The 71015-nt window shown below is 46.6% G+C and overlaps 4 protein-coding genes and 1 pseudogene across 7 annotated transcripts in view; 2 read left to right on the top strand and 3 right to left on the bottom strand.

Annotated features, from left to right (window-relative positions):
• Positions 1 to 27136: 27136 nt before the first annotated feature.
• LOC136499823 (late embryogenesis abundant protein 1-like) lies at positions 27137 to 28636 on the bottom strand. Of its 2 annotated transcripts, XM_066495343.1 has the most exons (3): positions 27837 to 28636; positions 27650 to 27652; positions 27137 to 27521 (listed from the first exon to the last, which is right to left on the bottom strand). In XM_066495343.1, exons 1-3 carry the CDS (start codon positions 28533 to 28535, stop codon positions 27252 to 27254), a joined length of 972 nt encoding a protein of 323 aa, XP_066351440.1. In that variant the 5' UTR covers positions 28536 to 28636; the 3' UTR covers positions 27137 to 27251. The 2 variants fall into 2 exon arrangements, 1 of the variants encoding a protein (XP_066351440.1); XR_010769995.1 differs by having other exon boundaries at positions 27414 to 27528; positions 27607 to 28636.
• A 4020-nt stretch (positions 28637 to 32656) lies between these two features.
• LOC136499807 (probable ADP-ribosylation factor GTPase-activating protein AGD14) lies at positions 32657 to 37722 on the top strand. Of its 3 annotated transcripts, none has more exons than XM_066495340.1 (14): positions 32657 to 32790; positions 32908 to 32969; positions 33363 to 33450; positions 33538 to 33599; positions 33680 to 33776; positions 34401 to 34790; positions 34871 to 35389; positions 35603 to 35716; positions 35815 to 35886; positions 36013 to 36099; positions 36209 to 36286; positions 37007 to 37130; positions 37213 to 37273; positions 37361 to 37722. In XM_066495340.1, the coding sequence occupies exons 1-14, from the start codon at positions 32689 to 32691 to the stop codon at positions 37404 to 37406; spliced, it is 1902 nt and encodes a 633-aa protein (XP_066351437.1). In that variant the 5' UTR covers positions 32657 to 32688; the 3' UTR covers positions 37407 to 37722. The 3 variants fall into 3 exon arrangements, with proteins under 3 accessions (XP_066351437.1, XP_066351431.1, XP_066351430.1); XM_066495334.1 differs by having other exon boundaries at positions 35815 to 35940; positions 37228 to 37273; XM_066495333.1 differs by having other exon boundaries at positions 35815 to 35940.
• A 2373-nt stretch (positions 37723 to 40095) lies between these two features.
• Positions 40096 to 41740, bottom strand: LOC136466315 (uncharacterized; annotated as a pseudogene).
• An 18423-nt stretch (positions 41741 to 60163) lies between these two features.
• On the bottom strand, positions 60164 to 61083 carry LOC136545573 (chaperone protein dnaJ 20, chloroplastic-like). The gene has a single exon (XM_066537582.1). The coding sequence runs from the start codon at positions 60958 to 60960 to the stop codon at positions 60484 to 60486; it is 477 nt and encodes a 158-aa protein (XP_066393679.1). The 5' UTR covers positions 60961 to 61083; the 3' UTR covers positions 60164 to 60483.
• A 6617-nt stretch (positions 61084 to 67700) lies between these two features.
• The window catches only part of LOC136545563 (mitochondrial import receptor subunit TOM40-1-like), a 5562-nt gene continuing 2247 nt past the window's right edge, over positions 67701 to 71015 (top strand). Inside the window, exons 1-6 of the mRNA XM_066537574.1 lie at positions 67701 to 68050; positions 69818 to 69899; positions 69978 to 70077; positions 70171 to 70266; positions 70361 to 70411; positions 70572 to 70637. Coding sequence (XP_066393671.1) covers positions 67852 to 68050; positions 69818 to 69899; positions 69978 to 70077; positions 70171 to 70266; positions 70361 to 70411; positions 70572 to 70637 — 594 coding nt within the window. The 5' untranslated portion in view covers positions 67701 to 67851. The remainder of the gene's footprint in view (positions 68051 to 69817; positions 69900 to 69977; positions 70078 to 70170; positions 70267 to 70360; positions 70412 to 70571; positions 70638 to 71015) is intronic.

The raw sequence follows: 71015 nt of genomic DNA, 5'->3' as shown, positions 1-71015 counted from the left end.
GGTAGAATTTGAAAATGTTTCTTAAACCAAAGTTGTAGTACTTGAAAAGTTGAGCAACTTTCATTTTTGGAGATTTTCAACTTCTTTAGAAAATTTGAGAGTAATTTGAGAAATGGACGCAATGGCAGTTTAGTAAATTTTTCAAAATTTCACCTCCACCTCACTGCTCACCGCCGGCGCCACGCAGTCAGCTTGCCGCCGCCCTTCTTCGCCGCTTTCACGCGCGGTGACACGCCGTTGTCACCGTGGCGAGTCCGCCCGTGCGTTGGCGACACCGTACGCCTCCTTCCGGGCTATAAATAGCCACCGTCGTCGCCGTCGCTCCCATTTCTTCCCTCTGCTCTGCTCCGCCACCGCATAGCTCCGCCGCTCGCCGTAGGCCTCGTCGAGCCGCGTCTGCCGTTCCCAGCTACGTCAACACGATCACATTGTTCTTGCGCTCCTCCTCGACTAGCTCTCGTCGCTGGTGTTGGCCGGAATCGCCCGGCGCAACCCGTCTTCCCCGTGACCGGTCGAAGCTCCGCCGCGACTGCCTTCACCGTGGCCAGGCTACTCCAGGCCATCTCCGACTGCGCCAAGCACATCATCGTGATCACTGTGAGCTGCTGATCCTTTCTAAGCTTTTTGATTGATCTCAACCGCCCTTGTTTCGCCGGCGTAACATCGCCGTGCCACCGCGTCCGCCATGGACGGCGTAAGCCTAGCTCCGTGTTGTAATTTACCTCCGAAATCCCACTGGTCGACGCGGCTAGTCCTTGTGATTGTTTTGGTACCATGGTCGTCACAGTTGAGCTCGCCATCGGTGAGCTAGCGCCGGTCAGCGCCGTCGCAGCCACGGTCAAATCCCGAGGTTAGGGATGACAGGTGGGGGCCGGCTGTCAGTGAGAGCGTGAGTGAGAATAGTGACTTTTATTAATTTCTGATTTTGAATAGTGCAGCAGTTTTGTAATTTTGTAGGAATTTATTTACACATCCAAAAATTCTGAAAATTTTTGTGTAGCTTCTGTACATGTTCTAGTATGGTTTAAAAATTTGAAATTTGAAATTTGGATAAATTTTGAATGTTCAAATATTCAGTCCATTAATTGAGAAATGCAATTTCCATGATTTTTGTAGGTCACTGTATAATTCCAAAAATTATGAAATTTGTTTTGGTACACTAATTTGTCATAAGGAAGCTTACATAAAATTTTCAGGTCATTTGGAACAAGTTTATTTTTGGGCTTAATTCCAAATTAATTCAAAAATAGATAAAAACAAACCCTAAGTGTTTGATTAGTGTTGGATCTTGTTTTGGTCATGTTTTGTGACTAGTAGGGTTCCAAGATCCATTAGGTCAAGTCACATGTGTGGTTCTTAATGATAGGGTTACAGGTTGGTTTTGTTGGCTTGCAACTGTACCGCGAAATCAAATCGTTTGCGGGTGTTTTTACATTTCATGTGCCGTGAAAGCATCATGTTTACATTATCATCATGTTAAAGCATATGTTATCATTTCGTGTAGAACCCGAGAATGAAACGATTCTAGTTGAGCAAGTTCTGGAAGAATCCCCGGTTGTCACGGGATTTGATAATTGTGGTACTGACCCGGAACCTGAGATCATCAACGAAGGCAAGCCCCGGTTTATGCATTAAGCCATTACCTTGTTACTTTGAAAAGTTTATCACCTATGTTACTTATTGCATTAAGTTGTTCAATTCAAATATTACCTACTTGATGCATTGCCTACCTTGTTACTTGTTTACCATCCTTGAAGATGTGTTTATTTACAAAGGCGTAGAATGCTTAGTATGCTTTATGATAGGCTTTCAAAGCAAAAGTTTTGATACAATCAAAGATGGCATACTGGCCAAAGAAAGAAAGAAAGTAGAATGAACTAGAGACTAGTCGGGTGACTTATCTTGAACGTTGGGTAATGTTGCCGACTATGTCGCTTAAAGGCCACTCATTGTGGATCTTCTGAACGAGACACTTTGTAGTACTGGTCACATACTCCGGTAAGCCTACTTCGGCTAATCCAATACTAAGACGAATGCCCGCGCACTGGGAGTGGAGAGATGGTGGGAGTAGCATGTACCCTCGTGGCTGGAATGTGGCCGGATTTGAGGTGTGCTGTGCTCTCGGGTGGCGTGGAGACGGCTTAGTATAGGAGGATCCGGTAGCGAGGTTGATATATGCAAGATTAAGTTCTACATATGTCGTGTGATAAGGAATCCCCAGCTGGGACTTGAATCAATTCGAATTGCCGGTGCTCCGCGGATATGGAGACTCGATTCATTACAGAAGCAATGTAGGACTGGTGAATTACTAAAATATGAGAAAAGAATGAAATGAGAAGGAATGGAATATGGGAAATGTATATTTAGTTGAGATAATGAACTAAAAGGACTTAGGGGTAAAATTTGAGAATAGGATAACTATAGTAAGCTTTTGGCAAAGGACTTTGAATTTTGCTACATCCTTACCTTGTCCTAAACCCCTGCATCCCTAAAGTCTTACACCCGTTACGTCGGGTTAGTCTTGTTGAGTACTTTTGTACTCAGGGTTTGTTAACCCTTGTTGCAGGTGAGTCGCATGCGCAGGCTTGTTTTGGTCCCTGCTGCATGTCTGTGTTTGAAGTCAATGACGATGAGGAGTGATGAATGGCCTTTGGACAAGGCACTAGTTTGTATGATAAATAAAGTTAATGTAATATTATCCCGCTACTATGGTTGTATAACACTTATGGTATTGTAAGTTTGAAAACAACTGGTTTGTAATTATGTTATCTTAAGACTTCCGCTATCTTTTACTCTGGTATATATTTGAATAAACTGTTGTAATCTGCAATGACTGTGATTGGGATCCTGTTTGAAAAGAGAAACGTGGATGATTCGGGTTTCCCGAGGACACCCGACAGACCTGTTGAGTTGTTGGGAACTCATGTACGCTATTCGAGGTCTGTTAAGACAACGATAGGTGCATGTGGGCCCGATTCCTTAGGAGGTTCTGCCACATCTGGGACCAGCTTCAGCGGCAGAGGGGCCTTCTTGCCGATGCTAACGAGCTTCTGTCGGCACGAAGCGCGGAGGTGGAGGACCTCTGCCTTCGCTGTGCCGACGTGAAGGTCGAGGCGGCCACAGCCCAGATGTAGCTCGCCCCCTTGGTGGCGCGGAGCAAGGAGCTAGAGGAGGAGCTTACCCGTGCCGTCAGCGATCGGGATGCCTTCAGATCCCGGGCTGAAGAAGCGACGGCCTCGGGCAAGGCCCTCGTCGGGCAGCTGGGGGTAGAGGAGAGTGCGCACCGGCTGACCGAAGGCGCTCTGAACAAGGCCCTTGCTGCGGTTAAGGCCTCGCAAATCAAGGCTGTGGTTTTGAGGAGGACGGTCGAGGGTGAGTTTGAGTCCCTTTGTTTTGTTTTCTTCTCCTTATGTTCGCTTCCTAACTTCCTTGTATGGCACAGAGCTGGGGAGTGAAGCTTCCAGGGTGGCCGAGGCCTCTTGGGTCGAGGCCCAGCGGTTGAAGGAGAAGGCCGAGGCCTGTCAGGCCGAGACCCGACGCTGGGAGCTGAAGGCCAAGGGTGAGTTCCGTGGGCTTTCGTCCCTAACTTAGGTTGTTTTTTCTCTGGCTCGATCTCATTACATTTTCCGCAGTGCAGAGTCAGAGGTGGAGTTCACCCGGGCTACCGAGGCTTCCAGCGCGGTGCAGACAGTGCTCGATACCGAGATCAAGGAGCACGAGGCGCTGAAACATGCCGCCCTTTCCGCCTGCGAGGCCTTGGAGGTCGAGGGGGTTCAGTCAGGCAACTCCCTTGGGAGCCGCTTGATTGCGCTGAGCAGCCAGATGCGTGAGCGGCTCCGAGGGGCGCTGCACACCGGTGTCAAGCGGGCGATGGCCGTCATCTCCTCTCACTACCTTGGCGTCGACCTCTCGGCCGTCAGTGATGGCTACGTTCTACCTGATGAGGAGGAGGAGGCCGACGCGGCGGTCGCAAAGCTGATGGAGGTGGCGGAGGGCCCTGGCGCGGCGCTGGCGACGCTCTTCGAAGAGGAGGTGGTGCCCCCCCTACCATCTGCCGGCGCTGAAGGCCCTGAACCTTGATCTAGGCCCCGGGGGCTATGTAAAGATAGAATAGGGGTTATTTTTGTATCATAACATTTGTGGCCGTCGAGGCCTTTATTTCTGAAGTATTTGTGTTTCTTAGTTGTTTTTCTCATGTTTCCGAGCCTTTGCCCTATGTTGCTTCTGATCAGATTTCGTTTGCGAAGCACCCCTTTGGTTCCTAAGCCGTTCCTTGAGCGAGAGGTAGTGAGGGAGTGCCGTAGCCCGGGGGCGTAGGCCGTCTCGCGACTCTACCGACCTCTTGCTTAGGAAACAGACCTTGGTCCGAGGAGTCTTCACAAATGATTCGTCAGAGCCTGCTAGAGTCTTGGCGTAGGAATTTTTGTGAAAAGCAACTAAAGAATGGTGCGTGGGACCTAGGGGGAGTCCCCCATCTAGCCCCTGAGGGAGGCTTGGTTCTGCTGGGGCAGAGCCGGGTCTCCCTTGTCATGTTATTGTACTGCCGAGACCTACGGTGGGCTCAGGGGGTTTCTCGAAAAATAAGACCAACTAAAGAACGCTTTTTAATTATATTTCGCGAAACGACATATTCAATGCTTGGAATTTTAGGGATAAAAGCGACGTAGCTGTTCTATGTTCCAAGCGTTGGTGAAGATTTTGCCCTTCTCGTTGGCCAGCTTGTAGGTCCCGGGCTTCAGTACTTGGGCGATGATGTACGGTCCTTCCCATGGCGGGGTCGGCTTGTGGCGACCCTTGTTGCTCTGTGCTAGCCTCAACACCAGGTCGCCTACTTTCAGGTCTCGGCCTCGGATGCGTCGGGCCTGGTAGCACCGTAGGCTCTGCTGATACTTGGCCGAGTGTAGTAGCGCAACGTCTCGGGCTTCCTCCAGCTGATCGAGGGCGTCCTCTCGGGTGGTGTGGTTGCTTTGTTCATTATAGGCTTGCAGCCTCAGGGAACCATATTCCAGGTCGGTGGGGAGGATGGCCTCGGCCCCATAGACTAGGAAGAAAGGCGTGAATCCCGTGGCTTGGCTTGGAGTGTTCCTCAGGCTCTAGATGACCGACGGGAGTTCGATGAGCCATTTCTTGCCAAACTTTTTCAACCGGTTGTGAATCCTTGGCTTGAGGCCTTGTAGGATCATGTCGTTGGCACGTTCTACTTGGCCATTGGTCCTCGGGTGTCCTACGGCCGACCATGCCACACAGATGTGGTGGTCGTCGCAAAACATCAGGAACTTTTTGCCGGTGAACTGCGTCCCGTTGTCGGTGATGCTGGTGTTGGGGACCTGAAAGGTCCTTGTTTGGTTTTGGTAATTGAGTGACAACCTAGGTGGACTAATTGTGTTTATGTGAGATACACAGGTGATTAGTCCACAGGTACATGTGTGTGAGCAACATATGCCATGAAGGTGAAAATGGCTTGGAGATGTTGCAAAGCTCACACATGTGATGATGAAGGAGCTTAAATGCACATGAGACATGACATTGAGTCATGTGATCAAGGTGGAGAAGATCAAGACAAGACTTGGCTTGATGGACCGGTTGCAAGCGTGAAGGGCAAGTCGAAGACTTTGGAGTGATAGACCGCGTGGCGGTGAAGCTTGAGCAAGACTTGGCGTCGATGGACGATGGCAACGGTGAAGAGCAAGTAGAGTCAAGATCGATGAACCAATATGATCATGTGATGATATGAAGTGGATCATATCATTGTTGATCGTGTTGGTGCATGTGTTGCATCGACATTGAAGGAGATGGAATGGAATGCGCAAGGCAAAGGTATAACCTAGGGCATTTCATTTCACCGGTCATAGGTGTGTAGAGAAGTTTATGACCGGGTTTAGGATAGATGGCCGTACTATCAAGAGGGGTAAACTTGTTTGCATATCGGTCATCTAGTGCCACTCGAGTGATCTAACTTTGCATTGTCGCTAGGATCGAGTGGCGTGGCAAGTTGAGTGGCTAACATCCTTTGGGAAATGATTGTGAAAATGCTAACACACATACACATGGTGGTGTACACTTGGTGGTGTTGGCACATTTACAAAGGAGGTGTTGACCGAGCTTGCGAGGCGGGATTCGGCACTTTTGGGAAAATGGAATGTCTATTTTCTATTGCGCCGGATGCAAATTCTTGGTGGTTAGCACACTTGAGCAAGGGTGAAGAGAATGGAGAAGATGTTGGCGTCGGTCAACTGACCGGATGCTGGATCTGAATGCACCGGACGCTGGCAGGCTGCGTCCGGTCGTGCTGACGTGGAGTGTAGCAGAAGCTAGAGTGTGACCGGACGCTGGCTGTGTCCGATCGCGTTCGACCGGACGCGTCCGGTCATGCTCGGGAGCTTACTGGAAACGACCGAATGCTGGGGGTTCAGCGTCTGGTCAAGTCAAGTGACCGTTGGAACCGGGACACGTGGTCATCTGCAAGCGACCGGACGCTGAGGTCCAGCGTCCGGTCAACACGACCGGAGCGTCCGGTCAGCTCGACCGTTGCCCAGTGAAGGGGTAACGGCTAGTTTAGCCCTTGGGGCTATAAATAGAAGTGGCCTTCGGCCATGGCTGGTGTGGAGCACCTCAAGGGACTTAGTGTCCATGCTTGTGAGTGCTTGGGAGCCCTCCATCACACATATACTTGATAGTGATCATTCGATTGTGTGAGTGAGCGATTCTAGTGCGATTGCATCATGAGGTTGCATCGAGTGGCACTAGGTGATCGAGTTGCAAGCCGGTGGTGCTTGTTACTCTTGGAGGTTGCCACCTCCTAGACGGCTTGGTGGTGGTCTCCATCGAAGTGTGCAAGAAGCTTGTGCGGCGCTCCGGAGAAGTGCTTGTGAGGGGCATTGTGCTCGCCTCGCGGGAGCCACGAAGAGCAACTCTAGTAAAAGCGTGTCATTGAGCTACCCTCACTCAAGGGGTTGGTTCTTGCGGCGCCCGACGTGCGGGCTTAGCGGGTGATGCTAATTAGCCGCCGAACCACCAAGTGAGTGGTCGACACAACGGGGACTAGCGTGTTGGCAAACACGTGAACCTCGGGAGAAAAATCATCGTGTCAACCTTGTTCTTCCCGTTGGTTTGCATCCCCGTTACACAAGCTTGCGTTTACATTCATATACATTAAGCTTGTGTTGTTGCTCTTGTAATTAGATAGCTTGTGTAGCTTGCTAATTACCTTCTTGCTTGTGTAGCATAGAAGTAGCTCCCTTGCGTGGCTAATTTGGTTTTAGTAACCTTGTTAGTCACATTGCTTAGTTTGTGTAGCTAAGTATTTGCGGTCTCTAATTAGGTATTGGTTGCCTTGTTATTGAGCATTGCTAGTGAGCTTAGTTAGCTTTGTGCTTTTGCTTACTAGCATGTGTAGGAGCTCCCTTGTTGCTTAAAGTACTAGTGGCATAGGTTTGTGTAACCTTGCTCCTAGAATTGTTTAGGAGAGCTCTAGTTAGCCCGGCACCTTTATTGCATAATTGTTATCTTTGCAAGGTGCTAGTGAACACATATAGTGGGGTATAGTCTTGGCTAGACCAATAGTTTTTAATTCCGCATTTGTTTCGGTTAGCCGACGCGATTAAGTTTTAGAAAAGACTATTCACCCCCCTCTAGTCGCCATCTCGACCCTTCAGGACCCCAAACCTATGGATAATGTCAGTGAAGAACAGCATCGCCTGCTCAGATTTGATTCGACTGATCGGACGAGCCTCGATCCATTTGGAGAACTTGTCGATTGATACCAGTAGATGGGTGTAGCCCCCGGGGGCCTTTTGCAGAGGCCCGACCATGTTGAGCCCCCACACGGCAAACGGCCATGTGATGGGGATGGTTTGCAGGGCCAGGGCCGGGAGATGCGTCTACCGAGCATAATACTGGCATCCTTCGCAGGAGCGTACTAGCTTGGTAGCATCAGCGACCGCCGTCGGCCAATAGAACCCTTAGCGGAAAGCGTTCCCTACGAGCGTCTAAGGCACTGCATGGTGCCCGCAGGCGCCTGCATGTAAGTCCCAAAGCAGGGCTTGGCCCACCTCGGCACTGATACAACGTTGGAGGACACCTGAGGGACTTCGCCTATACAATTCGTCATTGTAGAGGGTGTAGGTCTTGGCTCGGTGCGTGAGCCATCGCGCTTTGGTTCTATCGTCAGGAAGCTCCCCCCGATCAAGCCAATCGAGGAACATGACTCACCAATCCGCGCCCTGATCAGTCTACGGAGGCTCGGCGTTGACTTGCATGACCTCGGGCTCGGTCGAGGGGGTCTCAGTAGCAGAAGGGGCGTCGGGCTTTGCTATGGGTTCCATAGGTGGGCCCTCCTCTGTTGTCGAGGTGCAACTGATGGAAGGTTTGTGGAGGTCTCTGGCGAAGATGTTCGGGGGGACTGGGGCTCATGCCGAGGCTATCTTTGCCAGCTCATCGGTGGCCTCGTTGTACTTTCGTGCGATGTGATTTAGTTCGAGGCCGTCGAACTTGTCTTCTAGGCGTCGTACCATCTTGCAGTAAGCCTCTATTTTAGGGTCGAGGCAGTTTGACTCCTTCATCACTTGATCTATGACGAGCCGCGAGTCACCTCGGACGTCGAGGCGCCGTGCCCCAAGCTCGATGGCGACTTGTAAGCCATTGATGAGGGCCTCATATTCGGCCATGTTGTTGGAGGCGGCGAAGTGGAGCCACGCCATGTAGCGCATGTGTACTCTAAGGGGCGAAATGAAGAGCAGACCCACGCCTACCCCGGTCTTCATCAGGGATCCATCGAAGTACACGGTCCAGCACTCCATCTGAATTTGAGCAGGTGGCAGTTGGGTATCTGTCCATTCAGCCACGAAATCAGCCAAGACCTGAGACTTGATCGCTTTTTGAGGCGCAAAGGTCAAGGTTTCCCCCATAAGCTCGACAGCCCACTTGGCTATCCTGCCCGAGGCCTCCCGGTTATGAACTATCTCGCCCAGGGGGAAGGATGATACCACAGTCACTGGGTGCGACTCGAAGTAGTGGCACAGTTTGCGCCAGGCCAGGACCACGGCGTAGACCAGTTTCTGCATGTGGGGGTAGCGTGCTTTGGTCTCGGAGAGCACCTCGCTGATGAAATAAATAGGTCATTGGGTGGGTAAAGTATGCCCTTCTTCCTGCCTCTCTACCACTACGGCGGCGCTGACCACTTGGGTTGTTGCGGTGACGTAGAGTAGGAGGACCTCGTCCATGGCTGGGGGTATCAGGACGGGAGGATTGGTGAGCAGCCTCTTGAGTCTGTCAAGGGCTTCCTCGGCCTTGGGGGTCCAAGAAAAACGCTCGGACTTTCTCAAGAGTCGGTATAGAGGAAAACCTTTTTCGCCGAGGCGCGAGATGAAGCGGCTCAGGGCTGCAAGGCATCCCATGACCTTTTGTACTCCCTTGAGGTCTCTAATTGGTCCCATGCTGGTTATGGCCGAGACCTTCTCTGGGTTGGCTTCAATGCCGCGTTCCGAGACTATGAATCCCAAGAGCATGCCTCGGGGGACCCCGAACACACACTTCTCGGGGTTGAGCTTGATGCCCTTCTCTCTAAGGCATTTGAAGGTTATCCTCAAGTCGTCGACGAGACCTTCGGCCTTTCTGGTCTTGACCACAATGTTGTCTACATAGGTCTCGATGGTCCGCCCGATGTTGTCTCCGAAGACCTAGGTCATGCACCGCTGGTACGTGGCACCTGCGTTTCTAAGACCGAAGGGCATCATCACGTAGCAGTACATGCCGAACGGTGTGATGAAAGAAGTCGCAAGCTGGTCGGACTCTTTCATTTTGATTTGATGGTAACCGGAGTACGCGTCAAGGAAAGACAGCGTCTCGCACCCTGCAGTGGAATCAACAATTTGATCGATTCGAGGTAATGGGAAGGGGACCTTTGGATAGGCTTTGTTCAGACCGGTGTAGTCTACACACATCCTCCATTTCCCATTTTTCTTCTTAACTAACACGGGGTTAGCCAACCACTCTGGGTGGGACACTTCCTTGATGAACCCGGCCGCCAAGAGTTTCTGTATCTCCTCACCAATGGCCCTACGCTTTTCCTCGTCGAAGCGGCGTAGGCGTTGTCTCGCGGGTCTAGATCCGGCTCGAATGTTCAGGGCGTGCTCGGTGACCTCTCTTGGTATGCCCGGCATGTCCGAGGGACTCCATGCGAATATGTCGGCATTCGCACAGAGAAAGTCGACGAGCACGGCTTCCTATTTGATGTCGAGGGAGGCGTTGATCCTAAGCGCTCGGTCGTCGGGGCAGGTGGGGTCGACCGGGATGAGTTTGATGGTTTCCGTGGGCTCGAACGCCCCCACGCGTTGCTTGGAGTCAGGCACCTTGCCACTGAGTTGGTCAAGGTGGGCGATGAGGGTCTTGGCCTCTACAAGAGCCTTGGCGTACTCGATGCATTCAACGTCACAGTCGTATGCATGTTCGTACGTGGACTCAATTGTGATGACACCGCTAGGGCCTGGCATCTTGAGCTTGAGGTAGGTATAGTTAGGCACTACCATGAACTTGGCGTAGCACGGCCGCCCCAGAATGGCGTGGTAGGCTCCCCCGAACCCGACGACCTCAAAGGTGAGGACTTCCTTGCGATAGTTGGAGGGGGTGCCGAAGCAGACAGGAAGGTCGATACGCCCGAGGGGTCACGTGCGCTTCCCTGGCACGATGCCGTGGAAGGGTGCAACGTCGCCTCGGAGCCTCGACCGGTCGATCTCCAAGAGCTCCAGGGTGTTGGCGTAGAGGATGTTGAGGTTGCTGCCTCCGTCCATCAATACTTTGGAGAGTCGGGTGTTGCCAATGATCGGGTTGACGACCAGTGGGTACTGCCCAGGATTCGGAATATGGTCAGGGTGGTCATCTTGATCGAAGGTGATCGCCTCTCGAGACCAGTCGAGGTACTAGGGGGTGGCCACCTTGACCGAGAAGACTTCTCGGTGTTCCCTCTTGCGCTGCCGTGCCATAAGGCAGGCCGAGGGCCCACCAAAGATCATGAAGGCGTTGCGTACCTCGGGGAACCCGTCGTCCTTGTCTTCGTCCCGGCCGGCAGCGCCCTTCTGCTTGGCGTCATCGTCGGGGAGCCTGAGCTTGGCGTAGTAGCGCCACAGCATGGTGCAATCCTCGAGAGCGTGCTTGACCGGGCCTTGGTGGTAAGGGCAGGGTTTCTTGAGCATGTTGTCGAAGGGCCTGGGGCCTTTGAAGCCTCGGGGGTTCTTGCGTTCAGCGGCTGCGACCAGATCAGCCTCCAGGACCTCCTGCTTCCCTAGGCACCCCTTTTTCTTTCTCTTAGGGAGGTGGGAGGCTGAGGCCTCGGGGGCCTCGTCCCTCTGCTTACCCTTGGTGTCGGTGTCAGGGAAGATGGCTCCGACAGCCTCTTCACCCGAGGCGAAGCTGGTGGCAATGTCGAGAAGCGCGGCAGTAGAGCGTGGCACATTCTGATCTAACTCTCGGACCAAGTCCCGACAAGTGGTGCCGGAGAGGAAAGCTTGGACGATCTCTGAATCGCCGACGCTGGGCAACTTGGTGCACTGTTTGGAGAAGCGCCGGATGAAGTCTCGGAGAGACTCATCCGGCTTTTGGTGACAGTTCTTAAGGTCCCAGGAGTTCCCAGGGCGCACGTATGTGCCCTGGAAGTTCCCGACGAAGATCCTAACCAAGTCGCGCCAGTCATGGATTTGCGAGGGAGGAAGGTGCTTGAGCCAGGCTCGCGCCGAGTCCGACAGGAGCAAGGGGAGATTGCGGATGATGAGTAGGTCATCGTTCGTGCCACCCAGCTGGCAGGCCAGGCGGTAATCGGCAAGCCAGAGCTCCGGGTTAGTCTCGCCACTGTACTTTGCGAGATTGGCTGGTTGCCGAAACCAGGCAGGGAAAAGAGCAGCGCGAATGGCCCTGCTGAAGACCCAAGGGCCTGGCGGTTCAGGGGAAGGACTGCGGTCTTCCCCGCTATCATAGCGACCGCCTCGGTGTGGGTGGTAGCCCCGAGTGGGCCCCTCGTTGTCGTGGCATCGTCGCCTGCTGACTACCTCGTGATCTCCCTACACCTTGCGTCGATTGCCGAGGTGGTCCAGAAGCACGGGGGCCCTGTGGGCTATTGGCGCTTGGTGGGGCTCGAGACGAGCTAGGGCTTCCCTCTCCTGCCGAGGCGGCGCCATGGGCAGGTTTGAGGTGCCCCCGTGCCATCGGGAGGCAGAACTCTCGCCCTGCTGAACCACAGCGGTCTCTAGGAGATCACAGAGCTCGCCGCGGACCCGCCACCCCTCCATGGTAGAAGGCTCGGGCATTGCGCGGACCAGCATTGCCGCAGCCACGACGTTTTGGCTAGCGCGATTGAAGATTGGGGGTTGCTCACTCCCTTCGTCGTCGTGGATGCGGTGATGCACATCACGGGCCCTCTGTCGGGCTCCTCCGCCTTCACCGTGGCCTTGCTGTTCTTGTTCGAGAGAGTCTCGAAGCTGCTACAGAAGGAGTTGGTCTTGTTCACCTTGGCCTGGAGCTCACGGAGCTGCTCTAGGTCTGGGCGCTGAGGTCGTGCAAGAGCGATGTTCTCATTTCGTGCGGTCGGCAGGGCAATGCGTGGGTGGCGGCGCCCGCCCCTGGGCGAAGCAGGGAGCGGCTACCTGCCGCCTCGTCCTCTTCGCCTGCCCTTGGCATCCTGAGCCTGACGTGGAAACACTCACGAGTGGGATCGTTAGTGCCTTCGTCGTCGGAGTTGGAGTAACCAAAGCAGTAGTCGCTTGCGGTCAAGAACTAGCGCAAAGCCCCAGGGTCGTGGAGCCCGGAGAAATCCACTCTGGGCCATGCCTCGTCCTCATCCGAGGAGTCGGCGTGGGTGTCTAGGTCGAGACCGAAGCGCTGGCAGCGCTCTGAGGGATCCTCGTGAGCGGCAGCGTATGCATAGGCATAAGAAGCGATGGCGTTTCTCAACCCAAAGGGGTATGGGGATGGTGCCGTCGCCAAATTCTGCTCTGCCGGGGTCGGTTCTTCAGGGAGTGGTGGAGCGGAGCTAGACGACTGGGCATCGCCGTGAGCCACCGGTGATTTTCCTTTGTCCAAGCTCAGGCCAGATAGGACCCTAGCTAGGGACCCCGTACCAACAGCTGGTCATAGGATATCGGCGGGGAGTGGCGTGCCGCCCCGGGTTCGCGTAGCGTCGGGGTGGCCTTGCTCGCGTCGTGCCTGGCGAGCGCGACGAGAGCGGCCGCCCGGGCGCCGCCTGCGCCTGGGCTGCTGGTGCGTAACTTCCTCGTCGGACGGTGCGGCTCGAGGAGTGAGGAGTACCATGTCGTACTCATGCCCTAAAGACATGAACTCTAGGCTCCCGAACCAAACCACGGTGCCAAGACGCAATGGTCGTACGGGGTCGGCCATCCGGCACCTGTTGGGATGATGAAACTAACACGCAGAGCGTCCCCTACCTGGCGCGCCAACTATCGGTGTTTCGGACCGGGGGGTCCTCAACCGACTAGTGAATTTGTTCTGCGTGCTCCCGATTCCGGATGGTGATGCAAAGAGACACAAGATTTATACTGGTTCGGGCAATCGGTGCCCTACGTCCAGTCTGAGAGATCAAACTTGTATTCCTTGCACCAAAGTGCTCGTAGTAGGGGGTTACAAGCTAAGAGAGAGAGGGAACTAGTCCCAAGTCTTGGCAAGGTGTCATGTGGGCCATCTGAGACATTGCTCTCAAGCGGCTGGGATGTGTGCCTGTGTGTGTTACCAGGTGTTCTCTCTCATGTCCCTCTAAGTGGCCCAAGTCTTCTCCTTTTATAGTTGAAGGGAGGACAAGGGCAGTACATGTATTACTATGCGGCGTCATGCCAACAGGGGCGGCATGTCCGAATCCTGTGGCCTGTCCCTGTGGCGGCATGGTCATCGGAGTGGTCCATCCTTGGAGTACTGGGGCGGCGTGGTCGTCCCATCAGATCCTGTGCGTCGTGGGAGCCCCGGGAATGCCTCGGAGTGGACGTGGGGGCGAGCGTGCAAGCCACTGTGGACGGACTGTACGTGAGGCCGAGATTTGGTCGATGCCGAGGCTTGCACTGCGGTGGGGGGGTCTCGGCAGGCACGAACCCCAAGATCACCGAGGCCCTGGTGTACAGTGCCGAGGCCTTGGGCGGGCAGCCGATCATGGGTACAGCGTTAGGACACAGTGGCCGGTAATCCCCGTCGTACCTTGTCCCAGCCGGTATGGCACTGATCGTGGACACAGTGGTAGGACACAGTGGCCGGTAATCCCCGCCATGCCCTGTCCCGGCCGGTATGGCGCTGATGCGACCTTGGGTCGCGTCGGCCATTCTGTGGCGTTGAATCACCGTCCGGCTAAGATTGCAGGAGTGGTTGAAGCATTAATGAGACACGACACGCTGTCGGGAGGGTCGGCCAAGGCGGGGGGCGACGGACCATGGACGAGCCGGCCTCGAGCGACACGGAGAATGAGGCCTCGCACGAGACGGAGATTAGGCTCCTTGCCGAGGCCTCACGCGAGAGGCCTCGCGCGATACGGAGAACGCGCCTCCTGCCGAGGCCTTCCGTGGGGAGTCTCGAACGAGGCGGAGGCGGCGTTCCCTACCGAGGCCTTCCCTGGGGAGCCTCGCACGAAGCAGAGTTTGCGTCAGGGTGCCGAGACCTTCTGCTCGAGGCTCGAGGCGAGGAGGGGGAGGACCCAGTGGGCTCGGTCGTGGCGGGTGAGGGGCCCACGACTTACCTTCTTGCTTTTATTATTTTTAGATGGGACTTTGGCAACCCACTTGATGTTTTGCTTGGGGTACCCCATTCTAAGGTACCCGACACTATCCAACTAGTCCACTTATCCTGCACCATCTGCTAGAAATTGCTTCTCATTTACATGCAAGTGAAAAAGATCAAAATATAATTGCTATTGTATATCCTATGAAGCTTAAATTTCTTAAATACTGACAACATATACCTCTGTTATATTCATTTGCATTCATTCTTGATCTTAGAACTAAGATGAGAGGTTAATTTAGAGTCATGGAATTACTTAAAGAGAGCACTGGTTGTGATTATACTTCATATTATGCTGATGTGAAAACTAAATTATAAGTTATTTAACAAATATGAAAGAAAGTTTAGTGCAGCTAGGAGTCAAAGGGTTGCACAGCCTGCAATCCATACAGGTAAGAGAAAATAGGCATGTGGAAGAATCTTTGGAGGCCCTAGATTTGTTGTTGGTCCTTCCTCTACCTGTGCCCCCACTTTATCTTCATCTGCTTCTACCGCTAATGAGCTCTCAGTTTATCTGGACAGTGACAATGTCACTACATATGAGGATAATTTTGATTTACTTCTCTGGTGGCGTGACCACAAACTAACCTATCTAATCCTATCTATAATGGCTAGAGATATTATGTCTGTTCCTGTTTCTACTGTCTCTTCGAAATTATGTTTCAGCTTGACAGGAAGGATAATTGAAGAGTGGCGACGCCACCTCTTGCTTAAAACTATGGAGATGCTAGCCTGTATAAAGGATTGGGAGTTGGGAGAAAGTAAATTACAACATGATGTTGATAACCAAGAACTGGAGGACTCCTTAAAGAATCTGTACCTCGATCAAGATGCAGATGGGGCTGCTGGTACTGCTAGTTCATCTGGGGCTGGGGCTGGTTCATCTGGGGCTGGTACATCTAGGGTTGTTGGTAATTAGTGTTGAGAGAGGAGAGTGCTCTATTAATCTGTTATCTCCATTTTGTATCTATCATCTGTGACTGTGACAGTGTGACTTGAGACCTTTGAACAATGATGGAAGACTTATTAAGAGCTGTGCTGCACTCTTTTTTTCTTTCTAGGGTTTGTCACAAAGGTGAGTTTTACCTAGAAAGGTTTTTAATGAGACAACATTGCATAAATAGCTCAGTTATTTTAATTCTTTTATCTCCTTTGGTAGCTTTTGTTAGAATTGAGAATATGTGACTGTGAATGCGTGACTTGTGAATGTGAAATACTGAAATGTGAATGAATTGTGAAATATGATAGTGAATATGAAGAAGTGTTGGATGAGAGAAGCAGTTTGAGGTGTTTTAATGGCACCGGGCTGTGGGCTGGCACGGCCCGCGAATTTGGCCGTGCTTACCCTGCTAGCACGGCATGGATTTTGGCCCATAGAGCTGTGCTTGGGCCAAAGGCCAGACACGAGACCCAGAGAAGCACGGCACGGGAGGCACGGCGTGCCGTGCAGACCTGACCCCCTGCAGACCGTGCTTGGCCCGGACCCGGGTCAGGCCAGGCCAGCCCGTTGGCCAACTATATTCTCGTCCTCAGTGTCCTGCATGGCCTCTCCGAGTCTCCCCTTCCCCTTCCCCTTCCCCTTCCCCTTCCCTGTCACCCCCTTTCCCCGCTGGCGCCCATCGTCACCACCGTGGAGGGGCCCGTCGCCACTCTGGAGGCACCTGTTGTCGCCACCACCTACTGGAGGCAAGCGCCTCTTCTCCTCCGAGCACGGCGCTATTCAGGGGCGGAGCCTGTCCCCTGCGCTTTCCTTTGCTGGGCACTGTCGGCCTTCTCGACTTCCTCTATGGGCCTGCGTCGAGGTGGATCCGGCGGATCAGTGCGAGTGGAGGCGGCCCAGCATCGAGCAGACCCCTGAGCACGCAATGCTGCTGGTGAGGCGGACCAATGACAAGCGGAAGCGGAGCGTGCAGCCCAACGTCAGAGACGGAGCAGTTGGTGCGGAGGGGAAGCAGTGTCGGAGACGAAGCAGAGGAGCCACGGCCGCCAGGCAAGAAAGAGCTGAGGAATCGAAGCGACATCAGCTTTTGCGGACGGCGAACAGAGGAGCACATGTTATTCTGTAGGGTTTTGTTATGACTGCCACTAAGGGCTTGTTTGGTTCAATATCTGGACCAATTTAGCCTACTCTGTACTCTATACTCTGCTCATATATTCCCTATGATGTGTTTGGTTACCGTCCTGGCCTCCTGGGTACCTGCTTGTACCAGGCATGTGCTCCCTTGCCCAGTTTTTTACAACATCTCCCTTGCCCAGTCGAACGAAACCGAGCGCCTGGCTTTGGTGTGAGTGTTGCCTGGCCTAATACCGTGATTAGTTGACGGCGGGATTTTTTTTTGTCTTTACTGTTTTGCCTAGCTCCTATTTTTGTCTTTAACAAATCATCAGGTGAACCCTTTATCTTCTCCCATGTGAAATTTATTACATAAACATGTCAACTCAATAGAAGTACTTATCTCTTTCTCCTCTAATTAAATATATAGTACAGACAACCATTAGAAATATTAATTTCGAATTATTTTTTAAAAATAAAAGATAATCTAAGTCATTTATTCTAGTGAACACACAATAATAGCGCTCATTAATAACGTACAGACAATAAAAAAGTAAAATTTATCTCACATGAACATTCTCAGACACATGCTTCCAACCAAACAGACTTTCTCTGACCTTGTCTCACCAAGCATATATCTCATCAATTATCAGGCAATTTTTAGGCAGCACTTTTTGTCAGGCAAGTCACCTCAGGCCTCCAGCCAAATAGGCCCTAATTGCTGCATCAGTTATTTGTATGGTCCCAAAGCAAAAGCCTGGTGGGTATTCATATGTAACACCCTCGGTGTTATACATTAAATTATTTACTAAAATAAGTCATGAGCATCATATTTATGTGTTAATGCATGTGATAAAGTGTGTAGATCAATTTCTTGTAACTTAAAATGATCAATAAAAATGCTAAATGAAAGTTGATTCAGTAGCTCAATATATCAAGTAGGGTTGAAAACCAATTTTTATTAAGCAAAAATACTATAGGATATGTGTGTGATATTTAAATAAATTTTGAAGTACAAACATTGTAGATGTCAGTGAAATACTTGCTGTCGAAAAATGATATTACTAGCTAATATTTCTACTAGCCTAGAAATTGCAAATTGAAATCAAGTTCAACTCAAAAACTTAGAAAATTTTCAAGTTTGTCAACAACTAGACATTGCTATGTTTAGCAAATTATTTTAAGAGATTGAGTTAAGGGGTAGTGTAGTATTATAGCTCAATTTGGTAGTCTCACATGCCATCTTGAGCATGATGAAGATAGTTTGGCTCCTGGAGCAACCGTTTAGTCGTTTTAGGCGCTTTAAAATTCATGCACGTCACAGTCTCGGAATGGTTGGCGACGTGCGCGCGCTCACCGCGCGGCCACCCCACACCGTGCACATGACTGCGTCCCACGCGGTCACCCCGTGCCGCCACGCTGGGTCAGTCAGACCGCCTGGGCTTGGCCGAGGTCAGCCACAGTGAGCCGCTGGCCCCGCACCCTGCTGCCCTGCCTCGTGCTGCCGCCATTGGTGCCACCATGGTCACGCTGCGCGGCTATCACCTCATCGTCGTGTCCGACCACTACTGCCTCACCGCATGGCCGACCAGCCTCACGCCACGACGCTGCCATTGTCGTCGCATCGTTGTCGTGTCCACACATGTCCGTTGTACTCTCTACGCCGTTGCCGGCCCAGTTCAAGGCCACCACTACCGCGCGCACATGGCCGAGCCGCCATTGCCTTGTCATTTAAGACACTGCGGCCGTGCGGGCCATGCCGGTTGGACGCGCGCATGCCTTGTCCATAGCGCTTGCGTGTGGGTGTCCTAATCGCGCTTCTTGCGTCCCACCAAGGCAAGGACGAGCTGAGCTCTGACTTACCTCCTCCCCTCTCTCTTCGTTGTTGCCTTGGTGGACTAAGCCGCACCATTCAAAACAAGCAAGGAGGAGTCGCCATCGCCCAATTCATCACGTCGCTGGCTCAGTCACACAGTTGCCTAGCTACCCGCCCCCACCCTACCCTGAATGGTGCTCGGTCGAGCTTCAATTTTGGAGCTTTTCTCGGCCACTGTGCCGATAAGGCAGAGTCCACCCATCACCGAGGGCAGCTCCCATCAGACCACCTCGAGCCAAATTGGATGCACCGCTAGACTCGCCTCAAACCGCTCCTCACCATGCACATCTGAGCCATACCCCTACCATTGTCCTGACACTACTGACGCGGTCATGTCCGCCATGGCTCGTCGCCAAGCTCATCGCGCATACGTGGCCAACCTTGCTCAGTGCGTCTTTAGCCGAAGCATCACCTTGACCAGGTCCTTGGTGAGTCGTTGATGCTCACCCTCTACCTCTACTGCTTCCTTAGCGCCGTGGCTCACCGAAATGTTGTTGTCGCCACCGCAAGGTGCCCGCCGACGTGGAGAAGTCACCCCACTTTGCCTCCGGTCTTCTAACCGGTGCCCAGCGTTGCACGTCGGTCCATAGGTGAGCATCAACCCTCTAGCTAGGTCTATGTGGGTCCTAGTTGGCCACACGTAGCGGCTCTGTGCCGACCACCATCGTGTCGGTGAGCGCGAGGGCTTCGAGGACCTTCCCAATGCGAAGATGAGTCTCTTTGGGGGCCTTCGTGCATAATCGTTGACTAAAGGAATAGGGCGCATAGTAGTCACGTTAATAGCAGAAAGCATAGGGGCTTTTCTGCTAAAATGCCAGCGCGCGGGGGGCTTCTCCGCCGTGGGCCGGCCTCGCGTGGGCCGAGTCGTGTGGGCCGCGTCGCGTGGGCCGCGTGGGAGGTTTCATTTTCCTTTCATAAGGAATTAGAAATAGTTTTATAATTTAATTTTTGAGCTGATGTTTGGTAAATTATATAAAATCATGTAAGTGTCCAAAAATTGTGAAACAAATTTTGTTAGGTTCCTAAAATTATGCTCTATCTATTAGTGTATTTAGTTCATATATGTACATGTTGATACCAGGAGCTATTAAATCATTAGAAAATATTTAATATTGCTCGGAGAATTATTGTAGGAATTCTTGTGGTAAATTGGTGGTAGATTTAGTCCTGAAAATTTTATAGTAGCTTCATGGTATTATTATGTGCTCACTGTAATTTTTGTAGCTTTAGAATCGACTAAACATTAGGATAGTTAAATGCTCTTGTTTCAATATGCATTAAATCATTAATAGAAATAAAGATATATTCTTTATTTGTAAAGCTAGGTGTTTGTTAGTTGAGTCTAACACCTTGCTTGATGAAAATGATAGTTAGCTTAGTAGCTTAGTATGCGTATTCTTAGTTTAGGAGTTGCTATTGCTTAAATGATAAGTGTTGCATCATCATCGCATGCATGTAGAGAACGAATTGGCGGAGATCATGACCACCAACGATCATGAGTTCAAGGAGTACGAGGTGGAGATTCTCGTGCAGGAGGAGGTCTCGGAGCCACCACTGACTGACTCAGCTGACACCGAGCCTACCCAAGGCAAGCCTGGGTGCATAACCCCTTATTTTTTATAATCACTGTTTATATATGTTATGTGCATTACATTACAGAAATTTTATGGAAATCACCTTCATAAATATATCTATCCTAAGAGTCTTACTAGTGCAGGTTCGAGTAGCTGCTCTGCTTAGGTTTTTGGTAGCATGAGTAACCTGTCATTACTCACAATAAGTGATTATTATATTTACTCTCATGATAAAATGATGAAAGAAAAAATAGAGACCGGACAGGGATATGGTATGTGTATTGGTGGGTGTAACAGGTTGTGTCCCGAGGCCAAGGGGGCTTAGCTTGGTTACACTATTTTTCCTGTTCATGTTGATTAAGGACCGTTCGTTGCTATGGATGATAGTCAGGTCACAGACTTATTATCTTGAGAACATACTTGCTTATGGAAGCGGGAAGGCTCGTTATGCTCTTGTTGTGGGTTCTGGCTCTTTCTGGACTGACTGTTTGGACACGGGGACAGGTGGAGGTCTAAACATCATACTGAGACTGGGTCTCAAGTGTGGGGGCTTGGAGTCTAAGTTTGGACGGGGACCTAGACCTCTCGACAGGAGTGGAATGGGTTGGTCTTGTTTGTGCCTGGGGTACAAACGGGGCGTGTGTTTTGGGGTATCTAGCTAGGATACATTGGTTCATGAATCGCCGTTTTCATGAGACAGTACAACTTGGCTATGGTCTAACACCGTAGTAAGAACTGAAAGATGAAAGATGGTAAAATGGTTCTGATTGCTCAACTCTTTCTTAAAAGTAGAATAGGTGCTTACCTAGAATGGTTAGCTAATGAAGTAATTATGACTGCTAATAAAACTTGACTGTAAGGATGAACTATTAGTAATGTTTTTCGCAAACAAAAAGAAAACAATAAACCCATATTGTCTATCATACTCCTTGAGAGTCGAGAAACTATTTCCACTAGTCGGGTAAGTCTTGCGAGTACATTGTGTACTCAGGGTTTATTTTACCCCTGTTGCAGGTGCAGCTTGAGGAGTAGCTCTTGTGTGGAGGATTCTTCTGGTGGGCACAGACGGATCCTTTTATCGTTTTCACTAGATGCTTATTTTCATTCTGTTGTTTAATTATCGCACTCTGAACTCTGGTATTGTAATAAATAATTTCTAAAAACTCTTGTTGTATGAATGGACTAAGTATTGTAAGATCGTACTCACTATTGGATTCTGGATGTAAAACGTGGATTGTTTCGAGTTCTCCCTTGGGGTGGGCTCGACAGAACTGTCCGATATAGCAAACTTTTGGGCTGCTTAGTGTTTAGAGAAAGACGAGCGCCTCCGAAAGTGTGTTATTTCGGGCGGTTCTACAACATCATATCTTATGGTCTTGGCTTTACTTAAATTGCTCGTTGCAAATTAGATTCATAGATTGCCTGAAATTGCTAAGAATGCAGAAGGCATATAATTAGTTTGAAAAAAGTCTACATAACTCCATCACTTTTGGCACTTTGGCTACTCCACCTCTAAACTTTAAAACCATCTAACGAGCACATTAAAGCTTCTTGAACCGTTTAATTAACCCCCTGGAATGGTTTTAGCAATCTGTTTTGCCTACGTGCCGCTCAACCTGGTAGCAAAAAACACACTGGCGGTGAGGCCCATCTGTCATACCCCTTCGTCGGTACCCGTCCACTCTTCCCCACCTGCCCCGCTCGGTTTGAGAACGAACCAGGCGAGCAAGAAGCAATCGGAGAAGACGTACGATTGATTAGGCAGGCAGCCGATGCTTCTGGTCCTCGTCCGCCCTGACCCTACTGCTGCCGCCGCCCCGCATGTGCACGCAACAACCTCACACCTCACTCCATGATGTCCCCAGCGACCTCCCGGACTACGACGGGACAGGCGCCTGCTGCCCCGACGACCCACTCAAACTCATCCTCTAGCCACCGCCGTGGACTGAGCGCCGTCGTCATCGCTGGCGGCGCTCGGGACTGCCCAATCCTTTTCCCTGGCCTCGATCCAGACTAGACCATTTGGTGTCCCTTGTGCTCTGTGCTCGCTCGCTACGGCCTACGAGCAACAATTTATATAATATATATAGAGCATGTTGAGTTCGGACTGAACCATAACGTGCAATTGGGGCAAAACATCCACAACCTAGAATCTTGGACTTCACCCAGTGAGGTAGGCTTCTTCTAGTGTTTTAGTATTTAATTTTTAGTATAAACTTTCCCTACTAAATGTCTCATAGTGAGGATTTCCATGTGCATGACTAGTGATAGTGTTTTATTACTAATTAAAAACACTAGGAAAATTCCATTTTGGTAGTGAACACAATATAATGAAAATATGTGCAAGTTCATCGGCAACATTTTTTCCGCTTTGCTAAGACTGACTCCAACGGCGGTACCCAAACCTAAAAATAAGTCTCACACAGTACTTTGCCTATCAATTACCCGCTCCAACAGCTGACCCATCCGCGCGACACATTTTGGCAACCGGGCCAAAGGAAACGCAAAAAAGCGTCCTCTCTCCTCGACCCATATCTCAGCGGCGCGACGGCGTGAAGGAGGCAAGGCAGGAGCGGGAGTCCGGCGTGACCGCGCAGCGGAGGGAGCTCTTCATGTGCGGCCTACGGTTCTTCTCCACGTCCTTCCTCTCCAGCTTGCATCCCCCGCCGCCGCCGCCGCCGCTGCTGTGCGTGTGCGTGTTCGCCTCCCCGCGGCGCACGCGGCCGAAACTGCCCCCGCTGCTCTGCCTCTGGCTCTTCATCTCAATCGACCACTCTACTCTGGTCTACTCTCACCTTGGCTCGTCGCGTTGCTGCTGCTGTCGGTGTGCAGTGCAGTCTCGAGCTAGCCTTTGGTTAGGACAAGAGAGGCTGGAGTGCTGCTGCTGTGCTTTGCTTGCTGCCTTGGGCGGGGTCTGCTGGCTACTCATTTATACAGGGAGTGGGTATGGGCCAGGTGAGAGAGCCTTGTAAAGATGATGCGTTCGTGATTTAGCTGTGCCTGTTGTCTAATTTCGTGCTAAATCTTTGATTCCCGTGCGTTTTTCTTTTTCCTATTTTCGGAGCCCTTTTTGGGGGATTTTTTGTTCTTCGTGTTTGAGCCCGAATCTCGTGGAATTGGTTGAGGGGAAATGTTGCTAGGACCTTAGGGAGCATCTTTGATATGATCCCCCCTCCAAATCCCTCACGAATTCGGCTTGAATTTTGAATTTTGTTTTTGGGGACTTTTTCGTGTTCTTGGCCATGATCTGTTTTTCCCAGAGATTGAGGTTGGTTTGAGCCATGATCTTGTAGGAGTAGCTCGACAACTTCCTTGTGATGGCCTGTGCAAAGTTTGGGAACGAATCATTGTGATTTGACCTATTTTTGGTTGATTTTGTGTCCGCCGTTCTCTGTCTTCGGTTCGTGCATTCTTTTCTGTTCTTTATTTGCAGCATCGCTGTTCTTCAGTGGAGGGGCTCATCCGCGCGAAGGGGCTGCGCACCTCGCCGGATCTTGCGCCGGAGCTCGCAACTTGGTGGCCGGCCATGGGGAAGACAAAGACGGAGGAGCAAGCGGCATCACTGTTGGAGAAGGAAGGTTTTGGGTTCGTGACCCTTTTTCTGTACGTGACTCAAGTCATGAAATAGGTCTCGTGTTTGCCTTCTTATCGTTAGAGATAGTCTAACCACCTTCATTTTAAAGCTTTGCAGCTGCTGGCCTTCCTACTTATAGCTTGATGCATGATCGATGTCATCTAGGAGCGATCAGGTTGTACTTGCACCAAGCTTTTCAACAAGTCGACTATGGCAAAAAAAAAAAAAAAAAAAGCTGCGCAGGCCATTGAACAAGATTGCTCTTCTTTCTCATCTGATGGAGCACCATATGTTGCCTCATCAGGAACACAAACTCCATAAACCGTTTCACAGACTCAACAAAGCCTGCAGTGAGACATACTCTCTCCAGCTTGTAGAACACTATTACTAACACTACCCGCAGTGTGGCCCAGAATGTTGGAGATCCTTTTCTGATTGTATAACCCACCGCTTCCTCATAGCCTGACAGAGAGCAGTGGCGTGGTTGTATCTTTCAATAAGCATGTGCCCTAGTGCTTTATTACTCCTCGATCTTGCCTTCCCTGCATTAGGTAGACTTCAGTCTTCAATTTTCCAATTCCAAGTCCAAGATACATACAAAGAGAGCTAAGCACTCCTATAGAACTAAAAACCACATATAGAAAAAAAAATTGAGGCATGCAAGTTAACAATTCAAATGATTCAAATGATAGGCTCGTAATATATTCATTCAATTCAATTTGAATCATCTCCTAGGATGGTAGTAAGGTTGTCTTTTTTCACAAATATCTGAGTGTATATTTGTATTATCTACTACTACAACAACAACAACAACAAAGCCTTTAAGTCCCAAACAAGTTGGGGTAGGCTAGAGTTGAAACCCAACAGAAACAATCAAGGTTCAGGCACGTGAATAGCTGTCTTCCAAGCACTCCTATCTAAGACTAAGTCTTTGGGTATATTCCATCCTTTCAAGTCTCCTTTTATTGCCTCTACCCAAGTCAACTTCGGTCTTCCTCTGCCTCTCTTCACGTTACTATCCTGACTTAGGATTCCACTACGCACCGGTGCATCTGGAGGTCTCCGTTGCACATGTCCAAACCATCTCAACCGGTGTTGGATAAGCTTTTCTTCAATTGGCGCTACCCCTAATCTCTCACGTATATCATCGTTCCGAACTCGATCCCTTCTTGTATGACCTCAAATCCAACGCAACATACGCATTTCCACGACACTTAGCTGTTGAATATGTCGTCTTTTCGTAGTCTAATATTTTGCACCATACAACATAGCAGGTCTAATCGTCGTCCTATAAAACTTGCCTTTTAGCTTCTGTGGTACCCTTTTGTCACATAGGACACCAGACGCTTGCCGCCACTTCATCCACCCTGCTTTGATTCTATGGCTAACATCTTCATCAATATCCCCGTCCCTCTGTAGCATTGATCCTAAATATCAAAAGGTATCATTCCTAGGCACTACTTGACCTTCCAAACTAACATCTTTCTCCTCCCGAGTAGTAGTGCCGAAGTCACATCTCATATACTCAGTTTTAGTTCTACTAAGTCTAAAACCTTTGGACTCCAAAGTCTCCCGCCATAACTCCAGTTTCTGATTCACTTATGTCCGGCTTTCATCAACTAGCACTACATCGTCCGCAAAAAGCATACACCAAGGGATGTCCCCTTGTATGTCCCTTGTGACCTCATCTATCACTAAAGCAAACAAATAAGGGCTCAAAGCTGACCCTTGATGTAGTCCTATCCTAATCGGAACGTCATCCGTGTCTCCATCACTTGTTCGAACTCTAGTCACAACATTGCTGTACATGTCCTTAATGAGCCCAACGTACTTTGTTGGGACTTTATGTTTGTCCAAAGCCCACCACATAACATTCCTTGGTATTTTATCATAAGCCTTCTCCAAGTCAATAAAAATCATGTGTAGGTCTTTCTTCTTCTCCCTATACCGCTCCATAACTTATCTTATTAAGAAAATGGCTTCCATAGTTGACCTTTCGGGCATGAAACTAAATTGGTTCATAGAGACCCGCGTTATTGCTCTCAAGCGATGCTCGATAACTCTCTCCCATAGCTTCATATTATGGCTCATCAACTTAATTCCCCGGTAATTTGTACAACTTTGAATATTCCCTTTATTCTTGTAGATCGGTACCAATATACTTCTCCTCCACTCATCAGGCATCTTGTTCGATCGAAAAATATGGTTGAACAGCTTGGTTAACCATACTACTAGCTATGTTCCCGAGGCATCTCCACACCTCGATTGGGATACCATCCGGTCCCATCGTCTTACCTCCTTTCATCCTTTTCAACGCCTCTCTGACCTCAGATTCTTGGATTCTCCGCACAAAGCGCCTATTGGTGTCATCAAAAGAGTCATCTAACTGAAAGGTTGTGTCCATATTCTCACCATTGAACAATTTGTATTATCTACTAGTGTAACTTTTTTTTCCTCCTCCTAAAACCTCAGTCTCATGCAAAGATTATGAGTATACATAGCATAGAGTACAAAGGATAGTTTTGCTGTCAGATTCTCAATGCCTAAGTCTTTCCTAAAAAATATGATACCTCCAGAATGTACACCTGAGGTCTCGATAATACAAAGAACAAATATATATGAGAAGGATTTTCCTCAATATGTTGCACAAAAGCATTTTCACATCCTATCTCTGAGAACGAACCTGAATGAGATCCGAACTAACTTAGAGACCTAAAAATACCATTTTGAAACTGGATCGGATAAGCGTCCGTTTGGACCGGGACCTAAAAACACCATTTTGAAGCTGGGTCAAATAAAATCCCGTTTGGACCTGGATAAGAGTGGGTCGGGTAAGCGCCCGTTTGAACTTGGACCTAAAAACACCATTTTAAAACTGGATCGAATATGCACCCGTTTGGAACCTTGGATAAAAAAACACCATTTTAAAACTGGATCGAATAAGCAGCCTTTTGGACCTTGGATAAGGCCTGAACTAACCTTTAACCTTAGGATCCAAAAAAAATAAATACCATTTTGAAACTTTTGAAAACCATGCAACACCCACGGACAACTTTACTTTTGAAACCTATGTATAACAGCCACAGACAACTTTATGGACGTAGTGCATTTCACTGTTCTAGACTTTCTAGTAGTTTTATTTAAGTGGTAAGTATTTATAGAGGTAAGAGAAAAACGAGTCACTGCTACAGTGCAAAAGCAGGGCTGTTCCCATCCAAACGGAGTCTTAGGACTAGGAGTACCAAAGTGCTCGGTAATGTACAGAAGGAGCGAAAATAAACATATAGCCATAAGGGCACAGAACTAAACATCACGGAAGGCTACTAGTGTAACAGTTATTTGTATCGCCCAACGCGCATGCAGGGACGGCACAGGAAGGCGCGGCACATAGCGGCGGGGGCGTGCGCCACGCCATCACATCTTCCCCTGGCGGTGCACGCAGGACGAGCCGGCGCACCCCTCCACGCACTGGTCCACCCGCTCCTCCGCGCGCTGCCGCATCAGCCGGTCCTTCTCCTCGAAGTACACCGACGCCGCCTTCTCCGCTGCGCGCTCCTTCGCCGCGCGCTCGTCCTCGCCGCCCAGGCGGACGTCGACGTGCTGCTGCTGCTGGCCTTGCCCCAGCGTCAGCTTCTCCTTGATCGCGCCCGTCACGTTCCCCAGCGCCCCCAGCAGACCTTGTCCCTGCCCCCTGCGTGCATTTAAATCACACGATTGACAATCATTCGATCACTAGATTTAACTGTTACTATACGGCAGGACATCATACTTAGGGCGTCCCCAATGGCTGACACAGTGCTAGCTAGGAGCACCTGCTCAACCAATCGAGAGGAGAGAGGATGTGAAAAATCACATCGCTAGCGATGAAACAATCGCCTAGCTCGCACGGTTTTCAATATTTTCTGAGTCTCTGACCTGTTGTCCCTGTCTAAGTTCCTTCCTTTCTTTATTATTTCTAGCAAGCACAGCAGCCGGCGATTTGCTTCGTCCGTTGCGGACGCCCTTATCGGTGTCCTGAGTGCTGGCCGTCTCCCTTGCCTTGTCGGCGGCGGTCTGCGCTGTGGCCCAGGTCCTGTCCCTGGCCTCCTGCGCGGCCTCCCTGCTAGCTTCCGTGTACTCGCTCGCCTTCTGCCTGGTCACGTCCTTGGCCTCCCTCGCCTTGTCGGCGGTGGCGCCCATCGTCTCCTGGGCCTTCTGCTTGGTAGCGTCCTTGGCCTGCCTCGCCTTCTCGGCGGTGGTGTCCACGGCCTCCCGCGCCTTCCCGGCCGCCGCGTCCTTGTACTCCCCGAGCTTGTTCTTGGTCGCCTCCGCGGTCTCGCTCGTCTTCTGCGCGACGCTGTCCTTGGTCTCCCGGGCCTTCTCGGCGGTGTAGTCCTTGTACTCGCCGAGCTTCTCGCCCATGGCCTGCGACGTCTGCGACGTCTTCTCCACCGCCGCGTCCTTGGCGCCGCCGAAGGTGCGGCCCACGGAGCTGGCTAAGGACCTGGCGCCCTCCTGCACGCTCTCCAGGATGCCGGCACCGGCGCCGGCGCCGGTGCCACCGCGGTCGGCGCGGGAGCGCGCGATCTCGTCCGCGGCCGAGCGGGCGTTCAACTCCGCCTTCTCGAGGTGCTCGTCCCGCGCCCGCGCCAGCTCCTCCACGGCGCGCCGCGCGTCGGCCTCGGCGCGCGCCTCACGCGTGTTCTGCCTCGATGCCATGGCGGTGGGTCGGTGACTCGGTGTAGCCTCTCTCTCTAGTCTCGGCTTCTCTCGAAACGCAGTAGTGTTTGTTTTGTTTCGCCTGGTCTCTGAGCTACTAGATCGTGTTACTGGGTTTGAAGCGTCGCAGCACACTAGTGAGCAAGCGCCGTGTAGATAAATACCCTGTCCTGAGAAATGAGAGCGGGACACGTACCACCGCAAGGACGGACACGTGGGGTTCATGTAGGCAGACAGGAACCAGTGACACGTAACACGTACGTGACCGGCGCGCCGCTTCGCACCGGAGGCCGACGCGTGCTACCGTGGCTCTGCTGCCGATGCATTGTGCTGCTTGCGACCGTGGTCGGTAATCGTTCTGGACCCTTCGTTTCCTCTGTGCAAAGAAGAGGTGAGCCTGAGCCCATTTACAGCCTGAAAGGGCCGAACGAAGGCCAGGCCGGATAGTCCATTTTGGGCTTGAATTTTCTGGGATGGCCCAAAACCAAACACCAATTATGGACCCTCCTCTTACAAAATGGCCCCGTTCGCTGGGCTGAAACTTGGCTGAAACTGGCTGAAAAACACTGTTCCGGCTGAATTGTTGTGAGAGAAAAATACTGTTTCGGCTGAAAAAAGAAGCCGAACAAACTATTTTTAAGACAAGCGAACGGGGTCCGTGCCCGCTGCTCTACGACGCCCATGCTCTCTCCGCTTCCTTGCGTGCACTCTCGCCGCTTCTCGCACTCGTGCTGCATCTCCGTTAGGGCTGCACAAAATACTCGCGGCTCGTCAACTTACTCGACTCGTGGTCGGCTCGGCTCGGCTCGTTTTAACTTTTTCACGAGCTGAGCTGGAAGTCTAGCTCACTGTTTTAATGATCCAGCTCGGGCCAGCTCGCGGACTGCTCACGAGCTAAGGCCTATCAGTCCACGACCATGAATCCAAAAGATAATGATACTGAACTAGAAATGTCAACATATTCTATTGGTATGTAATCCTTATTTTCAGCTGTTTCATATGGATTTTGATTTTATAATTGTCGTGGTACTTAAATGTTGATTTATGGATTATTTTCCAGGGAGAAGATGATGATGCTAATATTGAATTTATGGACTTTTCCTAAGTCTGTGGTGGCAAGCAACTAGTAAGTATGCTGGAACTGCATGGATCATGGATGGACCAACTATGTTGCATAGTTGATACTTTTGATGAACCTGATGTGTATTAATCATGTATGGTTGCATAATAGTAGACGTGACATTCTAAACTTAATGTAGCATAAATATTATAAACATGTGTGTCATATTTTTTTAGTAGCTCGCGAGTTAAACAAGCCAGCTCGAGCTCGCTAACGAGCCGAGCTGAGCTACGCCTCTAGCTTGTAATATTAACGAGCTGAGCTGAGCTGGCTCGTTAGCCTAATGAGCCAGCACGAGCTGGACCGAGCCGAGCCGAGCTGGCTCGATATCCAGCCCTAATCTCCCTCGACTGGGCGTCAAAGCTGCCGGTGACCACGACAGGACGCGCCGTGGCGTTGATCAGGGAGTTCGCAGACAAGGAGAAGGTGGTGGCCAGCCAACGGCGCCATTGCAATATGTGTAACACTAAATCTACTTTTGTAATATCCAAATAAAACATTTGCAATATATATTTGACGACAAATGAAACATTTGAACCATACGTCTGAAACATACGTGTGTAGCCCATTGCAACATGTGCAACACCAAGATCTATTTTTAAAACATCCAGATGAAACATTTGCAACGCACGTCTGAACAACCTGAAACACTTGAAACATAAGCTTGCAACATGAGTATTTTGTTATCGCAGCATATGCAACATCCGATATTTACTTTTGCAACACCCAGATGAAACACTTGAAATAAAAGACTGAAACATTTAAAACACAACGTTCGTCCGTGTGGCCACGGCCTACCTAATGGGGACTGTGGTAGCCAACACAAGCTCGGGTTAGGGGGGACGTCAAGAACAACGACCCAGCATACACCTTCGCTACAGGACTTTCTTTCCTACCATGGTGTCTTCGGCTGACCGCGGTAGACGATGTCCCGGACAACAACGACCTCTTACTGGTGGCACCGGGTTGGTGGTGGCCCGGTGACGCCATGACTGCGATGGCGCGAGGTGGAGTGGGCGTGGCAGGGAATAGGGCGCGGGCATGGCCAGCGATGGGGTGTGGCGCGGTGGGCCAGAGTGGAGCATGTGGATGCGAGTTTGAAGAAAGAGGTAGGGCAGGAGCACGGTGTTGGTGAAGGCTAAGAATGAGTGGATAAGAATTAATTAGAAATGAGTGGTTGTTGTTGCCTGTGGGATAGCCTGGAGTCCGTATGGTATTTCCAAGCGTCGGATGCTCGGGCAGAGTATTATCGAAAATAAAAAGGACGAGAGCAAGAGCATGAATCTGAGGGCCTAACTCCATGCCCAATGTCCGATGGTAGTAGGTTTGATACCAGCTCAGCTGAGATTCGATCTAGCTAGTAGTACCAGCGAGCGAGGAGAGGAAGAGGACCATGGCATGCCCTTTGGGTCCACGGATTTGGATCATGCATGCGTGTGGTTGCACCTTCCGGTAATCCGGATGACACTGGTGGTTGCGAAATAATCGTATCTGTGGTGCCATGCCAGTTCAAACCCAACAGCGCCCCGCGCCCACGCCCTCCGCCCCACCTAACAAGGGATCCAGCAGCTGCCGCATTTTGGCCTAGCTGTTAAGTTCAGCCTGTTCGGTTGGCTGGTTCGTATCGTTGCTGGTTGGTAAAAAGTATTATTAGCTAGTTTGTGTGAGAGAAAAATATTGTTCCGGCTAAAAATTTACGATCGTTCACGACAAGCCACAGCCAAACGAACAGGCCACAAATCCGCCTCTTGCCAGTCTCACGCGTTCCGGGGGAGCCGGCCTTTTGGCCGGATCAGCAGATTATATTTTCTAGGCTGCCTGTGTCGCTTGGGCGCTCGGAGAGATGAGCACAAGGAGAAATTCTACGTTTCGGTCACAGCCTGCTGGACAGTTTGCTGTGAATGCGAACGGTGGAAGGAAGAACCGAAAATGAGACAGGTTTGCCGCGTTTGGCCGTAGTTTGAGGCGAAGGCGGGAAGCAAGATCCCCGGATGGGACGGGAATCTGGTGGCGTTGTCATTGCTGTTTTCCATGATGTTCACAAGCTCCTTGTGTCCGGTCCAGTTCCATTATTGGTCATCCCAGATCCATACATAGGCACCGTTTAGTTTCCAAAAAATTTTGCGCAGTACCCGTCACATCAAATCTTGCGGCACATGCATGGAGTATTAAATGTAAACGAAAAAAAACTAATTGCACAGTTGGATGAGAAATCGCGAGACGAAACTTTTGAATCTAATTAGTCCATAATTAGACACTAATTACCAAATACAAACGAAAGTGCTACAGTAGCCAAAACCCAAAATTTTTTGGATCTAAACGTGCCCATAGTAGTATTGATGCGGATTTTTTTTTCTTTTCTAGTAAACGCCCTATTCGTTTGGTCGTAAACTATCGTAAATTTTCAATCAGAACAGTATTTTTCTCTCATACCAAACCAGTCAGCAGTAATAATTCACGATCGTATACAATCATATCAACGCCAGCCGAACAGTGCTGAAAGAATTGAGAAAAGGGTATGCTTGGCCTTGTATGTACAACAAACATCACGGGCAGTTTGGTTTAGGGGCGTAAAAACCTTGTTTAAAAAATTAAGCCGTTGCAGCTACCAACGTACAGTACAGGTCACCCGGTCTCCTCCTATGTCCGGTCCGGGCGTCCGGGCGTCCGGCCATCCCCAAATCCCCCTCACGCACACTCGCACAGCGACAGCGGTAGCCCTGTTCGAAACGGAAGAAACCAAGCGCAAACCAACGCCGAGCCCGCAGACGGACAGGCACGACGCCAGTCGCCAGTCCACTCTCTCCCACCATTCCGCCACGCCCACGCCTCGCTTCTGCTGCCCTCTGCTCTCCTCCCGCTACAAAAGAACCGCACCAATTTCACGGGAGCGCCCTGCTCCCTCCGATTCCGGCGTCCACTCTTCGTTCGCGGAAATCGCTCGGAGCTCGCCGGCGGTGCCCCGCGCTCGATTCCGGGAGAGGGGGGGGGGGGGGGGGGGGGGCGGTGGAGTGGCCGCTCTGATAGTGAGCGATGGCGGCCGCGTCGAGGAAGGAGGAGGAGAGGAACGAGCGGATCGTGCGGGGGCTCCTCAAGCTGCCGCCCAACCGCAGATGCGTCAACTGCAACGGGCTCGTAAGTGCTCCTTTTCCGCACTGTTCGATGTGGCCCGCAGCTTCTGATACGCTGGCGGTGCTCAATGTTTGCTCACTTTGCCGGCCTGTGCTTGTGCGTCTGTGACTTCTGATCCAGGGGCCGCAGTACGTGTGCACCAGCTTCTGGACCTTCGTCTGCGTCTCCTGCAGCGGCATCCAGTGAGTGCTGCCTTGCCATTTTTTTCCGCGCCTGCTACTGGATTCCGTGCACGTATGTTGTTATCAGCATTGCTCTCTTGTTATTCTGTCACGTTTGCTGGAATGGGATATGCAATGCGCCATGCGCGTTTATCCAAACAGCGATACATTCTAGTCGGCGGTACTCGATGGTTTCAGTTCAGTGCCAAAGCTTGTGGAGTTGAAGGTTTAATGCATTCTTTTGCCACCGTAATGCGAATAGATGTCGCTGTGTCAAAACTTTCGAATTCAAGTTTTTTTAGATAAGGGAACAAAGTTCTGCAGAAGATGACTTAACTAGTCGGATTTGCACATGCTGATGTTTTGATCTCTTCTAGTACTATTATCCTAACACACTGATCGATGCACTTGTAGCCGAGAGTTCACGCACCGTGTGAAATCCGTCTCTATGTCAACGTTCAGCACGCAAGAGGTCGAGGCTCTCCAGAAGGGTGGGAACCAGGTGAAGACATCCACTGAGTTTGTTGTTTTTTGAGGCTAGGGGATGCCCTTTTGGTTCATGTGGTAACACTTCAGCTGATTGATACAGCGTGCCAAGGAATCATTCCTGAAGGACTTTGATACCCAGAAAATGAGGCTACCTGATAGCAGGTAATGAGTAATCCAACCACTTTTATGTGTGTGTCTTTTACTTGTCAAGCACATGCTCTGACTATAACCTGTTGTTGCAGCAACATTGGCAGTCTTAGGGAATTCATAAAAGCTGTCTATGTGGAGAGAAGGTATGCTGGTGGTAGATTTTCTGAAAGGCCTCCAAGAGATAAACAGGTAAATTTGGATGAATCTTAGAATTCTAGTTGTTTTTTTTATTGCCTCTCATCTTGGTACAGCTGTAGCATCTGTTCGTACACACGCACGTCCACACAACACACACGCACACAACTCATACCACCCGTGTAAAAACAAACCTACAACTACACTCAGATCTGAAGACCGCGTCCTTATTGAGATCACCGAAATCCTCTGATTTCGTAGGCGACGGAACGATCCGATTGTAGCATCACGCGGGAGAGGCACACGCTTGAACCAGTCTCAACCAGTCCAAGTGGAGACTGTTGAAAATGGGAACAAAGCCCCGGTGAGCACCTGTGTGAGCTGAGACTCGAACGCAGGCGGGTGTGGACGCGCACCTGGCGTCGTTGCCAACCGCACTACGTGCGGTCCTCGAATTCTAGTTGTTATCCTGCCTGAAAATTGTCCTTCGTCGGTTGAGTGGCTTCAGCAAGCCTGCTGCTGTATCTGTAGATGTCACTGAATACTTAAGGAGGTGTACTTGTGATTAGAGTTCACTTATGTTTTATTCATTAAGTAAAGCCTTCTTGTAATGTACCTATCCTAGCATATCTTGCAGCAATGCATCTTTCTGAAGTAAATTATATTACATCTTTGCAGAACCAAAAGGCCCATGAACAAGAGCATAGAAGGCCAAGTTCCTACCATTCATTTTCACAGAGCCCACCTTATGATTGCCAGTATGAAGAGAGGCACAATGGCAAGCAATCTGCATTTCTAAGTAGGAAGCCTGGTTCAGATAGGGGGCGTGAGGGGAAGATTTCTGGATATTCTTACAGTTCACATAGCTTGCGTGAGAGAATGTCTCAGGATGGATTTACTGGTGAGAGTTGTGGATCGAGGACTTCTAACTGCTCAGGGTCAAGCACGGGTGATACAGTTAAATCTGCACCACAATCACCTAATTTTCCTGATAATGTATGTTTCAGTCCCCCTGTGCTACAAGATCAATCAAATGTACAGAGTTCTTGTGGACTCACTAGTTTACAGGTGGGTAGAAATATCTTTTTTTCAAAACCATCAACTCTCATTTCTATCGCATTAAATAAATATTCTAGTCTCTTTTGCAGAGAACTGTATCAGCAGGAAACATAGATTCTGTCTCTCTTAAATCAGGCAAGTCAAGCTTATTTGATTTTATTTTTGAGGATGATAATGTTCAAAGAACTGAAAAATCCACAAATTCCGCTGCTCCAAGTTTCATAGTCTTCTCTGATGATATTAGTGCTCCAAATCAAGATTTCGAAGCTACTCAGGAACATAATGTAACTACCATGGATCAATCTGTTGATCTATTTTCAAACATGCTTACTGAAACTCCATCTGCTGATAAAGTGATACCAGCAGCTTCGTCAATGGACAATGCTGGGTGGGCTACATTTGATACATCTCCAGAACAAAAGCAACCTGCACTCACTGGGCTTTCTTATGTTGCTGCCACAAGCATTGATAAACAGGCTGAGAATCGTGATTTGTTTTCATTTGAATCAAATGATGAGCTAACATGGTTTCAGAGCTCTAAGGATGATACTTCAGTTACCAATCAGAATCAGTCTACTGCTACATCTCTTGATACAGGCAGTTCTCAGGTAAGGAAAATTATCTATTTTGAGTCAACATTTGTTCACAATAAAATGAAGTTTGCTCCTTGTAAAATATGGCACACTTTTTTGAATATTTGAAATCATTTGCTTTTCTGAATAGGCTAGTGACACTATCATTTATCAAGTTCTGCGATAAACTGTCTTGTGCTTCATACCTTTGTTTCAATTGTTAACTTTCTCTTCCTCGTTCCTCTCCAGCCTTGGAGTACTTTCGATGCCTCCAGCACCCAGTACACTGTCAAGGGAGACCTATCATTAATGACTTCTAGATTGCAAGAGCCTAAAAGACCAATAGACAGAAATAGTTCTCAGGTGGGTAAACATGAATAAGGGAGTTACTTTTTGGCTGTTGAAATTTTGTTAGGTTATTTTTGCTTCTAACTCTTACTGTGGTTGTTATTTATTTGCAGCTTTGGCATTCATTTGATGATGCTAATGAGGTCGTTTTTGCTAAGCCGCGAATTGAAGACCACGGCAATGTAGTAAGCATTTCCCTTTCAACCAGCAATCCATTTATGTGCTCTGTAGTTTCAAAGGTATACCTTTTTCCTCTTCCGTTTTTGTATGGTATGAATAATCCAGTACTAAGGATATTTCCTTCCATGTAGGAATCTTGTGATGATGATTCCCATATAGTATTCATGGGTGAATTGTCACCTAATACATTGATTGCTGCTTCCGCAGAGCCATCTCTGGTATCTTCCATTCAGTGATATGGCTTCTGTAGTTCCTATGCCATTTAGCTTTTGGTATACAGTTTCTATCAAGATTTATTTAGGGTTTATACATTACTCTTGTTTACAGGGTGGACCCTCTACTAAGCAGATGCCATTAAATCCATTTGATCTTCCATTTGACACTCAGTTGGGGACTCCTGATCTGGTATCCTAATGCCATTTCTTCCTTCCATTGATAAAGTTTTTCTTTGATTGATAACCTTCCGCAAATGGGTTCCTCTAGATGGCTCCTGTAACCAGTAGAATCTTGCAAACTGTATAATGCATCATTAATATAGCCTAAAGCATTCCGCTGCTGTGCAAAGCTATAAGTGCTATGCCTGATAGAATCTGCAAATCCATAACAGTCTAGAACACTGTTGATATATGTTTTCAACATCAAGGATGTCATAGTCATGTGACATCAGCAAAAGCATCATATTGTCAGAGGTCTGATAGCATATAAATTTAGAAAGTTCATGATTGAATCATACAATATCTCAATTGATGGTGGCTCATGAAGTCCGGTCAATTTTCAGAGTTCTATTTTACTTGGACTAGCCATTTACCCATGTCTGAGTACTACACTACTACAGAGTACATAAGCAGATTTGGCTGTAACCGAGATTAGATAATAATTATAATCATGTACTTGTAGGAGTCGACTGTATTCCAGTCAACCAAGTAATCTGCGATGCTGTTTCAATTATGGCTGATAGTCTATTCGGTGCTGTAGAACAAATCATTACCTAACCTTAAAATTCAGTCCTATTCCCGACTCCCGACCTGCAGTCTGTATCAAGTGATGGCCAGCATGGTCAACTTGCCACCAACATCCTGGACTATACTTGCTATCAACTTTCTGACATGCTCCAATCTTTTGCAGTTCATGGACGTAAGTTCATTGCAAGAGGCCTTGCCTAGTCCAGATCTGCCAGCTTTCCTTGATGGTTTACCTGAAAGATGGTTCCCCAGCAGTTCTTGTGCTTATGTTCCATCAGCGTCACATGGTATGCTCTCCTGGATCTATCAATGATTATATTTCTACCGTTCACAACTTCACATCAAAACCACCGGACATGACTGGAACAGCCTGTGCATATTCAGGTGGACTACCGTGCCTTCTCGAGCAGGGCCCGAACTCTTCGTTGCGGTAAGTTGCTCCCCTCTGCTGCATGCTTTAGTATAAACCAGGTATCGTTATTCAGGCTATCTGCTGATATTGGTTTTGTCGATCTAGGAATATACCTGTGGGCACTGTATCAACTGGAAACCCTTTTGTATAGAGAGCATCACAGTGAAAAATCTGCGTCTTGGACTTGGCATGTTCCTTTAGTGCAATGAACTTAGAGCTAGGAATCTTTTCTGTGAGAACCCGGACACCGTGCAAGGTGATCAGAGCGGGTGGGGAATATGATAGCACCTCCAGGACTCGCTGGAGGAATGTTTAGTGATTATGAGTTTCTGCCGGAGGAATGTGTATATTCTTTCTCCGTTCATGTACTCTAAAATGGACAGGATTATTCAGCACTGCGGGGCATCCTCTGTGGTACATCTCTTTCTGATACCTACAAACGATATGGATGACTTCATCCAATCCAATCCAATTGTCCAAGTTGTTCAAGTACATGCACGTTTCCTGCGGATATATATATATATATATATATATATATATATATATATATATATATATATATATATATATATATATTACCAAAGCGACGGGGGGTACCTACTTACCTTCTGACGAGAACTCGAAACTCAAAATTTGAATTTTAAAATTCTCGAGTTACTATTCACAGCACTATTCAAATTCAGATTTACTATTCAAATTCGCGGCTACTATTCAAATTCGGGATATGAACAGTGCCCGAGCACTCACCGGGAGTGGCTCAACCACTTCACTATTCAAGGCAAGTGTCGCTTTCACGCTCAAATATTTTATGCACGCCGGATGAGCGAGCGCTCAATTAGTGAATATAAATATTGATATGTCGCTTTCGCGATTAGCTAATCTGGTGCTTAGTGAATATGCTTATGCGGATTATTTCTAAGGATCTTCTGCAGGCTGGCGAGACCAAAAGTTCAACCGGTCGTGCGTACTATGCTTGTGACAGTCCTACCCGGTACTCACCGTATGCATCACTAACTTGCTTCAGAACTAGACTAACCCGGTCTACTCCCTTGCTATCCCCAGCTACGAACACACAGGACTCAGGCTCTATCGTCTCCCCAGGCAGTTCCACCCAAGGGGAACACTTCTCTGCGCATACAGTGTTCTCTATAAACACCGCTATCTGGGCTAACACGAGAACAACACACGCAGAGGTTTCTCCTCTAGGGTCCCTAGCATAGAGATGTCGCCCCATATGAACGAGCTTGAAGGAAGGCAGGGATTCAAACGGAAAAGCTGAATTCATTTCCACAGAGCAAGCTTACATACGGCTTTTCCTTTCGGGAAACCCTAAGCACTTAGCACAAACTTTAGGGATTATCTTACAAGCGCAGGATGATCACGGGGACCTCCTTTATTCTCTAATTTACAAAGGTGGAGTGATACAACGGTAGTGGGTGATTACTATTATTCGTGGATGATTCTCAGAATGCTCCTGAGATCATGTCTTCATGTGTATGTGTGTGGGTGGAGAGTTGGTGGAGTGGGTGGTGGATGAGAGTGGGTGTCTTCGGTGTCTGGTGGTTTGCTCCGATGCTGAATGCCGATGATCCATAAATGCGCCCGGCGTCCCGCTTTATAGCACTGAGGGAGCGTCCTTCGCGCTTATCTTCTGGAGTTCCTTCGAGGCGATGTCTTCAATTATTTAATTGAGGAGCCTTCGTGCTTAAGGAAGCGTCTGGCGTCTTCAATTATCATCCTTTACTGTTGCCTGGACAGCTGGACAGAGAATAATTGTCCTGGCTACAGTAGAGTGACTGTATATTCCTTTTGCGCTGTCCTCCATCGCGCACAGATAATATCCTTCTGGATATTCTTTGGTATGGTCTTCCACGCCCGAATGATTGATGTTGCAAACATCAAATCAAGGATAGGCATGCGGTATTATCTGGCATGTATTATTATCTCTTCCCCCAAATAAATTGTTGATAACACCTTATCAACATAAGGAGTATATTTCTTATATGCACATATATTGATATTGAACTAAGTTTATATTGACTCTTCAATATTTTCTTCGTTGTCCACTTCTTCAGGTTGCCATATTTCATACCAGGACAATAATTCACGATATTCTTTTCGTAATTGACATTCTTTGCCATAACTTGGCTTTATTAGTCTGTCAACTTCTCTTTGTATTATACTATATCTTCAATAGTATTCTCTCAAGAATACTTTTATTATTTTATTTTGGTACATCATATAATATTCAGAAGCAAATTTGGTATTCCCTTCTAATTCTTTTGCTTCACTGAAAATTCTTCAATTATCATGGTTCGTGTCTTTTACGAACAACTCTTCATAATTTTGCCATGAGTCTGAAGTCCATGTAGTAGGAAATTTGTATGATCCTTTTGTAATATATATATCATGGCATGCTGGTCTTATTGGTTGTGTAAACTTTGGTGGATTAGAACAAAACTTAATTTTGTATCTACCTTGAATGCATGCTAATTTCTTACAAGCTTCTTTGATAGCTATTCCAAGGTCTGATTGGAGTATCTCTTCAAGTGTACCATATATATCATGGACTAATCTATGATCAATAATAGTCTGTAAAGATATATCATCTCCAATATTTCTTTGTATACTTCTGAAATATTTTAAATTTATATCAGCCTTCAATATTAAGAATCTTTGATGAGGCTTAACAATTAATTTATCATCAAGATGAAGTAAAGGAAAAGTATTTGTATTCACAATTATTCCTAGATGTCTTTCTTTACCTTGGTATAATTTCATAAAGTATTTTTGTATATCATGAAAGGTTTTGTAATGCCTTTCAGCATATTTCTTCCAAATTAGATCTATAATATCACGAGTAAAGTATGACAAAGTTTGTTCAGTCTTAAAACTTAATCTAGGTATGAGAAACTCTTGTGGAATATTGCTTAAATATTTGTTTCTTTTTTCCTCTAGAATTACTTCTTTTCCTGATTGCACTTTATTTTCTTCATATATTATTTTAGCTTCTGAGTTCTTTTTCATATTGCTTTGCTGGTTTAAACATGACATGCATGCTTGTCTTAAGCATAGCCTACATGTTGCTCTTTTTGCTGGATCTTGATAATATATGCAAAATACACAATTTATATTAGAATCACCTTTTTTATGATCCCACTTGTGCTTGCAATTTATTTGATCCCTCATTTCTATCTTTAATCCTGCTAACTCATCAATTAAATCTAACTCTTCATCACTTGATTCTTTTTCTTCATCATATTCTATTTCATCTGTCTCTATAATTGAATATATTGATTCATCATCCATTATATCATCATCACAGACTAAGATATTTTCATTCACACTATCTATTATTTGAACATTTTCTTGTTCTTCTTGCTTATTGGAATACCTTTTCTTGTCTTTGTTAGGACATGTTTTGCTTAAGTGATCTGGCGAGTTGCAGATAAAGCATCTACATGAACTATCATAATTTTTTCTAGGATTATATCTTCTTACATTTCTCTTATGGAGGAATGGAGCTCTATTGTCTGATCTTCTAAGGAAATAACGTCTCTTTGTCTTTACATTTCCTTTCTTATAATTCTTAGGATATTTCTTATTTCTAGATCTCTCTTCTCCATATGTTAATGGTATTTGAACTATTTTATTGCAAAAATTATAGTCCGATTGTTTCATTGATCTTTGGGCTTGTATGTTGGTGCATATTTTTCTTAACTGTTTGAAGACAAATGTTATAGCCTGAGAGATATTATATTCTTTACCAATAGTTTCCTTTTTATATTCTTCTAATATCATAGAACCTAAAGGCTCTGGTAATTTATTAAAATATTTTTCTACTATACCTTGGTTATAGCCTTGCTTGGCAGTAGTAGCATTATACAAATAGTGTTGAGAAAATTCTTTTATTCCTTTCCAGCTTGTCAGTAACAATTTTTCTATTTCTTTTAATCTTTCATTCTGTAAAACAGTAAATCCTAATTCAGGATCTTCACCTATTACAATGCTTGATATAATATTTGTAAAATTATATGGATTACTACCAGCCATTTTTAATTGGGCATAATGGTTAGGGAAAGCTTCTACCCATTGTTCCCATAAAACTTTGACTGATTCACCTAAAAATGTTTCTAAATATGTAATCATATCTTCTACTCTATTTCCAATATTATGCTGATTTTATATATACTTTTGGACTATCAATCTTTTCCATATGCTAATTATATTTGACCAATCTATAGGATCATGTGCTGCTAAATTTAGTATAGCACCATCACTTTTATAATTCTGGAATTGCACCTTCTTTTCAAATTCTCTTCTTTTTGAACCCATATGCTTATATTGTCCAGGTATATATCTATATGCAGGCTCTTCTTTTTCTGGTGGCCAAGTTCCTGGTTTTCTAGTTGGTCTCTCACTTTCTCCTTCTATCTTTATTTCAGGACCTCGTCTTCTTTTTGATGTACTTGGATCTATTTCCATTGCTTCTATGGCATTATTTTTAGGCAACTTTTTATTTTCTAAGGGGTTTATGAGAGTTATTGAGTTATTACTGCATATCTCAATTATATCTTCATTCTCTTCTTCATAGCTTTTAGTAAGAGCTTATTATTAATTTCCCATTGCTCATCTTCGCTTATATCATTATCTTCTATGTCGTTTATCTTATCCTTGCTATGTTCTAATTCTTTTTGGACTTCCCTTACCCTGTTATCTATTTGTTTTGACACAAAGTCATTTTTCTTTATTGGAATGCTAAATTTCTTAGCATTTAATTCTCTATCTTTCTTGATATTATCAAGTCTACATATTTCTCGTCTAAAGTAGAGTTCCCTTTCTCTTATAGCAGCCCATTTGCATATCATGGAGGTTTTATATTCATCATGAATTTTGCTTAGCTTTTGCTTATAATGATTTATTTCATTATCTATATCTAATTTTTCCATAAATTCACATATGCTATGTCTTCTGTTTTCTTTCAATTTTGCCTCTGAACTGGATGCTTCTAAATCATCTAAACTTTGTTCTTTATAATCTACAAACCTAATACTAGTCAACCCTCTATTATTTTCATAGCTTATGTAATCTTTAGGTTGTTTTAAAATTTTTGGTTCTATTAATGAGCTTATATTCCATTCTTCTCCTACTCTTTCTTCAGAACTTATTTTCAGAGGACTCATAAATTTTATTCCTTTAGATTGCATACTTTCTACCACATTGTTTACATTTACCTTATATCTGGTTCCACTTCTATTGGTTAACCTTTGTAACAGAACCGACCAATTATACGAAATTAAGTAAGAAAATCATCCGCCAGAGCAGACGCTTTAGCAAACTTAAGCCCGTATAACCCGGTAGTCCGTGAAATCACGAAGGATTTCAAACCAACTCATGTCCCAGCCATGATCGTAATAAGTTTAGCGGTCACCAATCACATATTACATAAAAGTTTGCATACAGATACATCAGAGTTTAAACATAGTTATTACAAAACAAGTTCAAATAAAAAGTAGCGGAAGTCATTTGTTTAAAACCACACACACTCACACGGAGTTCAAATATAGTGCCAGCGAATGATCATCTCCAACAAAAGCATCAGATGAGACGTAAGGAATGACCATGCCCATGGTCCTAAGCATCACCCATCGCAGGATACAGGCAGTTGATACAGTAGCCATAGTACATCTGCCCATCTGCAACAAGTGGGAATAAAACCCTGAGTACGAGAAGGTACTCAGCCAGACTTACCCGACATAACCGAAAATAAATGACACCAAGGATTATGAAGGGCTTTATAGTAGGGTAGCTGACTCATTTGCAAAAGAAGCATTTTTAGCATTTCAAGAACCTTTCTAAAAGCATTATTGCCAAGTTAATTATTATTAACCTGTCCACTAGAATTGCACCTATACTAGAGTAAACATGTGATTAAGCAGATAATGATAACCAATGATCATTAAGTAACTTCCATACCGTCATATTCATTATAACTGTCCAAGTGTTCCATAACATTTACTACGATGAAGTCACTCAAGTCAAGTGCTCACTATCCAGGAGCGATGGCGATTCGAATCGATTCCTAACCAGCTGGTGATTTATTCCTTACACAAACCTCACTCACCCGCTAAAGTGAGATATTGATCACCGAGCCAACTTTCCAGGTATCTCGAGTTTGCCAGGAACCACATGTACCCGGGGGCCGACCGACTGCACTTTGGTCTTATCATCCCGCCCCCGTTTCCTACCACACCTGCTTCGGCACAGTGCGCTGCGGGCAATCTACTCGGCCCGAAAAATCTCCCAGCTTCGCGGTCGGAAGGTACTTTATCCGGCCAGCTAAATGTAAGGCATGCGTTCAACATGACTCGAGGCCCAACAACGGTCGGTCCTTAATCGACACAGACGGAAACACTACAGTTCAAAACTCTGCAAGTCTCCGTCCGGTCTCAACTTCATTTAACCCTTAGTTATACCATGACTTCATAGTCATCCAAGCAGATCCAGGTAACCACCTATAGCTCGCAGGTGACAGGAAATCACCCGACTTCTACCGGTCTAAGCCAGCTAAGCATTGACTCGACTGCGGATACCAGGGTAACAAGGATATAGTATACAAAGGTAAACAAGGTATAATGCAGCAACGGTTGCAAACAACTCCTGAACGTAATGCATCAATTTAAAGTAAAACATTTAATTAATTAATTGCAAACCGGGAGAAAATGCTCCGGGGCTTGCCTCTCTCGAAGGAGCTCGGACGGTGATCGGGGCACTCCGGAAGTTCCTCAACGTCCTCCTCGTCGACTTCTGGCACTTCCTGCTGCTGCGCCTCGAGCTGCTCCTCGGGCTCCTCGGTTATGACGACTGGGTTCTCGGTTTGCGATCCTGTATGATGCAATGCGCGTAAGTGATTATGCAAACGGTGCATCGAAGGAGATGAATGCAATGGATATGTTTAAATGCAAGGTAGTCAACATCATCCACGAAACTATAATACAAGCACATGTCATCTACTGCATTTTCTTCTACTACTATTATGTTAAGTTAACCTATCTTATGAAATGCTTCAAAGATACACCAAAGCTTTACTAATTTCTTAATCACACTTAAAGCGACACTTGCTTAAACCTTAATTAATAATAGGTTTGAATAGCAACATATATTTCTGATGCTCCTAAAAATCTGAGAAAATTACAGTAGCATAATACTACTCTAAACAGACTACCATAAAAATTTCATGGCATTTGGATAAGTAAACTATCCTACACAAAAATGACAAGCTATAGCATGAAAATGAGCATGAAATTACTTTGTACTATGAAAAGTGTCAAACAACAGAAATAATATTTTTCCTAGGTTCTTCATAGCATATAATGACTGTACAAAAATTATCACATGCATGTTTTATACAAAATTTGTGCCCTAGCAAAAATAACAAAAATCAGCCATTAAAAGTACTTGAACTACACCTCAAAATTTTTCCACAGAACATGCATGAAATATATTTTTCCTAGGAAGTACATGACATAAGAAGATGAACAAACTTGAAATCATATTTTTCTGAAGCCTATATATTTCTATACCCATTTTTCAAGTTATCAGCAATATTCAAGATTAAATAAAATCCTATAGAAAAGTATCCCAAAAATGACATGCAATAATTTTCCTTAGTAGATCTGGTAATAAGGAACCTAGAAAAATTTGTTTCAACAAATTTGGAGCAACTTTGAGTATCCAAATATTTTGCAAACCATTTCTGTTTTCAAATAAAAAAATGAATAAATGGAAATCAATTCGCTTAAGTGATGCTGGGCCGGCTCGAAGGGACCCGACGGCCCACGGCCACTTTCGGCCTGCGCGGCCCAAGCGCGAGGGAGGGGGAGTCGGCCTGGCTCGGGGCTCGGCCCACGGCCACTTGGCCTGGCCGGCCTGGCTGAGGCAGGGCCATGCCGGCGCTTGCGCTGGCACGGCGGCGCGGCTCGGCCACGAGGCCGGCGGCCATCTCCGGCCGAGGCAAGGCGGGCTAGCGGGCGCATGCGACGCGCGAGAAGATGGTGAGTGCGGTAGGGCAGCTAGGCGGGGCTGGAGAAGAGGAGGAAGGCGACTCCCATGGCGGCCGAGCACGGCGGCGCCATGGCCGTCGGTGGCGAGACGTGGGGAGGCGTACCCAGGGCTCGGAAGGCGGAGCAAGCTCGCGCGTGAGCCAAAGGGAGGCGAGGCGGAGCTGCGGGCGCGACGAATTGAAGAATGGCTCGGTGGTGAGGGAGTTAGACGCCGGCGGAGCTCGAGCACGGTGACGGCGGGGCTCGGAGCTCGCGGCTGCGGAGGAGAAGGGAAGGAAGTGCGGGCGCGAGTGAACAAGCGCGCGGGCACGGGCAGGTGAAGGCGGGCGCGTGGGCACAGTGCCAGGCCACGGCTGCCGCGCGGCGGGCGACGCCAGAGCAGAGCGGCCACGCGGCGGGCAAGCTCTGCCATGGCCGGGACGCGCGGCGCGCGGGGGAGAGAAGGCAGCGCGCGGAGAACTGGGCCGCGGCGAGCCAGCTGGGCCGAGGCAGGCGCGGGTGAGCGGCGACGGGCGCGGAGGCAGGCCGGGCCGCCTGTGCGGCTGGGCCGAAAGCGAGGCGGCGGCCCAGGAAAAAGGAAATGAAGATTTTCAATTTATTTTCAAGAAATTTTTAAATGCCACCATTCAAACATTATTTTGAGCAAGAAAATGACCTCTTTTGAAAATGTACCAAAAATGAAAATTGCTTAGAATTCAATTCCCTACAACTTTGCTTTAGGTTGCTCTGGCATGCAAACATTCTAAGTGGTACTTTTTAAACAGTCAAACCAAAAAGTCCTAGGGTCAAAACAAGTCAAACCATGATTTGAAATCCTAATTGGGCAAAATGATCTACATGAACATTGCTCCTAATGACTTTCTAAGCATAGCTAAGGTGTTTAACAATAGATTTAGCTATACCACACATTGGTCATACAATAAGCAAGCACTAAAGGTACTGAAATTATGAAAACACTTGAAATGATACATTTGTTTCAAATCATGTTTCCCATGTTTCAAGTGACATATGCTCATGAATTGATGAATGATGCTCATGAATATGAAATGCAAGTGCAATTAGGCAAGAATAACACCAGGGGTGTTACAGCCCTCCCCCCTTATAAAAATCTCGTCCCGAGATTTGGGTTACGAACCATTTGTTATAAAATTCTTCATAAGCCTTTTGTAGATACTCTCCTGTTTCCCAAGTTGCATCTCCCTCATCATGATGATCCCACTGTATCTTGTATGTTTTCACCACACTATTTCGAGTAGCACGTTCCTTAGTGTCTAACACTCGGACTGGTTGTTCACGATACACCAAATCTGATTTGAGTTGAATACCTCGAGGTTCTATTCTTTCCTCCGGAACACGCAAACATTTCTTGAGATGTGATACATGGAAAACTGGGAAAACTGTACTCATTGTCTCAGGTAACTCTAACTTGTAGGCTACCGGACCTCTTTGTTCCAAGATTTTGTATGGTCCTACGAATCTTGCGGCAAGCTTTCTGCGGATTCCAAACCTTTTCTTCTTCATTGGTGTGACTTTCAGATAAACATACTCACCAACTTCAAACACAAGGGGTCTCCTTCTTTTGTCCGCATAGCTTTTCTGACGTGATTGGGCAGCTTTCATATTCTGCTGAATAATCTGAACTCTCTTCTCGGCTTCTTCTACAAAATCAATGCCATAATACCTTCGATCTCCAGGTTCGACCCAATTCAATGGTGTTCTACATTTTCTACCATATAAAGCTTCGAATGGGGCCATCTTGATGCTTTCTTGATAGCTATTATTATAAGAAAACTCAGCTAACGGTAACCATGACTCCCATGATCCCTTGGAAGACAATACACAGGCTCTCAACATATCCTCCAAAACAGCATTTACTCGTTCAGTCTGACCATCTGTCTGAGGATGATAAGCGGTACTGCGAATCAAACTAGTTCCTAAGCCTTTGTGTAAATGTTCCCAAAAATGAGCCGTGAACTGTGAGCCTCTATCAGATATTATGGTCTTTGGTATACCATGCAACCTCACAATTTCTGCGACGTACTTTTCGGCATATTGAGGTGGTCGATAAGTGGTTTTGACAGGTAGGAAATGAGCGGTCTTGGTAAGACGATCCACAATTACCCAAATCGAATCATGTCCTTTTTGAGTAGTGGGCAAACCCGTGATAAAATCCATACTGATATCGTCCCACTTCCAACTAGGGACTGATAAGGGTTGCAACATACCGGCAGGTTTCATGTGAATGGCTTTCACTCGACAACATGTGTCACATCTGGCAACATATGCTGTAATTTCTTTCTTCATTTTGGTCCACCAATAGCGAGATCTTAGTTCTTGATACATCTTACTACTTCCAGGATGGATAGATAGCTTAGACAGGTGAGCTTCATCCATGAGTTTATTCCTAAGCTCTCGATCCTTGGGAACCACAAGACGGTTGTCAAACCACAACACGCCCTGTTCATCCACTTTAAAGTGTTGAGACGGCTTTTCTTTTATTTTCTCTTTGATGTGGAATATCCCCTTGTCAGTTTTCTGTCCTTCTATTATCTTACTCTCCAACGAGCAACTAATCTGAATACTATTTAACACAGCAGGATGCATTAGATCGAATCCATCTTCAAGTAATGGCTGCACAGTCAAGTAATGTGACTTCCTGCTCAAAGCATCTGCCACAACATTGGCTTTACCAGGATGATATTGCACATTCAAGTTGTAATCTTTGATCAATTCCAACCATCTACGCTGTCTCATGTTTAGCTCTGGTTGGGTAAAGATATACTTAAGACTCTTGTGATCCGTGAAAATATTGCACACGTTACCAAGTAGGTAATGTCTCCAAATTTTTAGGGCGTGCACAACTGCAGCAAGTTCAAGATCGTGTGTTGGATAGTTGACCTCGTGCTTTCTCAATTGACGTGATGCATAAGCTATGACTCTCCTTTCTTGCATAAGAACACAACCCAATCCAGTCTTTGATGCGTCGCAAAACACATCAAAGGGTTTCTCAATATCTGGTTGTGCTAGAACAGGAGCAGTGGTCAACAGTTTCCGCAAAGTGTGGAAAGCTGCTTCACACTCCTCTGTCCACACAAACTTGTGATCCTTCTGTAGGAGACTCGTCATCGGTTTGGCGATCTTTGAGAAATCTGGTATAAAGCGACGGTAATAACCCGCTAGTCCTAAGAAACTTCTAATCTCAGGAACTGAGGTCGGTGCTTTCCAATTCATAACTTCTTGCACCTTACTTGGATCGACTGAAACTCCATTCTCTGACAGAATGTGACCAAGGAAAGGAACTTCCTTCAACCAGAATTCGCATTTGCTAAACTTAGCATACAATTGATGGTCTCTAAGTCTGGTCAAGACAGTTCTCAGATGCTCTTCGTGATCTCTCTCATTCTCGGAGTACACCAGAATGTCATCGATGAATACTACCACAAACTTATCCAATTCCGGCATGAAAACTGTATTCATCAAGAACATAAAATATGCGGGAGCATTTGTCAAGCCAAAAGACATGACAAGATACTCATACAACCCGTATCTGGTGGAAAAGGCAGTTTTTGGTATATCCTGTGGCCTAATCTTAATCTGATGATAACCGGATCTCAAATCTATTTTTGAGAACACCTTGGCCTTGGATAATTGGTCAAACAGAACATCAATATGTGGCAAGGGATACTTATTCTTGACGGTCACAGCATTGAGTGGCCTATAATCTACGCACATTCTCAACGTGCCCTCTTTCTTTTTCTTCACAAACAAAGCTGGACATCCCCATTCAGACTTGCTTGGCCGAATAAACCCCTTTTTCGACAAATCTTCTAATTGCTTCTTTAGCTCAGCTAACTCATCTGGAGGCATCCGATAGGGTCTTCTTGAAATTGGAGCTGTTCCGGGGACTAGCTCAATTCCAAACTCAATCTCCCTATCTGGCGGAAGACCAGGTAGCTCATCCGGGAATACGTCCGGGAATTCACACACTACCGGAATCTGATGAATAGGAATGACTGCCGTAGCGCATGTAACACTTATAAGGTCTGTTCTTTTAGGCAATGGTACTTGGAAAGTACCCCCCACCTAGGGGATCCTTAAGGGTAAGTACTCGACCTCCAGTATCTATGACTGCTCCCCAATCCTTCATCCAATTCATCCCTATAATGACATCCAAGACTAACCCAGGCATAACTATCAAGTTCACTCGGAACTTCCTGCTACCTAATTCAAGGGTTGCCCCTCGAACCATCCGGTTGGTCAAAACATCAGCCCCTGCTGAACTTATACGGTAACCATAACCCAATTCTGTGCATGGTTGTTCATGTTTCTGTGCAAATGCTTGACTCATAAAAGAATGCGATGATCCAGAATCAAATAGAACAACTGCAGGGTTTTCATTGACAGTAAACTTACCAGCAGTGACGGGCTCTCCCTCTGGAATTTCATCCACTGTTGTACTGTGCACTCTAGCATTATAAGTCTGCTGCTTCTTCTTGGGCGGGTATGGACAAAACCTCGAGAAATGACCGGGTTGATCACAGTTATAGCAGGGTCCTCTCACTGTCCCGGCAGATCCCACAGCTCCCTTGGAACTGCCTTGTACCGCAGTTGCGGCTGCTTTGTTGGGCTGTACTGCCATCTTGTACGGCTTTTGAGGTCCACGGAAATTTTGGCTTCTTGGCTGAGGTGGCCTGAATCTAGCGCCAGGTGCCGATGGGCGATAAGGAGGACGACCTCCCATAGGTGCTCTAGCTTGTGACGGCCCACCTTCGAAGGCTCTCTTGCGTGTCTTGGCTGCGGTGCTGGCGTTGTTATTCTTCTCCTGCTTCAGACAGTCACTGATGAAGTCGTTGAATCTGACGCGGTTGTTGGTACCAACATGCTTCATCATTTTTGGATTGAGACCCCTCTTAAAACTGGCTATCCTTTTGGTATCTGTGTCAACCATGTCGGGAGCATAGCGACACAAGTTGTTGAAGGCATGCAGGTATTGCGTCACGGTTCTGGTACCCTGGTTCAATGCCAGAAACTCTCCCAACTTCATCCCTGTCAGCCCGGGTGGAATATAGACTCCACGGAAGGCCTCAGCAAACTCTCTCCAAGAAATCTGAGCATTTGGAGGGAAGGTGGTGCGATGGTGCTTCCACCACATTCCCGCCGGTCCCTGCAATTGAAGTGCAGCATACTCCGTTTTCAGAACCTCAGTCATCCTCAACACACGGAATTTATCTTCCATCGTGTTGATCCATTCCTCAGCGTCGAGTGGCTCTGTGGCTTCCTTGAATACGGGTGGCCTGGTGTCCATGAAATCTTTGAAGCTGCTATATTGGTTTACTCCCATGCCACCACCTTGATTGTTACCACGTTGCACGTTGTTGGCTATGGTGCGCAGAAAATCTTCCATGTTCTTCTGGGATTGTTCCGTGTTGCGCTGACTCCCGAGCAGCTGTGCGAGAAACATCTCGGGGGTAAACGGGGGAGGAGGTGGCAAATGCGGTTCATGGGGAGGCTCATTGTTGTTGCCATGATTTCCTCCACCACCACCAGTCCCTGAACCGTTAGCACCGGGCTCAGCGGCTTCATACGTGGTTCGGCGAGTGTTTGTCATCTGCATATTTCAGCAACAAGTAATGATTGAGTGGAGCTGTAATAATTGCGAGTGAAGGAAAAATTATGCCGTACTGAATTTACTGGAGAGAATAAATTCATACAATAAAACAGAGGCACAACAATCGCAATTCCAATTAAAACAACAGCACTTAATCGTATTACTTAAACGGCAAACATCGCGTCCATACAATCACATTGCCAGCATACATACACTGGACTTTTTATGCGTTCAGATATCGCATTCGAAAATCAAGTTCCAAACACATGCCAATTCTCATACGTTCGAAGCAACATACGATAGATTACATGCCAACAAAAGAAAGGTCATCGCGACAAGACCCAGATACTAGCGCAAAGCAACTAGCCTACTCCTCGGGGCCATCGTCGGGATCGGAGACGTCACCATCGCCTCCAGGTGAAACTACAGGCTCGTTCTGGTTGTCGTCATCGATGTCCATGCCAGCGGCGTTTGCTGGAGCATAAGGGCCAACCCCATTGTAGAGCGCGTGAAACTCCTCGTGCAGGTTGCCGTTGTATTCCTCTAGCTCATCGACTCTCTGCAACAGAAGGTTTCTTGCGTTCCAGGCTTCATTCCTTTCCTGGACCAACTGTCCAATCATGCGGTCTGCATTGTTGTTGGCTTGAGTCAACGTATGCACTCGCTGCATAGCTCTATCACCTCTCTCAACCGCCTGATCTCGCTGTAAGTTCATATCAGCCAACTGCTCCTGCAAGCTAGCTATAGCTCGTGCCTGTCTCTTCTTCTGCTTTTTCCCTTTGAGCTTATCCTCACTACGCAAGCCAGTCAAAGTCCAGTAGGTACTCTCGAGACCCTCATACGCTCTGATAGCGGCGAACATAGCACTCATCGCCTGGTTGTCGCTAGCCTGTCCCTCAGCTGAGCCTCTGACTAATGCGCTTCCTTGAGGCTGAACCCAAATGGCATCACGAGGATCATCCCTAGGAAAAGTACCAGCTAGAGCTGCTGCAAGCTCACTGGGAAATCTGCTCATAATGTCCCTGATGACACGGAAGGCTGCTCCCTCTGCACCCTCAGCGGGAGTGCGACCCTCAAACTCCAAATGCCAACCATCCCAATCTGGAGCATCACCGAGAGCAGGAACCGTGATCTCCACCACTGCAAGTCCCTCATCTGCTAACTGGCTCTCATTCCAAGAGTACACCGGCTCTTGACCCTCTGGGTACCCCACATCATGGAGCACTCTCCAAAGCAAAGTTGGCATGCCAAACTCGCTCAAGAAGGTGTCCGTGGTGCGGTGCTCCCTTAGGGCCAACGGACGTCGGGGTGCTCTTCCTCCGGTGGACTTACGGGCGGTCTGCTTCGTGCGGGCCATCTGTAGCAAAAGTTCTCTTATTACTCCGGGGAAACATATTTTAGGTGATACAACTTTTATCAAAATGAGATAATCAATTTATAAGGGGAGGAATGCATGAGATGAATGAAATGCACAAGTAACATGATGTATGTACGGGTCGTACGTTCTCACAAACTTAGGAAATAATTAATTTCTAACGACTAAGTTGGTGGCATACAACGATCTCTCAAAACGTAGCTAATACGTTCTACACGATAGCGCTGTTATGTACCTGCAGAAGATTCATTTCAGCCCAATTCCCAATGAATGCATAAAGCAGTAAAATTTTATCTACACGATCTACACGAATCCCCAGATACGTGTACAACGGTAGTAACTACCCGAACCATCGTCCTATTGACGGCATCGCCTCAACAGACGGAAGACCCATACATGAGATACCTTTGTAAAACATGCGTAGAACATGTAATTACTCCAGCATCAAATAAGCATTCACCCTAGATCGGCGGTGTATCCGATCATGCTCTCACCACTCACACTTACCGAGGCGCAGAGGCAAATGATCCATTCATTACCACTCAAACAAGTGGTACTCATACAATAGCACGCCGTATGAGCGACGAAAGAGAAATATGATGCAAGAACCCCAGTCAGTACTTAATTAAGCCACCTAAAGTCCTTAACTGGGCATAAAGGGTATGATCACTGGCACACTTTATAGTTTTAAAATCACGTTTTTCAAATGCCTTTTTGTTTTAAATACACTTGTGAACAGTAACACGCTAAACCATGCTCTGATGCCAGCTGTAACAGAACCGACCAATTATACGAAATTAAGTAAGAAAATCATCCGCCAGAGCAGACGCTTTAGCAAACTTAAGCCCGTATAACCCGGTAGTCCGTGAAATCACGAAGGATTTCAAACCAACTCATGTCCCAGCCATGATCGTAATAAGTTTAGCGGTCACCAATCACATATTACATAAAAGTTTGCATACAGATACATCAGAGTTTAAACATAGTTATTACAAAACAAGTTCAAATAAAAAGTAGCGGAAGTCATTTGTTTAAAACCACACACACTCACACGGAGTTCAAATATAGTGCCAGCGAATGATCATCTCCAACAAAAGCATCAGATGAGACGTAAGGAATGACCATGCCCATGGTCCTAAGCATCACCCATCGCAGGATACAGGCAGTTGATACAGTAGCCATAGTACATCTGCCCATCTGCAACAAGTGGGAATAAAACCCTGAGTACGAGAAGGTACTCAGCCAGACTTACCCGACATAACCGAAAATAAATGACACCAAGGATTATGAAGGGCTTTATAGTAGGGTAGCTGACTCATTTGCAAAAGAAGCATTTTTAGCATTTCAAGAACCTTTCTAAAAGCATTATTGCCAAGTTAATTATTATTAACCTGTCCACTAGAATTGCACCTATACTAGAGTAAACATGTGATTAAGCAGATAATGATAACCAATGATCATTAAGTAACTTCCATACCGTCATATTCATTATAACTGTCCAAGTGTTCCATAACATTTACTACGATGAAGTCACTCAAGTCAAGTGCTCACTATCCAGGAGCGATGGCGATTCGAATCGATTCCTAACCAGCTGGTGATTTATTCCTTACACAAACCTCACTCACCCGCTAAAGTGAGATATTGATCACCGAGCCAACTTTCCAGGTATCTCGAGTTTGCCAGGAACCACATGTACCCGGGGGCCGACCGACTGCACTTTGGTCTTATCATCCCGCCCCCGTTTCCTACCACACCTGCTTCGGCACAGTGCGCTGCGGGCAATCTACTCGGCCCGAAAAATCTCCCAGCTTCGCGGTCGGAAGGTACTTTATCCGGCCAGCTAAATGTAAGGCATGCGTTCAACATGACTCGAGGCCCAACAACGGTCGGTCCTTAATCGACACAGACGGAAACACTACAGTTCAAAACTCTGCAAGTCTCCGTCCGGTCTCAACTTCATTTAACCCTTAGTTATACCATGACTTCATAGTCATCCAAGCAGATCCAGGTAACCACCTATAGCTCGCAGGTGACAGGAAATCACCCGACTTCTACCGGTCTAAGCCAGCTAAGCATTGACTCGACTGCGGATACCAGGGTAACAAGGATATAGTATACAAAGGTAAACAAGGTATAATGCAGCAACGGTTGCAAACAACTCCTGAACGTAATGCATCAATTTAAAGTAAAACATTTAATTAATTAATTGCAAACCGGGAGAAAATGCTCCGGGGCTTGCCTCTCTCGAAGGAGCTCGGACGGTGATCGGGGCACTCCGGAAGTTCCTCAACGTCCTCCTCGTCGACTTCTGGCACTTCCTGCTGCTGCGCCTCGAGCTGCTCCTCGGGCTCCTCGGTTATGACGACTGGGTTCTCGGTTTGCGATCCTGTATGATGCAATGCGCGTAAGTGATTATGCAAACGGTGCATCGAAGGAGATGAATGCAATGGATATGTTTAAATGCAAGGTAGTCAACATCATCCACGAAACTATAATACAAGCACATGTCATCTACTGCATTTTCTTCTACTACTATTATGTTAAGTTAACCTATCTTATGAAATGCTTCAAAGATACACCAAAGCTTTACTAATTTCTTAATCACACTTAAAGCGACACTTGCTTAAACCTTAATTAATAATAGGTTTGAATAGCAACATATATTTCTGATGCTCCTAAAAATCTGAGAAAATTACAGTAGCATAATACTACTCTAAACAGACTACCATAAAAATTTCATGGCATTTGGATAAGTAAACTATCCTACACAAAAATGACAAGCTATAGCATGAAAATGAGCATGAAATTACTTTGTACTATGAAAAGTGTCAAACAACAGAAATAATATTTTTCCTAGGTTCTTCATAGCATATAATGACTGTACAAAAATTATCACATGCATGTTTTATACAAAATTTGTGCCCTAGCAAAAATAACAAAAATCAGCCATTAAAAGTACTTGAACTACACCTCAAAATTTTTCCACAGAACATGCATGAAATATATTTTTCCTAGGAAGTACATGACATAAGAAGATGAACAAACTTGAAATCATATTTTTCTGAAGCCTATATATTTCTATACCCATTTTTCAAGTTATCAGCAATATTCAAGATTAAATAAAATCCTATAGAAAAGTATCCCAAAAATGACATGCAATAATTTTCCTTAGTAGATCTGGTAATAAGGAACCTAGAAAAATTTGTTTCAACAAATTTGGAGCAACTTTGAGTATCCAAATATTTTGCAAACCATTTCTGTTTTCAAATAAAAAAATGAATAAATGGAAATCAATTCGCTTAAGTGATGCTGGGCCGGCTCGAAGGGACCCGACGGCCCACGGCCACTTTCGGCCTGCGCGGCCCAAGCGCGAGGGAGGGGGAGTCGGCCTGGCTCGGGGCTCGGCCCACGGCCACTTGGCCTGGCCGGCCTGGCTGAGGCAGGGCCATGCCGGCGCTTGCGCTGGCACGGCGGCGCGGCTCGGCCACGAGGCCGGCGGCCATCTCCGGCCGAGGCAAGGCGGGCTAGCGGGCGCATGCGACGCGCGAGAAGATGGTGAGTGCGGTAGGGCAGCTAGGCGGGGCTGGAGAAGAGGAGGAAGGCGACTCCCATGGCGGCCGAGCACGGCGGCGCCATGGCCGTCGGTGGCGAGACGTGGGGAGGCGTACCCAGGGCTCGGAAGGCGGAGCAAGCTCGCGCGTGAGCCAAAGGGAGGCGAGGCGGAGCTGCGGGCGCGACGAATTGAAGAATGGCTCGGTGGTGAGGGAGTTAGACGCCGGCGGAGCTCGAGCACGGTGACGGCGGGGCTCGGAGCTCGCGGCTGCGGAGGAGAAGGGAAGGAAGTGCGGGCGCGAGTGAACAAGCGCGCGGGCACGGGCAGGTGAAGGCGGGCGCGTGGGCACAGTGCCAGGCCACGGCTGCCGCGCGGCGGGCGACGCCAGAGCAGAGCGGCCACGCGGCGGGCAAGCTCTGCCATGGCCGGGACGCGCGGCGCGCGGGGGAGAGAAGGCAGCGCGCGGAGAACTGGGCCGCGGCGAGCCAGCTGGGCCGAGGCAGGCGCGGGTGAGCGGCGACGGGCGCGGAGGCAGGCCGGGCCGCCTGTGCGGCTGGGCCGAAAGCGAGGCGGCGGCCCAGGAAAAAGGAAATGAAGATTTTCAATTTATTTTCAAGAAATTTTTAAATGCCACCATTCAAACATTATTTTGAGCAAGAAAATGACCTCTTTTGAAAATGTACCAAAAATGAAAATTGCTTAGAATTCAATTCCCTACAACTTTGCTTTAGGTTGCTCTGGCATGCAAACATTCTAAGTGGTACTTTTTAAACAGTCAAACCAAAAAGTCCTAGGGTCAAAACAAGTCAAACCATGATTTGAAATCCTAATTGGGCAAAATGATCTACATGAACATTGCTCCTAATGACTTTCTAAGCATAGCTAAGGTGTTTAACAATAGATTTAGCTATACCACACATTGGTCATACAATAAGCAAGCACTAAAGGTACTGAAATTATGAAAACACTTGAAATGATACATTTGTTTCAAATCATGTTTCCCATGTTTCAAGTGACATATGCTCATGAATTGATGAATGATGCTCATGAATATGAAATGCAAGTGCAATTAGGCAAGAATAACACCAGGGGTGTTACAACCTTCCTATAAATTCTATGCTTACTAATAAATTCGTTCCTTTAAATTCTTCATATCCTTTAGTTTGAAATCCGAATGCCATCTTATCTATAAATTCTTTAACTGGCATTATTAAATCTGGAGCTATATATGTTATCAACATATTTTCATTCATATCACCTTCTAAAAATCCTAATGCTGCTTTATTTATTGAGTCCCATCTTTTATCTAATAAAGTTATTAGAACCTTGGTTCCTAATTTTTTCCTTGTCATTCCTTTAATTCCAATAATATACATTCCCTGATGTATATATTTATACCCTGAATATTTTAAAGCGTTCTCAAATTGTTTACTAACAATTCTTAGCAGAACTGGTTCTGTCAATACACTTAATTCTACTTCTCTAGATATTCTATATAATCCATTTTTATTTTCAAACCATCTCATTTGATATATTTGTTGAGGCCTTATTTTTCTCAAAGTATCTTTCTGATATCTTTCGAGATCTCTTTCTAAGTCTATCACTTCTTCTAAGGTTTCAATATCCTCACAACCTCCTTTTAGTTTATCTTTAAAACTTAGAGGTCTTATGTCTTTATTTACTAGCTGGAGTGACTTGTCTCTTCTAGACAGGCTCTCAGATACTTCCATCTTTCTGAATTTAAAGATCTAGTGGACTCAACTATTCCTGCTGATGATAACACAATTTCTTTGTTATGCTCAACAATATTATCAGTCTTCTTATATAGATAAGTTATATCTTTTTTAATATAATCACTATTCTGGCTAATTCTTCCTAGAGAAACTTTACTTTCTTCTAAAATTTGTAAAGCTAATTCTAATTTATTATTGGTAGCTAAATATTGCTCTTCAAGGTGCTTATGTTCCTTTTGCAACTTATCAAATTTTAGTTCTAGCTCGTCTTGCCTCTTTCCCCAAGATATGTAAAAGTTATGTATCAAATCAACTATTAAATTTATCTGTCCGTGAGAGGTATGCCAAGTATGTTCTTCAGAACTATTTAGTCTGCACCTTATATTTATATTCTCTTTAGTAGTGACTGTCTTTCCTGTATTCACTTCCAAATTTAAGTAATGTAACTTTTCAATCTTCAACAGATTATATTAAAATCCCTTAAATTCAAATTATAATAACCTGGCTCTGATACCAAAACGATCAGGGTACCTTCTTACGAGAAGCGAACTCAGAACTCAAAATTCGAATTTTAAAATTCTTGAGGTCTTGTGTGTTCGTGGCTGGGGATAGCAAAGGAGTAGACCGGGTTAGTCTAGTTCTGAAGCAAGTTAGTGATGCATACGGTGAGTTCCGAGTAGGACTGTCACAAGCATAGTACGCACGACCGGCTGAACTTTTGATCTCGTCAGCCTGCAGAAGATCCTTAGAAATAATCCGCATAAGCATATTCACTAAGCACCAGATTAGCTAATCGCGAAAGCGACATATCAATATTTATATTCACTAATTGAGCGCTCGCTCATCCAGCGTGCATAAAATATTTGAGCGTGAAAGCGACACTTGCCTTGAATAGTGAAGTGGTTGAGCCACTCCCGATGAGTGCTCGGGCACTGTTCATATCCCGAATTTGAATAGTAGCCGCGAATTTGAATAGTAATATGCTAGGGACCCTAGAGGAGAAACCTCTACGTGTGTTGTTCTCGTGTTAGCCCAGATAGCGGCGTTTGTAGAGAACCCTGTGTGCGCAGAGAAGTGTTCCCCTTGGGTGAAACTGCCTGGGGAGACGATAGAGCCTGAGTCCTGTGTGTTCGTGGCTGGGGATAGCAAGGGAGTAGACCGAGTTAGTCTAGTTCTGAAGCAAGTTAGTGATGCATACGGTGAGTACCGAGTAGGACTATCACAAGCATAGTACGCACGACCGACTGAACTTTTGGTCTCGCCAGCCTACAGAAGATCCTTAGAAATAATCCGCATAAGTATATTCACTAAGCATCAGATTAGCTAATCGCGAAAGCGACATATCAATATTTATATTCACTAATTGAGCGCTCGCTCATCCAGCGTATATATATATATATATATATGGATCATAAAGCCGGTAAAATCACTCAATCGTTTTATTTTATGCGTGGTATGGGTAAGCTATCGTAAAATTTTCATAGCAATTTGAATAAAGAAACTAACTCTATTAATTATTTATAGAAAACTTTAGAGAAATCTAGATTCACATTATGTTCTTTACAAAATTTCAACCGTTTTAGATAAATAATAAATTCGCAGAAAAATAGAAAAACGTCGTCGGGCCGAATTCGGCCCAGTAAGGCCCAGGTCCGGCGATATACAGGCCCGAGCGGGATGCATGCCGGCCGGCCCATTTAAAAGGCCTGGACTGCGTGTTGATTTCGGTAAAGTTCGATGGCTTATTTGTAAAAAAAACTAAGAGGAGACCTGGACTGCGAGTTGATTCGACTAAAGTTTGAGGTTTTTTAATTCGGCCCAATAAGGCCCAGGTCCGATGATATACAGGCCCGAGCGGAAGGCAGGCCGACCCATTTAAAAGGTCTAGAGTGCGGGTTGATTTCGGTAAAGTTTGAGGGCTTATTTGTAAAAAAAACCTAAGAGGAGGCCTAGACTATAAGTTGATTCGACTAAAGTTTAAGATTTTTTTTTTTTGCAAAAAAAACCGATGCTCGCACGATGGCCGTCCGCCCGGCCGATCCAATGGCCGGGAAAAACGGACAACGTGGCTACGCTGCCCGGTGCTCTTTTGTAGCAGGATTCGTAGCAAAGAGATGTCTCACGATTTTGATGATTCTTTTCACCATTCAAGACTCGCAAACTACGGGATTAAATTGGGAGTCCGATTTCTCACATCACGCCCACCCGCTACCGCACAGCGCGGTCGTGGGCGCGTACCCAAACAGCTCCCAGTGGCTCCGTGAGCCAGCGACCCGGGTTTGATTTCTCATTTCTGGAATTTTTTTAAGAGAAAACTTCCATTAAACATTGGCTCTAGGCATGTCGCCAGAAACCAAATGAGATATACAAAGTCTGGTGCATGATCAGTATACATACAAGCTTCAACACCCTCCATACATGCACCGTAAGCAGCTAGATAGTGTGCCAATTGATTGCAGGTTCTATTACAAACAGAGATTACACAAGTGTTAAATTCATACAGCATAATCTCTAATTTGTCTAAATAATCAACCATATGGACTCCTATCCCAAGTTGTTGTTCTAAGAGCATCACCGAGAATGGCTGCATCTCTCTAAGATAACACGGTTCATGCCAAGTTGAATAGCCCTTTCAACACTCCGCAGAGCTGCTAAAGTTTCAGCATGTAGGAGGGAAGAAAATGTCTACTGCTTCTATTCACCGTATTTACTTTGAGCTCCTCTACACTCCAAACAGTGCGACGAGGATGGCAACTTGGGCGATTGGCAGGGGAAAACGCTATAGAACAGCGCAATTACAGCTTCTCGAGCCATTCGATTGTCGAAGAGAAAAGGGAAAACAAAAAAAAGTACTAGCACTATATCAACTATCAAGGGCCAGCCACCGGCGACGCCGCTACCGGGGCGGCTGCGCGGCCGCCCGGCGCATCGTGCTGCCCCAAGTCTCCCCGCTGGCGCGCCCGCGGCGCTCCGCCGCGCGCCACTGCAGCCCGGCCAGCTGCGCCTCCCAGTCGGCGAACCCGGCGCGGCGTGCCGCGCGGTACCCGGCGTCGCCGAAGCGGGCGCCGCAGCGGAGCTGGACGTCGTAGCCGCGCCTGCGCTCCGGGTCGGACAGCACCTCGTAGGCCTCCCGCGCCGCCATGAAGCGGTCGGCGCCGCCGGGGCACGCGTCCGGGTGCCACCGCCGCGCGGCGCGCCGATACGCCGCCTTGATCTCGTCGGGCCCCGCCGTCTCCTCCACGGCCAGCACCTCGTACATCGTCGCCGCCCTCGCGGGCGCGGCCGACACCCGCACCCGCGACCGTCGTTGGCACCTCGCCCCGCAGCCGAAGTAGTACCCCACGCCAACGGGACTCGCGCTCACGGAGGTCATCTTCTTCTTCCTTCCCCGCCCTGCTCTGCTGAGCTAAACCACCACAGACAGCCCGGAAAGTGATGCGTGAACGTGTAAGCTAGCTACCAATGAAGAGTAGAAAATGAGTCGCGCGTCTCTCTGGCTCTGCAGTCGTGGCGCTGAATGGCCGGGGACGTGCCGTTTATATAGCAGTTGGACAGCGTGAGCGACGAGGTCCGCTCTGTTCTGGAAGGGGCGGAGGCGGGGGGTTTAAACGAAGGGCGTCGTCGCCCACGGGCAGGGAATATTACTGATATTATATTTATTTTTATATTTCTATCCGGATTTCGATTCAAATACGGATAGTATCAACCATTGATAGGATACGATTGGATATCGACGTCATAAATATATGATTTGAGCATTCGGATACGGATACGGTATCAGATGTTAAATATCCGAACTCGAATACGAACAGATTTAAACTCCCTAAATAGATTCGGTCTCGAATACGGTCTAAAAATATCCGTACCATTTTCATGTCTGGCCACGGGGAAGCACGGGTTGTCTGATTTGCGACTCGCTACTGGTACGATTACGCGCTAATCACCTTTACGTGATCGGTGGATTTAACCTCCAGTTTCTCGTGATTTTACTGTTGGCACTTAAGCACTGTTTGTGTGCCTGCTAGTTCTGGACTGGGCATCTAGAAAGATAAGATGGCGCGCGCGCCAAGCGGGTGAGACTGTGACGTGCTGCGTCGTGTGCGGCCTTTCTAGAATTTCCTTTGTGTGTGTGTGTGATCTACGTCCTGTTCGTTTGGCCGTGGCTTGTCGTAAACGATCGTAAATTTCTAACCGGAACAGTATTTTTCTCTCACACAAACCAGCCAGCCGTACTTCTTTACGAACCAGCAACGATACGAACCAGCCAACCGAACAGGCTGCTACTCGTTGACTCCATCGAGACTTATACAGTGCCCGCAGCCGTGGCCGTGATAGTCATCAAGAGGAAACGGCAGAAATGGGCCTCTCTGGCATGCACAACCCCCCCTCCCCCCCAAACCCCCCCCCCCCCCCACACACACAAAAAAAAAAGCTTTGGCTCTTCCTGACATAGTTACTGTACTCAAGTCGTTTGCTGCACCTGCAGTAGTGGCCAAGAGCTATTCCGCTGATGGTTTCTGCGACTGATAAGCCAGTTAAAGCTAATTTATTATAAGAGAAAAATATTGTATCATGACTGATAAGTCAGGCCGATAAGTTCAAGCGAATAGGGTGACAACCATAGCTACTATAGTTACAACTAGAAATAGCCGCAACCATAGCTAAAATAAGTGTGGCGAACAGACGAAAAATAAACTAGATAAAGGTTGTTGTCATTCAGCCTGTTTGCTTGATCGTATTTGGCTTATAAGCCATATCTTATCAGCCAACGAATAATATTTTTCTTTCACACCAAACCAGCCAACAGTACTTTCAGCCATGCTTATAAGTCAAACCAGCCCAAATGAACAAGGCGATGATTTTGAAGCTTCACATGACTCGCGCTTTGGTAGCTACAAAAGCTTCATCGTTTTGAAGTTGTAGTTTGGTGAAGCCCTACCAAAGAGACTTTTAGAGCATGTTTGCTTTACTTTTAGAACTTGCCAAATTAGGGTATGTTTGCTTTACTTTCATAACTAGCCAAATCATAGTCTCTAAGAAAAAGATGCTGACGAGTGGGGTCTACTCGTCAGTGAGAGAGGAAGAGAGTTGAGTGGGGAGAGCGATGCATGACTTGTGGGGTCTGCTCGTAAGTGAGAGGTTGTCATCATTTTATTTCAAAAAGCCACAACTGTTGAACCAAACGACTTTCAGCTTTATCACAACTCATTGCCGATTGCCCACAGGAACTTTTTCATAGCCCATAGCTCCAACAATTTTTTCAAAAGCCATAGTTCAACCGAACAGGCCCTTACTTTCAATCTCAAGATATTCTAGCCAAGGCCGGAGCGGCCAGCACCCCCAACGTCCCTATGTCCCGTATAATATATCCCCTTAATTAGTTAGTTAATGATATAATTATGCTATGATTTCTTGAGCCTTATTGGTTCGGCTCCAAAATCTGCTCGGCCAAAACTAGGACAGTCCAAAAACTTAGGCAGTTATTTGGTTGGACTCCAAAATCAGCCTAGCCAGGGCAGACCCAATACTAAATTTCTTGCCTAGGTTTTTGCAACTAGAATTTGGCATGCCCTTGTTTTGCCTTGCCCTAATTTTGGCAGGGCAAATTTTGAGCCTAACCAGTCAAGTCCCTTATTCTTTTCCATATTAATCTCTAATAATATCAATAATTAGGTCTTTCTATTATTTTCTCCATCTCTTTTCTTCTTTTTATTATTGGCTACCAAACATTTAGGGATGCAATGCTTCCCCGAACATGCAAATAGGCTTAATTTTGTGGGTTATGCGAGTAACTAGTAAAATTAGGCCTATTTGCGGATTCGTCTGTCTTGCATCCCTATAAACATCTAGTTCGTCCCCATTGTATATCCTCTAATTAGCTAGTTAATTATAATTAATGTTTTGCTTTGTCTGCTCCCTCTAATTGATCTCCAGTGGCATCTAGAGTTATTTTTCCTGTTATCCTTTTTATCTCCTTTTCATGTTATTATTCAGTAACTAATTAGAGGAAATTGATCTCCAGTGACAGGTACTTAACATATCATCATTCAGTAACTAACTTCTTATCGACTTGGTCAAGGAACTCGATATATAACTGTAGTAATGCATGGATAATATGAAAATTAAAGTTATGATATATTTACAAGTAAATATTTTTGTGCTTTGATGGGAGAAAAAATCTATAAAAGTTATATTTTAATTTGATACAAGTTTAATTGGATAGTTTCATCTTATTGCCATTATCAATTTATATTGTGGATGCCATGATCATCACAGGATAAATTATAGTTTTTGAATTTTATAGATGGATAGAATTAAATAGATATGTAGCATTCTTGTTCTTTTTTATATGAATACTCGATAGCTTCTTTCTCTCATTGCAATATATCTGTATAATTGCTGCAAGTTAATACTCACAGACCGTGGTACTTCAATTTTCGGCTTCGCATCACTAGCTAAGTAGCTAGTTTGGTTACCGCGCGCGGCAGTGGTTTCACGCTAGTTGTATTTTGTCTCTCCTACCCAGCCGATCGAGATGATTGGGACCTCGCCTATACGCACAAACCCAGCCTGCCTTCTAGATCGATCGTGATTAGGTCCGGTGTGACTGCATGCGTGTCTAGCCTTTGGCCCTCTGCGCAGCGGCGAATCTGGTGACGGGAAGACCTTATCATCGTGAAGACAACGTGTTTCTAGACAAGGTTCGTCCATGTGGAGCGGTCGCTTTTCGGCTACTCTGACTTGCTCACTTGCCATGTAAGCTCATACGTATATCGGCCTTGTCGCGAAGACGACGTGTTTCTAGACAAGGTTCGTCCATGTGGAGCGGTCGCTTTTCGGCTACTCTGACCTGCTCACTTGCCGTGTAAGCTTATACGTATATCGGCCTATTCGCTGGTTGGTTTCTGGGTCTCTGTTCACTTATCTTATAATTCGTACTTTTTGACTTGTCTTTTCAGCCAGAACAATGTTTTTCTCTCACAATAAATCAGCCGGAACAGTGTTTTAGCTTATTTTTTCAGCGAAGCGAACGGGCCTGGGCTGATAAGCCCGGCTAGTGCTGGTTTATGGTGAGAGAAAAATACTGTTGGCTGACTGATAAGCCCTGACTGAAACCAACAAACGAACATACCGTATGTCTCAACATCGATTGATCTTTGCTTTGCCAGGCGACTAGGACGTCGATTGGCCATTTTTTCTGGGTGCGTGTATATGTCCCTAGCTATGATCTGCCGTCTGCACCTCATTTAGAAGGTTTTTTTTTCTATTAGAGGAGTTTTAGATTCACTATGAGAAATATTTTTATAATATATAATTTATATTAAAGCTTTTAAAAAAAATGGTTGGTCAAAGACGTAATGTTTGATGTAGAATAAAGCTAATGTGATATGTAAAAAACGGAGGGAGTACAGAGTTGCACAGTAATCCATGGCTTGTAATTACTCATCGCGAAGAAGTGTTTGTGTGGCTAAGACAAACTTTGCGTTTCGTTTGGTGCGGGGTCATTTGCACGGGATCGGACCGTACATGTGGTGGTGCGTAAGCGTAATATGCAGATCAATCCTCAAGCAACAACGAATAGAATTTAGCGGTTCACCTAGCCACGGTACAAGGACAAACAGCTCGCTAGTACTGTACATTTGGAGCAAACTAACGAGCTCTGTAACTTACATTACAGCAATACACTTGTGTGGATAGCATCAAGCGCGAGTATCGTGTCCCATCATTACAAGCATTGTGTTACATACCGGCTTTACTATGATATTCTTAATTTGATCGGCTAATAACAATCATCTGTTACCTCAAAGAAGATAATATATTAAATATATATTTATTTTAATTTACAATTTTGTAAAATATGATAAAATAAATACATTTTTAAAAATAAAAAAACTTTTTTTTCTAGATCTAATTGATGTGTTTGTGATCTTTTGGATGTGGTAAATCTTTTTCTTTTTAGAACTTTGGATTGGACGTGGCATCTTGATTAGCATGTTAGTCGTTGATCATTTTGATGCGTGTAACATTTTGGTTCCCAATCTCAGCATTAGCAAGCGTGTTCCTTTTGCATTCCTTCTCCTCTCTGTCAGATCTGGTGCGCTGTGGCGCTGGACGAGCGCAAGGGCACAACGTTAGCTAGGAGGAGCAAGTGCACTGCACCGACAAACACAGAGCAAGGGTCGGGCGGCATCCACAACTAGGGTCCCAAAGTATCCCGAAGTTGCTCTTCATCCATCGATGCTTTCGTCTAATTCACCCTCACCCCGATATTACAGTAATAGGAAGGCTGTGGTGGGTTCGGAGCTGGAAAATGCGACGACGGCACATAGGCTAATGGTCGCGGCGGTGGCTTGGCAGTGGCGGGTGCCATATCATTGGTCGTCTTCTTTTTTTTGACAACATATCATTGGTCTATTGGTCACCGATTGCATGTCGCCTGCATGGTCTAGGTGCCCACCCGATTTTTCCACAGAGCACAGCGCTACATCAAGTCGGAGCACAGCGCTATCAATTGGTCTATTGGTCACCGATTGCATGGCCTGATCCTGCTGCTGTTTGCGGCGAATTAACGACCTGTGCATACACAGCCGTACACTTGTGTGGACAAGCGCAAGCATCCTACTCTATTGATGCATACGTTCACGGTCCTCACGTACAAAAGTCAACGGAACAGAATTGCGTCCTCTACCTACAAGCTAGCTGAGCCCCGTACGTGTCGTAATCAGTCCATTCCTTGCATTGCGCACGGTGATGTTTTTCAAAGGGGCTCAAATCGGAAGCGTCCTATTTCCATACAAAGGGGCGTATATCAACCATTTTGGCGTTGATGTTTTTGACAACTGGATTTGCCGATATATATGCCAGAGTGGTCGTGATCAGCGACGTTGCTAGTGGTAGTGTGCCTTACTCAAGTGAGCTTAGTGGCGTTGTGCACGAGTGATCGTGGCCGATGATGTTGCTAGTGAAGGCATGATCTACTCGGGTGAGTCCCATAGGAAATAGCGTGCATGACGGAGTAGTTGTAGCTGATGACGTCGGCGTGTCCGAGTAGTCGTGCCTCACCCCCAACTTTGTTAGTGGTGGCGTGACCGATTCGGGTGAGCCCTACGGCGAAATGGCCTGTAGTCATGGGCTCATGGCCGTCGATTTTATCATTTACTGATACAAGATATCGTTCCCGTTTGTTTCAGTGGTGCCTCTAATCTCCGTGCCCCTATCACAAGGGTTAAGTGGGTCTAAAGCTACTACAGGTTGAAACGAAGGTGTCTCGATCCAGTATGTTTCGTTGGTACTAGCAGATATGCATGTGCTTTGCAACGAAACATATATTTTGTGTCATCTGTTCCAATATGTCTTGGAATGGACTTCGTACCGTGATCGAACGCACACACTATTCTAACTCATATAAACATGGGTTGTGACTTGTGAGTTTGCACACACCCTATTCTAACTCCTGTAAGTATGAGTCATGAGTCCAGATCTTAGACTGGATATTGTAAACTAATTAGAACTCTTATCTGATCGAAACCAAGGCTGTCTCAGTCTAGATTCAGCATATTTTCTTGTTACATGATATTCGTCTGTAGCATCCTATGGACGAAACCAATGTTATCTCAATCCAGTACATTTTCTTATTTCGTCTGAAGCATCATATTTTATAGGCTATATCTACTTTTATCTATCTATTATATATCATCTGTTATATACCTAACATTAATATCTATATTTATCTATTATATATCTAATATTAAAGAGCTCGCTCTTCACTCTCTCTGATCCCTCGAAGTCTCCCGCCCTCCATTGTCACCTTTCTTGCTTTGAGTTTGGAGATACAAAATCTTCGTTGGTGTCGTAACACTCAGTATCATGAATTAGCTACCTGAGCTCGTTCGTGGCACGACTGGTGTGGTGGCACCTAGCTCATCTTCTACCTTTCTTAAACGCGCACGGTTGCACATAATCTCATTGTCCCACTGAAAGTAGGACCCACGAACAATGGAGGTTGGAGCGAAGAAACCCTCCCAAAACGGCAAAACCCACGCAAAGGCCAGGCGGCCTTGCTTCCAACCCCCCAGGCCGGGGATTAACCGTATTGCTGTCTGCCGTAGAAGAGAGCAGATAGGAAAAGAAGTGGAGGGGTTTGGTGAAAAGTTCCCGCCGCCTCCGCCGCTCCGCGTTGCGAGGTCCGAGGTGGGGGACGAGACGTGGCCTGAGCGCCCCAAACCCAAACCCCAGAACCCCGACCTAGGGTTACGCCATCGCCATGGGATCTGTTGCCTCCGCCGCCGTGCCACCTCCTCCTCACTCAGCGCCGCCCCAGGTGGGCGCGCCGCCCTATGGGCCCGGGCTCGCCGGGATCCTCCCGCCGAGGTCGGAGGGGGAGGAGAAGAAGGAGGAGAAGGTGGACTACCTCAACCTCCCCTGCCCCGTGCCATTCGAGGAGATCCAGCGCGAGGCCCTCAGTTTGTCCCCTTACCCCTTAAGTTTTAACTCCATAACCAGCTAGCGCGTGTGCAGTGCTGCGGCATTGTGTAGTTTTCACTCGGTATGCGCTGCCCTCATGTGGTTGGTGATACCCGTGGTAGAATTGGTTGATTGACAGCGATTGAATTGCTTGATGTGGATCGATTTCTAGGCTGATGCTTTACTTTTACGGAGTTCATAGTTGGATCTGAAAATTATGGTGCTTCGTTGATTGTCATTATTACACAGCTTTGATAGATGTGTCTTAGGAATTGCTCGGCGATTTGTATGACGCAAGTATCTTTTGCACACAATTCTCACTGTGCAACGCATGAACTGCTACTGTAGATGCAGTTTTTGCTCTAATATAAGTCATTTGATTCCACCAACTCCACTACACTTGCTGTCTCTAGGATTTGGTATTTGTCTAATTATTTATTTATAACATTGACATCTTGTCGCAAATGTCAATTATCCATATACACCACGCCTCTATCTAGATGACTTATGACTTGTTTATTCAGTTTACCAGCTCACTGCCCATGTTTTTTATGCATATTCCATAAATTGTAAGAAAATCTTCTTGACGCTTTTTTAGGCCTCCACTTGTGGCACAAGTTGTAGCATCTGAACGTACATCTCAACACACCCCACACGTACATCAATTAATGCCCTTAAAACGTACACTAGATTGACCCTATGCACACATACACCTGCTGAACACCTGCTGAAGAGGTTCATGAAGCTCTGGCTTGGAATATGAGCCCGTCGCTGTCCCATTGTGGCTCAAAGACGCTGGTGTCCGATCTGGAAATTATTTTGGTGGCATGCCATGATGAGACACCCACCAAATAATCCTGAGGATTGAACCTGACCCTGAGTTGTGGCGCAAAAATCCTAGAGGCTGATCTGGAAACTATTTTGGGGGCATGCCACGATGAGACACCTTTCAAGCAATCCTGATGATTGAACCCGAGCGAGCAGCTTGCCTCACAGGCCATGTTACCCAGCTACGAGCCTGTTCTCAATCAGTTTGATAGTTGACATGGCCTTCTGATATACTAAGAGAATAGTATTCTATTATTAGTTAGCTGGTTATAGAAAGCACAATTTAGGTGAAGGGGTAATCTGTGTTTTGTGTCCATGTCCAGACTGCTTTGCTGTTTAGTTCTTACCACAAGCTTTTATGCACATCTTCAGTGCCTAAGATCTTTTCAGACTTCTTATAGATTCTGATGTGCATGGCAACTTGCTTGGGTCCTACTCCTACCTTATATATTTGGCAATGGGCATTGCTCAGTGTACTTTGATAACTGAAAATTAGCTATAAATATAGGTTGATCCCATAAGCTGCCTTTCTGTTTTTCCCGCTCCAATAAAATCTTCAGCATTTCTTTCTTAACTTTAGTCAAGTTCAACTGGTCAAGTAGTCTCCATCAAATATTGTTCTTGAATGTATCAGAAAGAGATGAGAAGTACTGGAAGCTAAATGTTATGGTTGAATAGAATGATTGAACTGCAGTAATGTTCAAAATTTAGATTTAGATTACAATATAGAATACCATTTTGAAATTTTGTCCACTTGTTGAGTTCCCCTTCAATTAACTAGGGGATATATGCCCTATGTAGTTCATTAATTTTTGTGTATGACCAAAGCAATAGCAAACCAAATGGTCCAATTGTTGTTGTTGTTTTTTGGTGCGTCCACACTACTGTATAACTTTAGTATTGCTTTCATGATCTCTGCTGACATGCTCCTTTTGCAGTGTCTTTGAAGCCTGAACTTTTTGAAGGATTGAGGTTTGACTTCACAAAACCGTTGAATCAAAAGTTTTCTCTTAGCCACAGGTGAGACCGTTACATAAATGTTAGCAAATATCTTATGCTATATTTGTCCAGAGTATATCCTAACAACATCTTCCACAGCGTTTTTATGGGCTCCTTAGAAGTTCCAGCCCAGGCATCTGAAACTATTAAAGTTCCAACTGCGCATTATGAATTTGGTGCCAATTTTTTAGATCCAAAGGTTTGTTTCCATGCCATCCATTTTTATTGTGGCATCTTCCACAATGATGTATTTCTTCAACTCATTTGCTTCTGTGCATGAAACTACGTGTAGTTAATGCTCATTGGAAGGGTGATGACAGATGGAAGGCTTAATGCTCGTGTGAAATGTGATTTGACAGACAATCTGACGCTGAAAGTAAATGCACAGGTAGATGGATCAAAGAGTTTAGGTTCACTGGGTCATCCTTTCTTTTGTTGATACTTTGCTTTCCTTATTCTACTGATGGTTGCTCTTTTCCCAGCTTACCCAAGAGGCACATTACTCACAAGGAATGTTTAACTTTGACTACAAGGTTGGCATTTCTGACAATTCAGTCAATTATAGTTTTCCAAACTTTCATGATTGATTTTTTATTAGCATTTGTAATAGGCAAACTTTTACTTTACTTCTAGGAGTACTCTTTATCATACATTTATTAGTTCCTTGCATCAACACTTCACTTATTTGTACAGGGAAGTGACTATCGAGCACAATTCCAAATTGGGAACAATGCATTCTATGGTGCAAATTATATTCAGGTAAAAACTTTAGCAATGCACTTTACTTTCTAAGTTTCAACTTCCATCTTAATGTTAATGCGTTGTTGTAGAAAGATGGAAAAAATGACTCATTTGGTGGTTTAATGCCATGCAAAATTCAGTAGCCTTGGTTTATGCCCTCCTTTCATATTTGTGCTTCTTGATATCTGTTTGAGTTGCATATATCTTTTTCCTCAAGCATTTACTATTTGATTGCTTAGCTGCCGTCAGTTAATTATCTTACTACCTTGTTGATCTGGATATCCTAAGGATCAAGGATCAATTCAGTCTGCGCTATGCGCTTTTAAGCTTGCAGTTTTGAATACAAATTATATTTGACTACAGGATGTGTCGAGATGACATCTGAGTTGCTTTGTT

The sequence above is a fragment of the Miscanthus floridulus genome, chromosome 1 (genome assembly GCF_019320115.1).
Source record: "Miscanthus floridulus cultivar M001 chromosome 1, ASM1932011v1, whole genome shotgun sequence".
NCBI lineage: Eukaryota > Viridiplantae > Streptophyta > Magnoliopsida > Poales > Poaceae > Miscanthus > Miscanthus floridulus.
This window is presented reverse-complemented; position numbering and strand designations above follow the sequence as displayed.

Bases quoted from the DNA above. Each gene is read 5' to 3' on its own strand.
- LOC136499823 (XM_066495343.1), bottom strand. From the start codon at position 28,535: ATGGCATCGAGGCAGAACACGCGTGAGGCGCGCGCCGAGGCCGACGCG.
- LOC136545573 (XM_066537582.1), bottom strand. From the start codon at position 60,960: ATGACCTCCGTGAGCGCGAGTCCCGTTGGCGTGGGGTACTACTTCGGC.
- LOC136499807 (XM_066495333.1), top strand. From the start codon at position 32,689: ATGGCGGCCGCGTCGAGGAAGGAGGAGGAGAGGAACGAGCGGATCGTG. The intron at 32,970-33,362 runs GTGAGTGCTGCC...ATGCACTTGTAG, and splicing joins GTCTCCTGCAGCGGCATCCA to CCGAGAGTTCACGCACCGTG. The intron at 35,717-35,814 runs GTGGGTAAACAT...ATTTATTTGCAG, and splicing joins TAGACAGAAATAGTTCTCAG to CTTTGGCATTCATTTGATGA.